This window comes from Camellia sinensis, chromosome 5 (genome assembly GCF_055761805.1).
Source record: "Camellia sinensis isolate YWXY chromosome 5, ASM5576180v1, whole genome shotgun sequence".
Taxonomy (NCBI): domain Eukaryota; kingdom Viridiplantae; phylum Streptophyta; class Magnoliopsida; order Ericales; family Theaceae; genus Camellia; species Camellia sinensis.
Genome location: NC_138965.1, coordinates 219,249,774 through 219,321,862, shown reverse-complemented (window position 1 = coordinate 219,321,862; position 72,089 = coordinate 219,249,774). Strand labels below are relative to the sequence as shown.

Here is a 72,089-nt window from a genome sequence, read left to right as displayed (position 1 = left end):
TGCAGGACGTTTGGTCAGAATAACCAAACATTTTATTCTAAGTTAGCTGGAAAAACTAACTTAGAGGTTGGATGGAATAAACCAACACCCCTCCTAAGCCCAAGATAAGGATCCAAGCTGCAGGATGTTTGGTCAGAATAACCAAACATTTATTCTAAGTTAGTTGGAAAAACTAACTTAGAGGTTGGCTGAAATAAACCAACACCCCTCCTAAGCCCAGGATAAGGATCCAGGCTGCAGGACGTTTGGTCAGAATAACCAAACATTTTATTCTAAGTTAGCTGGAAAAACTAACTTAGAAGTTGGCTGGAATAAACCAACACCCCTCCTAAGCCCAGGATAAGGATCCAGGCTGCAGGACATTTGGTCAGAATAATCAAATCTTTATACTCTTCAGCCGAAGTAAGGGTATGGCTAAAGAGTGGCTGGCTGGATTAAACCAACTCTTTGTACTCTTCAGCCGAAGTAAGGGTATGGCTGAAAAGTGGATTGGCTGGATTAAACCAAATCTTTATACTCTTCAGCCGAAGTAAGGGTATGGCTGAAGAGTGGCTGGCTGGATTAAACAACTCTTTGTACTCTTCAGCCGAAGTAAGGGTATGGCTGAAGAGTGGATTGGCTAGATTAAACCAACTCTTTGTACTCTTCAGCCGAAGTAAGGGTATGGCTGAAGAGTGGTTGGCTGGATTAAACCAACTCTTTGTACTCTTCAGCCGAAGTAAGGGTATGGCTGAAGAGTGGTTGGCTGGATTAAACAAACTCTGTGTACTCCTTGGCCGAAGTAATTATGTCGGCTAAGGAGTGGTTGGCTGGTAAGCATAGTTAGTTTGACCAGCAAAAACCGAGATAAAAGTTGGAAGTGAAAAGATTATGGAAAAATCATTACAAGTACAAACATACACATCAACCGAAGTAAGAGTACAAGAAAATTTTTATTTATCAGAAAGCAAATACAAAGGAGGGGCCATAGCCCGGTTACAAGTCAAAGCAAACAAAAGAAAAAGCAAAAAGAATCAGTTGAAAAGATCATCAATTTCGGCATCAAACGCAGCATCGGCATCAACATGAAGACCGGTTTCAGGCGGGAGCTCGCTCTCGGTCACAAGGGTGGTTTCGGTCGGAACCACGGTTTCACCTGATAGTTCAATAGTCAGGTCTTCCACCGTGGGCTCCAGCCGAACTGACTGGTTCGCATTGACAACCGGAGTATCCTCAGAGGCAGAGTCTTCGTCAGAGTCTAAACCTTCAAGAAATTGCTGCTGAATGGCATCAGCATACTCTACTAGGGAGTTCGGTATGAAGTAGGCTGGAGGGTTGAAAACCTCGGTCTGTGGATCGTGACATAGCTTCTCAACAGCTGCCCTCCAGCCGCACTTAAAGAATAGTTCCTTAGCGGCTTCGCACTGCTGGGTATAAGCATCCTCTACCTTCTTGAAGCCTTGCTTTTCGGCTCCTTTTGCGCTCTCCTTCAGCTGGGTTATCTCGGTATCTTTCTTCTTTTCAAGCTTCACCAGCTCGCACAGATACTTATCCTTTAGCTCAATGGCGGCCTTCTGCTTTTCTGCTTCGGCCGAACTAACCAGTCCGACCAGTCGTCCATTCTCAGATCATAGCTCGGCCATTTGCTTTCTGGCCTCCTCTAGCTCGACCGTCTTCGCTTCGGCTTCTGCCACAGCTTCTCTTGTTGTTTTCCTGAGCTCTAACACTTTCCTGTGAGTGATGTTGTTCTTCTGAATGGCTTGACAAAATATAGACATCCCTTAAGCCGAAGTGAAAGTTGGAAAAATTAGACAGAAAAACGGACAGAGCTACTTACCAGGATCATGGATTTTGTTGAAGACCGGATGGCCTTCAGTTCGGTGTTTAGTTGCTTTTGGTGGTGCTCCATATCTTTGGGGAGACACACGCTCTTGGCCAGGTTGAAGGCCAACTGGTGATCCTTATCAGCAACAACCGAGTCAGAGTCTTGGATATCTCGGTTGTTGAAGGTAAGTTTTGGTGCCCAGCTAGTGGTAGTTCGGTGAGAAGGCTCCGGTTGGGGGCTCGGTGGAGGGCTCGGTGGAAGAGCAGTTTCATTAACCAAGCGTTGTTCAGTTTCGGTAGTCCGGGCACGCTTGGTTCGGTGGGATGAGGACGGTTGTTGCGTAGGAAGGGCCACCGCCGTTTCTTGGGTTTGACTTGGTGGCGGTACTTCGAGCCTGTTGGTTTCGGTTAGAAGCGCCCTTACTCTGTTCCTTTTTGCCATTTTCTCTTCAGCAGTTAGTGGGATTAGTCTGATTTCTGGTAAGGTTGGATCCGGTTCTGGTGCGTCTTCAAGTAGAAAATCAGTCACTCTGGCTTTTCGGCGACCGCTGTATCTGTAGGTCGGCTCGAACTTTAGCAGTTTGGCCCAACTACGTTCTAGATACTGTAGTGCGGCGCGCAAAGTAGCTAGATTTGGGTAGCTGTATAATGAATGGAGGTGGGCAGAATCTGCGAAAGAAGAGAACTGTTAGTTTGGCTGAAAGATTGAAAAATCGAAATATAAAAAAGTAAGCAAGAAAACCGAAGTAAGTATACCGGGTTCTCCTTTTTTCCAGTTTATACGTCGGCCAGGAATCTGGGCTTGATGATCCTCAAAGTTCCCAGACACCCAGAAAAAGTCGTCGTCGTTTAAGTCTTTATCCGGTGTATGTTTTATTATCTTCTCTCGGCGATGACGTATTCTTAAATAGTAGACCCACCCATCTTCTTTTGAACCAATGAAGTATTGGTGGAAGATTTCGGCCAGGCCAAGGTTGAGTCCGGCTTGACGGTTCAGTTCGGCTATTCCCATTATGATGCGGTAGGAATTGGTGGATAGTTGGGTTGGACATAGTCTGGTTTGCCTAAGAAACTCACACATCAAGGGTTGGACTGGAAATCGTAGTCCGGTCTCGATTATGGACAAGAGGGTGAAAGGAACAAAGCCTTCATTGCCCCAAGGAATGACATCCTTTTCGGCTAAAATCAGGTGGACGTCATCGGGTATATTGTAGTCTTTTTCTGAATTCGGCTAGGCCGCCCGGAGTATTTACTAGATACCTATACTTACCCATTTATTGTATAAGTTATTAATAAATTAGTTCGGTCGGAAGAATGTGCTCAGTAGCTCGGTTGAGCTCACAGAAGAGTGCCTGGGCAACCTGAGTCTGCAGAGTGGAAAACAAAGGTGTTAAGCACAGATCGCAGACCGTGCTACAAAATCAAAGCAAAAATAAGAAGTCCTACTTCGGCCTATCGGGGATGCTGTATCTCGGTTCAGCAAAATGCTTGGTAGCTTGGATTGAACATAGGGTTCGCGAGATCGATTTTTGTATAAGGGTGGTTATCTCGGTTTGAACTATGAGTTTTGTTACTTCGGTTGAGCCTCTAGGGGTAGCTTTCTGAGTTTGGTTTAGAAACTAAGAAAGCTGGCTTAGCCCCAAAGGCTTAGCTCGGTTGAAGACCGAGGTTCCTAATTTACTGAGTTCAAACTTCGTTCGGTGAGCTTATCTCGGCTAAAGTGAATCAGGATTTGGTAACTTACTGTAACTATTGTTATTTCTATGAGTTCTAGTTCGGTTATTGTCTGAATTGATCTACATATATAGCACAAACAGTTTCCTAGTTCGGTTGGGACAAGTTTCTGGATCAGAACTGCGTATTACAGGTTGCTTCATGATATTCAAGTGGTTCTTACGAAGTTTTTCCAGAAAAGTACAGGGCAAAGCAAATGGAAAGAATATGTTTTGCAAAAACACACGAAACAAACTACATGAAAGCAAGGAAAGATAGATAGATTCGAGTTGCTTACCAAACGAAGACGTAGAAACACTGAAGATGGAAAAAATGGCAGCAAAATCACAGTCTCTTCAAGTGCAACAGAAGAACAGCAAGAACACAGGATGGGGAGAGAAGAGATGTAATAGTAGAGTGGTTAATCCAAAATATAGAAGGTGTTTTGTGTAAAAGAAGGGACGAAAGAGAAAAAGCGGGAACTGTTCAAATTTTTCGTAGTACGAGGGCGGCGTGATAGCTGCCCCCAGCCAATCAGAGCCTGCCACGTGTCATTGGAAAGGGAAGCGTTTCAGTTGCTGTGAATGAAGGGACGTTTTAACCGGACAACTAGGGCCTGGTGTGAGTTTAGCTCGGTTGGATAGGCTAAAGGGTTTTTTAGCTCGGCTGGAAAGGCTAAAAAAACCATAGCTCGGCAGATAAAACAGGTAATCCCTATCATGCTGCGCAGATAGAATTAAGGGACAATTGAGAGGGTAATTTATGTGAAAATTGGGCCGAGCTAGGTGATGGGCCGTTATGAACCACAATATAAAGGGCGGAAGCAAAGTGGCCATGTAAGATACACCGGTCGTGCGATATTTTGGAGTTAGTCCGGTCCTAAGGACGAGAAGCTAGACCGGTCCAGTAGAAGATCGAAGTTAGACCGGTCTTGGAGTTGAACCGGTCTTGACATGTTAGTTCGGTCTAACTATACCATGAGTTGTACATGAGAAGCCGAAGTAAATAAAGTATGGGGAAGAGCCGAATTAAGGATAGTTCGACCCACTCTGCGGTTGAGCAGAGTGGTGTTTACTTCGGTCGTTTGGTAGTTTGGCCATGGTAAAACCATCTCACTTGGTTTGAGCAGTGAGGGGGGTGTTGAGGGATAAGCATTATCCTTCAGGAGTATGAATCCTAGAAGGACTCTGCATGGAGGAATAGAAGTCCTACTAGGATTGTGCCACACGAAACCTATAAAAAGCTCACAAACATCACCTTTGAGGAGGTAACACACAACTTTACTTTTTGAATACACAGAGCTTTTGCCTATTTGTCAAGCTTATTGACTTTGGCATCGGAGAGGTTTCCGGCACACACCCGCCGGCTAGTTCACGTTTGTGTTTTCAGGTGATAAAGTGATGTCGTACGGAGGAATGCAGTCTTGATCAACAGGATTATACGAGAAGGTTTATTTCTTTCCCGTACACTAGCTCTTAGGTTATTATATATATAATAACATAGAAGTATTCAACTAGGTTTAGGAGATCAAAAGGAAAAGAGAGAGACCAAGTTGTGAGAGAGAGAGAGAAAGAGAGAGAGAGAGAGAGACAGAGACAGAGAGAAATCAAAGAAGACAAAGAAAGGGGCGGCAGCAAGGAAAAAAGAGGAGAGGGAAGAAAAGGAAAGATTAGGATTTTGTTTTGGTGGCTCCATTAATCTTTCAAATATTTCTTTGGTCTTCAAAATAATATTGTGAGTACAAAACCCACTTCCCTTGATTTATGTTTAATTCGTTGTTTTTATTTATTTATTTATTTTTATTTGTTTGATGTTAGTTTGATTTTGTTTTTACATAAAGATGATAGATTAATTTTAATTATTTTGATTAGTTGTAGATGTAAGATTTAGGGTTTATAGATGATTGATTGATTTTAATTGTTTTGGTTAGTTATGTATACAAGGTTTAGGTTTTTTTTCTTTTGGGTGATTAATAATTGGGTTCAATATTTGAGGTAAAAAAAAAATTTGATATTTTAGGTATATAAAAAAAAAAATCGTTGTTTATTTCAGAGTGCGTAGCGAAAGCATGTTATTTAAGGAGATAGTAGTTGTTAAATATTTTGGAGTATTAGGGATATTGAATTTCGAGGGTGAAATTTGTTTAAGGGGGATAGATTGTGAAACCCCGTATTTTTGAGGTATTAATATTTTAGTGAGAGGTATTGGTGGTAGTTTGGTGGTGAGTTTTTTAGATGAAAATCTAACTTATTTTTCTCTATTTATTTTATTTTATTTTTCTCTCCACCTCATTATTATTCATCTCCTTTGTTTTCTAATATATATTTTTTCATTATTCTTGGGCACCAAGTAAATTTTATTTTATTATTTTTCCATCATTTCCTTGCTTACCAAGTAATCTTTTATTTTTAAATTTCTTTAATCTTCTTTTCTCTCCAAGTTACTTTGTCTCCAAGAAAATTTATTTTTCTTTTTCTCCAAGTACACCCCTTTCTTGCCCACCAAGTAAACTTTATTTTATTATTTTTCCTTTTTTTTTTTATCCCAAGTATTCTTGCCTATAAATTGAGCTCACCTCTCAACCATTTCTATCATTCTTCTTCTTGGTCCATCCATATCTTTATCTCTCTCATATTGTTCTCTCTTAAATTATAGAAATTTTGAGTTTAGATTAAGAGTGTATAGAGTGAGAGTGAGCATTTTCGTAAATGAGGAGAGTTGTAGATTTTGTGAAACCTTACATACCTTATGCCACTTTGGAGATTCATGGAGAAATATTGAGATTCGAGTGTTGGAGATGGAGGAGATTGATCAGAGGTAATTCGGTGGTATACAATATGATTCCTTTAAGTCTCTTTGCAAAGAGTTTATTTTAATTACTTCCAATTTGTAATCTTTTTGATTATTGTGATCATTTGATAAATCCTGTGAAATCATTCTATTGACACGTTTGAGTACTCTGGTCATTTGATAAATTCTATGAAGTTGTTTTGTGTAGTCAGTGTTGATTTGTCTGGCTAAATGACGTGGAAATGCTTTGTACATGGATCGAGTAGACCTTGCCAATAGCTTGGACCAATAGCCCAGATAAGCGGTTGTGCTTGGGTGAAGTGGGTGAGGCCGGTCATTGGTCATGTACCGAGTAGGACTGGGTATTTGGTTCTAGATAAATTATCATATGTCGGGTTGACTTGTTTGTGCAATTTGGTAAATTGCTTGATTATCGAATCTAATCGGTTGTGTAATTGTTGGATCTCTGTTGATTTATTTTCTATCCGAACCTTGTTATTCCTATTGTATTGTATACTTCCCGAATCAATTTATTTTTTAGGTGTGGAGCAAATCTAGTGGTGATTGGAGTTGAAGCATTTAAAGAATTATTGAGTTGGAGATTTTTGGGTCCACCGCTATATAGTTTTTTTTGGAGATTTGTATAATTTATGTTTTGGAGACATTTGAGTTAATTATTTATGGAGACGATTTGTATATTTGAGATTATGAGTTATCTGCAATTATAAATTTGAGGTTGAATTGATTTATTAATGGCCCAAAAGTTGGGCGTTACAGAATGGCATCAGAGCTCTAGGTTACCCTAGACTTGTGAGAGTTTAGGTGATCCTCGGATTGTGGAAACATGGGTTGGCTAGTTTATTTTGGTGGTTGATTTTATTCTAAGCAGTTATGAATGAACTCTTTTTGGTGTGTTTAACTTGAAGGTGATGGCTGGAAGGTACCTTTAATCTTTTTCGAGAACCCATTAGAGTACTTTTTGATACTTGTGCCTCTCATTCTTTCATATCTAGGCAGTTTGTAGAAAGAGAACGTATTGTAACTACCTCATTGTCTAGACCTATTCGTGTTGAGACCCCTTTAGGAGGGGCAATTACTCTTTATGAGATGTGTAAAGATTTTGAGATTGACTTTGCGGGCAAAGTCTTGTATACAGACCTAATTATGTTAGGGTTTTAGGGGTTTGTAATTATTTTGTGTATGGCTTGGCTACGAAAACACTTTGTGACTCTAGATTGTGTTGGAAAGACTATAAATATAGACATTCCCGGTATGTCACGGCTTACCCACACGTCTAGCAATGGAGAAGAGTCAGTGATGACGAGTTTTCTGTGCTCGGTAGAAATTCCTAAGCAGGATATTAGTGAGGTAGATGTGGTACGTGAGTTTGAGGATGTATTTCATAAGATACCTGGACCTCCACCTTGACAGGTAGTAGAATTTCGCAGTGACTTAATGCCAGGAACTGCACCAATTTCTAAGGCGGCATACAGAACGGCGCCTAAAGAGCTTGTGGAGATAAAGAAGCAGTTGGAAAAGATGCTTTAGAAAGGGTTCATTCGTTCAAGTAACTCCCCATGGGGAGCACCCGTGATCTTTGTCTCCAAGAAAGATGGCATTCTCCGTATGTGCATAGATTATTGAGAGCTAAACAAGGTGACTATCAAGAACAAGTATCCGCTACCTAGAATTGATGACTTATTTGATCAGTTGAAGGGGGCAGCCATGTTCTCTCAGTTTGATCTCAGAACAGGTTACCATCAGATGGGTGTGTCAGAGGAAAGTATACCGCATACTGCTTTTCAGACCCGATATGGGTCGTACGAATTTCCTGTAATGCCTTTTGGTTTAACCAATGCTCCTGCCTATTTCATGGACTTGATGAACAGAATTTTTCAACTGTATTTAGATAAGTTTGTGATTATCTTCATAGATGATATCCTGGTGTATTCCAAGAATGAAGAAGAACACAGAGAACACTTGAAAGTTGTGTTGCAGACTTTAAGGGAGCAGCAGTTATACGCTAAGTTCAGTAAGTGTCACTTTTAGAAGAAAGAAGTTTGATTTTTGGGATATGTTGTGTCCAATCAGGGGATAGCGGTAGATCCTGAAAAAGTTGTTACGGTCAAAGAATGGAAGTAGCCGACGACCCCTACAGAGGTGAGAAATTTTTTAGGACTAGCCGGTTACTATAGGAGATTTATAGAGAAGTTTTCTACTATTGCAGCACCCATGACCAAGTTGACCCGCAAGAACGTGAAGTTTGTATGGATAGATGATTGTGAGAAAGCTTTCCAGGAGTTAAAGTAGCGGTTGACTATAGCTCCAGTGTTAACTATACCGGTACAAGGGGAAACGTTTGTAGCGTTTACTGATGCGAGTGAAACTGGGTTGGGATGTGTGTGTTGATACAACATCAGAAGGTTGTAACTTATGCTTCTCGACAATTAAAACCTCATGAGAGACGATACCATACTCATGACCTAGAGTTGGCAGCAGTTGTTTTTGCATTGAAAGTGTGGCGACATTACTTGTTTGGGGAGCACTTTGAATTGTACACAGATCACAATAGCCTCAAATATCTTTTTTCTCAGAAAGAGTTGAACATGAGGCAACAGAGGTGGGTTGAATTCGTCAGTAGTTATGATTTCGAGATCCTTTACCACCCGGGGAAAGGAAATGTGGTCGCTGATGCACTTAGTCGACAACATGGGATTATAGCTTCTTTGATGATTCAAGAATCGAAGTCTTTGGAGTTAATTTCGATGCATAATGTTCAACCAATAGAGTGTGCGGAGAAGGCATACATTGGTAGTTTGACCGTGCAGCCGATGTTACTGGGTAAAGTTTGTCAGATGCAAAATTTAGATGGGTTTCTCATCAGCAAGCTCGATGACCTTGTAGTGGATTTGATCGATGATTGTCCTACTGATTGGTCTGTGGACTCAGATGGGGGATTGCGATTCATGGCAGCTTGTGTGTACCTAATATTGTTGAATTGAAGAAAGAGATTATGGATGATGCCCATAGGTCCCGATATACCATTCACCCTAGTGGGACTAAGATGTATCATGACCTGAAGAGAACGTTTTGGTGGGAAGGTATGAAGAAGGACGTAGGAGAGTATGTTTCCCGATGTTATGTGTGCCAATAGGTTAAGGCAGAACACCAATGACCGTTTGGACTTTTGCAGCCTCTTGAGATTCCTACTTGGAAATGAGAGTACATCTCAATGGATTTCGTGGATGGATTTCCGCGGTCTAAACGAGGCAAGGAATTTTATTCCTATCAGTGTTCACTGAATTGCGGACAAACTAGCTAGGCTATATATTCGAGAGGTGGTGCGACTTCATGGCACACCAGTTTCTATAGTTTTGGATCGTGATCCGTTATTTGTGGCAGAGTTTTGGGAGAGTTTTCAGCATGTTTTGGGTGCTAGGTTAGACTTGAGCACGGCTTATCATCCCCTGACAGATGGGCAAACTGAGCGGGTAAATCAAATCTTGGAGGGTATGTTGAGAGCTTGTGTCCTCGATCTTGGTGGTAGTTGGGAAGAACACTTGCCATTGGTGGAGTTTGCTTATAATAATAGCTATCACTCTAGTATCGGGATGGCACCTTTTGAGGCTTTGTATGGGAGGCCATGTCGATCACCTGCTTGTTAGATGGAGGTAGGAGATACGCCGTTGTTAGGGCCAGAGTTGGTGAGGGAGACCACAGAGAAAGTAAACATTATTCGGGAACGTATTAAGACTGCATAGAGTCGTCAGAAGAGTTACGCTGATAGAAAACGTAAGGGGGTTGAGTTGAATGTTGGAGATTTTGCGTTTTTGAAGGTCTCGCCGATGAAGGGTATTATGCGGTTTGGAAAGAAGGGAAAGTTGGCACCTAGATTTGTGGGACCATATGAGATTACTGAGAGGATTGGCAATGTGGCTTACAAATTAGCTCTACCACCTGCTTTAGCATTGATTCACAATGTGTTCCATGTATCTTTATTGCGGAAGTGTGTGCAAGGCCGATCCCAAGTAGTATCACCAGAAGTGTTAGAGATTAGTGATGATCTAACGTATGTGGTGCGACCGGTTACTATTCTAGATCGGGATGTAAAGCAGTTGCGGCGCAAGAAAGTAAACTTGGTAAAAGTGCAATGGAGCGAAGATGAGAACGATGTTACCTGGGAGTTAGAAGAGAAAGTTCGGCCTATGTATCCAGAACTTTTTGTTTAGTACTCTTTTCTATCGAATCTCGGGACGAGATTCTTTTGAGGTGTGTATATTGTAGCGACCCTAATTTTCTTTAGTCATTATTTATTATTATTATGGTTATTATTATCTTATTTTATTTTTGACTTTATTAATTGTGTGGTCACATGAGAGTTAATGTGATATTTAATGGATTTAATGTTGTAATTATTAATTGGGTGGTTACATGAGATTTAATGTGATATTTACTAGATTTAATGATGTAATTACTAATTGGGTGGTTACATAAGGTTTAACGTGATATCTAAGGCATTTAATGTTGTAATTAATAAATTTACTGCATATTATAGTTTATTAAGCTATTATATATTGAGATTTAGGTTTATAGTATAATATTATTAGGTTATACTAGCTCTTAGGTTATTATATATATAATAACATAGAAGTATTCAACTAGGTTTAGGAGATCAAAAGGAAAAGAGAGAGACCAAATTGTGAGAGAGAGACCAAGTTGTGAGAGAGAGAGAGAGAGAGAGAGAGAGAGAGAGAGAGAGAGAAACCAAAGAAGACAAAAAAAGGGGCGGCAGCAAGGAAAAAAGAAGAGAGGGAAGAAAAGGAAAGATTAGGGTTTTGTTTTGGTGGCTCCATTAATCTTTCAAATATTTCTTTGGTCTTCAAAATAATATTGTGAGTACAAAACCCACTTCCCTTGATTTATGTTTAATTCGTTGTTTTTATTTATTTATTTATTTATTTGTTTGATGTTAGTTTGATTTTGTTTTTACATGAAGATGATATATTAATTTTAATTATTTTGATTAGTTGTAGATGTAAGATTTAGGGTTTATGATTAGTTATAGATGATTGATTAGTTATAGATGATTGATTGATTTTAATTGTTTTGGTTAGTTGTGTAAACAAGGTTTAGGTTTTTTTTTTTCTTTTATGCATTTATTTTATGGTTGTAATCACACTAATGATTATATAAAATTAAAATAAATTTAGAATCCATAGATATTGGTTAGAGGATGGATTGATTCGTTGTTTTTATTTATTTATTTTTATTTGATGTTGGATTGATTTTGTATTTGCATGTAGTTGATTAATTGATGTTAATTATTTTGATTGGTTGTGTATGCCAAGTTTAGGATTTTTATATGGATTTATTTTAGGGTTGCAATTACACTCATGATCATATGAAATTAAAATTAATTAAGAATCTATAGATAAATTCCTTATACTCCACCATGACTCCATGGATTGTTGTTTTATTTGAGTGATGGTGAGAAAGAGTGTATAAAAAAAAGTAAGGATTATGAGATTTATTTGAATGCCTTAGGCTCGGCATTGTTATGTTTATTCTCATGTGGGAGATGTTGTGTATATATATATTGTTGCCTCGTTCTCATGAGTGGACGAGTGCTTTGATTTGCGCACGTACGTATATGCTAACCATTCAGGGAGTGTGAGTCAAACTCGGGACGATATCCCCGTGCAAGTTTGTCTTCGGAGCGGTGTTAGGTATACGGGAGGCACATGGGATATATGTGTAGGCCGGAAGGGGAGGGCCGAAGTGGTGGAGTTAAGGTACAAAGAATTTAATTATGAGTTTATTTTTATAGTGTGAATTATATTGATTTGTACATCTTGAAAAATAGTAATCGACCTCAATAAATTATAAAATTTGAGCAGAGGCATGTATACGTGATTCTAGACGACTTTTTGTGTTGTAGTTTTTTATTAAAAATATCGATTAGAACTTATAATCGGATGACCTTGGTTATTGTTGGTTTGATTCATTTTGGTAATGCAGATTTATAGGCTGTTTTAACCCACGAAACGAGCTCATTTTTATTATTTTTGCATAAACTGAAGTAAAACATTATTCTGCACACTTTTCATGTTTTGAACTTTTTTGAAAAAAATCATCTTAGGGAAGTTTTTGTTCATTTTCAGCTTCAGATTTTTCGATTGAATTCCGTCTAGATTTTTAGATCAAGTTTTTCTCTTAACCTGTTCAATTTTTGTTAAATTCATTTGAGCTGTTTTTTAGAAAATTTGATTATGTACAACTTTCATTCTTTGGGTTTTGGTCAATTCAAATTATTTAAGCAGGAACCAGTGCATTTTTATACTTATTCAGCTAGTTACTTATGATTAAATTATACTAACTTTATTTTTTTTGCAGGATGGTGGGTCTTACTAATTTTTTATGCAGGGTTGACCCACCATATTTTTATTTCTATTTTATCTATTTTATAATTAATTTATATTTCGTTGTGTACGAACAAGAAACTAAATGCCACCGTATCTCGAGAAACTACCCATTCGTCTCGGTATGGTTGGAACTACTTGTCTTGTTCCACAACAAGAAATAATGTACTTTTTGTTTGTGTCTGGTGGACACGTGGGTGTCAATTCTTGTACTCATACCAGTATACCTGTATACTGACCCGCTTTGTCTCTTGGCAACTCGGGTGCGTTTTGTTTGAGTGCAGCTGAGCTTCCTTTGCAGGATTAGTTGGGGCTACGGTGGTGACGTGGATTTAGGATAGTGTTGGACCTATCGTTTGGACCTCTTTTGTTTTATTGAGCTTAGGATTGATATTAGTCTATGTATTTATTATTCTCTTTATGACTTTAGTATTGGAATAATTTAGAATGGTTTGTAACCGTACATTATTTAAGTTATTTTGACAATGTATTGTTACTTTAATGCTGAGGTATTGGTTAGTTATAGAATTATGGTGGATGGTTTGGTTGTCATTTAGTTTTTTTTTTTATTTCATCCCTAGGATTTGGATGATGGAATATTGATTGGGGTTAGTCCTAATTTAATATTTAATTGTCCGAATTTTGGGGCGTGACAGAGACGCCCTAAACCAACCAGTGCCTACAATAAAAGGCCATACCTAACTGGTCCTAGACAACAGCCATTCTTGGCTAGACCAACAACCACTAGAATGCATTCCAAGGGCAAGAGACCTCTACATGAGTTCAGACCACCCAACTATTACAGAATGGAGGGCAATCATTCTGAGAAGAGACCTGAAGTGGGCTCAAGTTATAGGATAAGAGCTAGAGATTGGCCTCCTAGACCAACCACACACAAGATGGAAAGTAGCCACCCTCATGAAAGGCTTGAATTAGGCGCAAGACATGGGGCAAGGCCAAGAAGTGGTCTCCACGGGCAGCTTTGAAACTGGCTTTGAAGGCAAAAAGAGACAATTCAACAATTGAGCTAATGGGTTCATGGGTACCTGGGATTCCAGATTAGTTTGTCATGCAGAACAAGTCTAAGGAAATTCCTACCCAGAGAAGTGTTGTTGGAGACCAGGGTAGGATGGTTAAACTTCCTTGGTGACTCTAAATAATTGGGTGTTACTAAAACATCCAAAAACAAAGGAACCAAATATGGTCCCAGTGATTTCTAGGTTCCAAAAGAGGAAGATCCAGCAAAGGTACACTCAATACCAAAAGGATCTGAAAGAAAGTGGAGAAAGTTCTTCATTGGCCCAGCCAAAAGGCCAGGCAGAGGGAAGAAAAAGTCCAAAGTTAGATCATAGTCCAAAATCGACTCCTCAGGACAGAAGGAGTTTTAGCAAAGAGCAGTTGGCTAAAGTTCACTCTGAATTGAAAGCCAAAGAAATATCCAATTTAGCAGTCTTGAAAAGGCTTTGATGGAAAGCAACAGTGAGACAGAGGGAGAAGTTGACCTAGGCCAAAGGAAAAAGATGGTTGAGGAGGAAATGTTCAAAGCCTTCATGGCTTAACAAACATTTTTTGGTCAAAAAACCTGCAAGGACAGACCAATCGAAAGAAGTCACTAGTACTGAAGTACTAGAATGCAGCATGGAAAATGTTTTTGAAGTAATTGAACAAGTTAGCCAGGAAAAGAAGCAAGTACAACTAGTGGTTCGATTTGGCTCATTTTCTCTAATGTTAGTGAATATGGTGCATATACTACCACAAGATTTTTAAGCTGAAGATGAAAACCAAAAAGGTCAGGAGATTGACCCTATTCCAGTATGTAGTGAAGATTCACAGGTTATTATGGTTCAAGATGAATCCGAAGTGGCCATATCAATGGAAACTGGGGACGAGAGTGAGAAAGAGATGAGTATTAATCTCTCATATCCTTTTAAGTATCCTACAACATCCATAACACAGCATGTCAAGCCCTTGTATATCAAGGCCTTTTTTGATGAGATACAGATGAATAGGATATTGGTGGATAACGGCACAGCGGTGAACTTGCTTCCGAAATCTTCTTTGAAGAAACTAGGGAAAAAGAACTCCAGATTAATCCCAACCAGCACGACCATTGCTGGTTTTGCTGGAGATAAATAGATGGCTCAAGGTATTTTGCCCATCAACTTGAGTGTAGGAACCAAAGATTGCATGACGGCATTCTTTGTTATTGACAGCAATGCTAAGTATAATGTCCTACTAGGTAGGGACTAGATTCACACTAACAAATGTGGCCTTGTGCAAAGGAGAGACAGAGGAGATCAATGCAAACCCTCAACCCTTTGTCACTTGTGCTGATTTTGTGGAGGCCAAGTTGTATACTGAAGGAGTAACACCACTCAGCATATTGAGAAAACCTGATGGTTCAGCCGAAGTGACGGCTGATGAGGAAGTAGCACACCTGAAGCACTTGGTACAGGAGAGTGCTGATGAAGAATTCGTCATCAAAGATGATAATGATGCTTGGTTGTATGCAAGAAGATGAAACCCAAGAAGCTAGACCTTTGGCTTTAGTTAAGTTCACAACATTGGACTTAAAAGAAATAGTCCAAAAGGTTCAGGAACAAGAGAAGGAAGCCGTAATAGTTGGCTGTAAGCATAAACAACAACAGGTCAAACCTTTGACCTTTGATAAATACTGTGCATTGGACATCAAAACAAAAGTCCAAGAAATACACGAGGAAGAAGCCTTATGGACAGACTTTGTCTATGAGGAGGAGGGTAAAGATGTTGAATCAAAGAAACTGGGAGCAGAACAAAGTAAAGAAATTGCTTTGAAGACAGAAAAAATCAAAAAAGAAACATTAGTGAGTTCTTAGATTCAAGACCCCTTGGAAGAGGTTAACTTAGGGAAAGGTTTTACACAACAACCTACCTACATTAGTGCTTGGTTAAGTGCTCTTGATAGAGACCAATTGTTGGTGGTCTTAAAGAGATATAAAGATTGTTTTGCATGACCTTATAATGAACTACTAGGATTGGATAGGTCATTAATAGAACATATGCTCCCTATGAAACCTAATTTCAAGCCATACAAGCAAAAACCAAGAAGGATGAGTCCTGAAGTGATTCAGAAGGTCAAGGAGGAAATTCTTAGGCTCCTTAAGGCAGACTTTATTAGGATAGCCAGGTATGTTGAATGGCTATCCAATATTGTGCCTGTAGTTAAGAAGAATGGTAAAATGAGGGTATGCATCGATTTCAGAAACTTGAATTTAGCAACTCCAAAAGATGAGTACCCCATGCCCATAGTAGATTTATTGGTGGATAGTTCAGCAGGGCACAAGATTTTATCAATGATGGATGGACACTCTGGTTATAACCAAATCTGTATTGCAGAAGAGGATATCCATAAGACAGCATTCAGATGTCCTGGGAACATTGGCACCTTTGAATGGGTTAAAATGCCATTTGGCCTGAAGAATACTGGGGCTACATATCAAAGGGCTATGAACACTATCTTTCATAGGAGGATATTTAGAGTGTTACATTAATGACATTGTAGTGAAGTCCCAATCCATGGAGGAACACTTGTTTTACTTAGAAGCAGCTTTCGAAAGAATGAGAAAGTTCAAGTTGAAGCTTAATCCTCTCAAATGTGCTTTTGGCGTATCAACTGGAAACTTCTTGGACTATGTAGTACACAATAAGGGAATACAGATTGATTAAAACAAAGCCAAAGCTATCATTGAAGCTAGGCCTCCATCAAGTAAGAAAGAAGTACAAAAATTCCTTAGACAGGTTAATTTTCTTCGAAGATTTATTTCTAATACTGCAAGGAAAGCTAAAGTGTTTTCTTCCTTATTAAGGTTGAAAGATGAAGAGGAGTTTGTGTGGACAGCAGAGCATGAAACTGCTTTCGAAGGAATCAAAGCCTACTTGGCCAAGCCTCCAGTGCTGATGCCACTGTAGACACCCCATTTTTGACCGCCCTTAAGACTTGGGCACCACTGATGGTTTGCTCCGTGTTGAGAGATGTGCAGGGCAAAGATTCAGTTTCTTCAGCAAGGAGAGAGGCAAATCCTTCAAAACACTTTGTTTAGGGGTTTGGAGTTGAAGAAGAGAGGAAAGGAGAGGAGAAAACTAGTTTGGGAAAAGTTCGGCATGAATCCGGGTAGAAGCGAGTCGAGCAGCCCTCGCTGAATCGGGCTTACCTGTCTGTACACTTGGAGTTTAGCTATGAGGCCACCACCGTCGGAAAGCTTACTTCCGGGGCTTCATTTTGCACTCAAGAATCTCTTAAAGCCAAGTCCGGGTGGGGGAGATACGATTGGTTGAAGTTGGGTATCATCCCGGTTGGATCGAATCTGCGCGGCTTCACCAAAATGGGCATAACTTTTTCCACAGGAGGAATTTTAATGCAAGGTTTGCGCCATTGGAAAGATAACTTCCGGGGCTTCAATTTGGATACCAACCGGCCGTTTTTTGACCTTACCGCCCATCCACCGGCACTATATTTATCCGGCCGGCAATTTATTGTGCCAACCGGCACTTTATTGTGCTGACCGGAAATTTTTGCTAGCCGACGGCCTTCCGGAGCATTCTGCAGATTGAGTGGATTCTAGCTATGCCAGCTGGAATGCACAGAATCGATCCCCCACACACATGTGTGGTTGTTTTGCACCTTGTGAGTCTTTGAACCCCCTAACCTTCTAGAAGCTTGAACCTTTTGGCCAAGCTCAGCTGTTTTAGCTTCCTCTAGAAGCCTTGCACCCCCCTTGAACCCCTTTGACCCTTTCCCTTTACTTAGCTTGTAAGTTAAGTGCTTCCCTTGCCTTATATAAGCACCATTCCTCTCCCTTTGTCTAGGTTGGATGGTTTAAAGCAAAAAAACCAGAGATATACCATGTATATCTGATATACATACATACAACCCTTGATCTCTCTCCATATCTCTCTCATTCAATCATCAAATACCCTTGTTCTTGGGCCATTTCTTCACCAACCCATAGCACCACACCCCTACACTTCATTCCAGCACATTGGAGGTCATTTGCAGAGGCTAGGAGCACCCAAACTTCAACCAAAAGCTGCTGGTTCATTGGTCTACAAAGGTGAGTCCTCTTCTTCCCTTTTCTAGCCTATTCTTGCATCATATCTAAGCCATAGTTACTGGTATATTTGAGCTCCGGCCAAAACTGAAAGTAGCCTTCTTTTGAGCTGTATTTCATCTTTCACTAAGGGCTCAACCCTGTTTGAGCCCTCCATATTGCACTTGCTTCAATATCCTCCTTGAATGCCATAATCTTGCATAGAATTTTTGGCTTGCGTGTGATCTGTTTTGGAGCATGATGTAAACTGTAAATAGGCTTATTTTGAGCCCCTCTTCAACATTGAAGAAGGGCTCAACACTGTTTGGGACCTCCATGCTATACTTGCCTTTATACTCTCTTTTGGTCCCCATTTTTGCATGCTTTGGCAGCCCATCGTGCTTCCGTTTTTGATCTTTTTACAGGCCTAGAAAAGGTCTTATTTTGACCTTATTAACATGTTTTATTAAGGGTCTTTGGCTGTTTGTTGAATATTTTGCACACTTTGTGTTATAGCCTCTTTTTGAGCCTCATTTTGCATTGCATTTCTAGCATGTTTGTATACTGTTTTTGGATTTTTACAGTTCTGTAAAGTGGCTTATTTTGGGCCCCTCTTCAATGTTGTTGAAGGGCCCTAACCTGTTTGGAGTTAGCAGCTGTGAGTTGCTTCATAACCTCATGTTTAGGGCCATTTTTGCATGCCATTGTTGCCCTATCTTTGCTTGCTGTTTGGCCATGTCATAAACTGTAAAAATGCTTGTCTCAGAGCTGTCTTGCTTCTGCCTTCATGCTCCATGTCCATATTGTGCATGCTTTGTATAGCTGTAAGCCATTTCGGGTGCCAAAAGTCCATATTTCAGGACTATTCCATGCATCGGGTGTGTTTTCGCCTCATTTCGGGGCTGTTTTCCCCCACATTTCAGTGTTGAAATCCCATTGGCATGTTTGCATATCATTTTCCATGCCATTGCATTGCATATGCCATTGCCTCGGTTTGCGTGCCCGTGTGCACGCATTTCGAGGCACTTCATTTTCATCCATCGGCCTCTCATGTGAGTGTGGCTGAGGCTCTCTCATGTTAGTATAAGCCCATGTTGCATTCTATATGCCACTTTAGCCATTGCATTGCATATGCTATTGCCTCGGTTTGCGTGCCCGTGTGCACGCATTTCGAGGCACTTCATTTTCATCTTATGGCCTCCTATGTGAGTGTGGCTGAGGTCCACTTGTATTGGTATAAGTCCATCTTGCATTGTGTATGCCATGTTTCAATACGGTGCACATGTTATGTTGTTAGCATTGTGTATGCCATGTAGTTGCATAGCATGCTTGTATTCTTGTTTGCTTGCCTAGGTTGCATTGCATTGGCATGCACGCCTTGCCCCTTGATCATGTGATAGAGGTTGGGCTTTATGTGTTTGTTTGGTTTGCATGACATTTGAAATCAAAGCGCATACTTGGTTTCTTGGACCATCACGCATCGAAATGCGCAATTGGTGGTCCGAGAATCAAGGAACATACCCCTTTGAGTCAAAAGCATGATAAAGGATGTGTTGGTGCACACATTTGCTTGAAATTCCATGCCATACACTGCTTGCCCTCTGCTGCTGCCAATTGCAGGTTCTGCAGGAAGTTTCTGCCGACCGGCAGAATTCAGTGCCGACCGGCAATCCATCAATAGCCGATAACTTCATCAACGGCCGGTGACCATTCCCCATGGCCGGTGGCCATCCCTCCCAGCCGGTGGTATTCCCCAACATCCAGAGAGCATGTCCTTGGACTTTGGCAGTCCTCAGAAGAGCAGGGCAGTGAAAAACAGAGGCAACAGTGCTATGGCAGCGAGTTTCCGGGCGATATGGGTCAAGCATGCATCATTCGCGCATCCCGAGGCGGGGGCCGTGGCCACCTTCCCTTTGCATTTAATTTGTTAATTAAATAGGAATTCTGTAATAATTAATTAAGTCGTTAGTTATTTATTCGGACTGTAATATTTATTCGGTCCCTCCGAGTGAGGGCGTATTTGTAATAAGTGTGTGTGCGTGGTGTGCATGTCTTCCAACCTCCACTTCTTTCTTCCCTTTTATTTACCTGCTTATGATGGTAGATTAGGGCACATTTATTTTAGCATACCTTATGCTATGCATGCGTGCATTCATGCATTTGTTGACATGCACCGGGCTCGATACATCATACAAACTACATTGTACTTTTCAATTCCAAATTGAATACATGTTACTTGTAGCATTTCATATGCCATTTTAGGGTTAGCCGAGCCTATGTAGATTGCATCTTTGCATGTGTTGCATTAGCCATTTTTAACATGAACTAGGATCATGCATATGATTACTGACTAGTTTCTGTTTTGGCTCGGAGTACTAGGTAAGCTTTTATGCTTTAGCATATTGCATGCGTGTGAGTGTTGCCATGACAGTATGATTACCATGAGGCTAGCTGCTTATGTGATATAACTGCTTGAATGCCTGTGGATGGAGGTTGAATTACCTAAATTGGAATAATGCATTAAAACTGTGAGTTTTAAACCCACTAGATAGTGGCAAAATCATCTTCTCTAAAAGCCCACTTGAGGGTGGCAAAATTTGTATTTTAGCCTACTTGCGAGTAGCAAACCATTTTCAAAACAAACATGAAATGTTTTGTTCCAATTTGGGCGATTTGGTCTATACTTGTTTGCTGCGCGCATAACATAGTAATTCTAGGCTAACAATTGGTTTAAGAACACATAAAGTTTTCAAAAACGGATATCACGGTTAGTAGAGGCCAGTCTTCGGACCGGGCGAAAGGGGGTGCTCATAGCTGACCTTTCCCGATCGTACCCAAGTTCCCGAGCCGAGGCAACTTTGGTGATGACGGACACGTGGCCTTGGGCACCGAGTCAGGGTTTCCTAAATTCCCCCTTAATAAAATATTTAGGTGGCGACTCTGTATCTGGCAAAGCAGTCCATGTTTGGCACTACTTTTTCAAAAATCTGTTTCTCAAAACGATTTGCCAGATTTGGACTCTTTAGTTCAGATTAAGAACCGTGACACAAATCGAGTCCGAACTGTAGCATGAGGCCCACGCGGGCGCGTCTACAGCCACCAAAGGGTGATAAGCCCTTGAAGTTGTATATTGCTACAGCAGAAGATTCACTGGGAGTTTTCTTAACCCAGGACAATGAAGAAGGCAAAGAGCAAGTAGTTTATTACCTTAGTAGGTTCTTAAATTCTTGTGAATATAAATATTCAGCTGTAGAAAAGTTATGCCTTGCATTGTATTTTGCTACAATGAAACTAAGATACTATTTTTTTCCTACAACTGCATTGGTAATTGCAACCACAGATTTGGTTAAATATATGTTGTCTAGATCTATGTTGAGTAGAAGAATTGGCAAATGGATAATAGCTTTATCAGAATTTCATCTAGAATATGTCCCCCAAAAAGTAGTAGAAGGACAAGTTTTAGCTAATTTCTTGGCAGATCATCCATGTCAGATAGAAAAGCCAAGAGATAATGGATCTTGGTATGGTTAATATTGAACCATGGCAAATGTGGTTCTATGGATCAAAAACGAACGGTCTAACTGGAATTGGTGTGGTGATTAAGTCACCACAGGGGGTAGAAACCACACATGGTTTCAAAGTGGATGAAATTAATTATTCCAATAATCAAGCTAAATATGAAGCTTTAATAATGTGATTGAAAATACTTATTGGATTACAAGCTTATACAGTTGATATATTTGGAGATTCTCAATTGGTGGTTAACCAAGTAAAAGGAGTTTTCAAATGTCAAAGTGCAAGCATGTTGCCATACTATGTTGTTATATTACATTTACTTTCTCAATTCCAGATAACAAATGTGACTTATGTCCCAAGATTCATGAATAACAAAGCTAATGATGTGTTTCAGAAAGTTTCGAATTTCAGGAGAAGGGATAACACTTAAATGAACATAAGTCAAACAACATATCAAAAAGTAATACCACCCTTAACTAAAAGGAATGTGGTGTTAGAAGTCAATCATAATGACTTACAAGAACAAGATTGGAGGCATCCAATAATACGGTATCTAGCTGGCCCATCTTCGAAAGCCAGCAAAAAAATCAAATTGCAATCTATGCAATTCATAATGTATGGTAATGCTCTTTACAAAAGGGGGGTAGACGGGTTATTATTGGAATGTTTAAGACCAAATGAGGCATTGACAACCATGGCTGAGGTTCATGACGGCATCTGTGGTGCTTATCAGCCTAGTGTGAAGATGAGATGGCTGCTTCGAAGACATTCCTACTATGGCCAACCATCCTTAAAGATTACATAGAATATGCTAGAGGTTGCCAGGCATGCCAAAAGCATGGCACGATAAGACATGTACCCATAACTGATCTGCATTTGTTGTGAAGCCTTGGCCGTTTAGATGATGGGTTATGGATATGATAGGAAAAATACATCCACCCTTTTTGAAGCATCATTGTTTCATCTTAGTAGCCACAGATTACTTCACTAAGTGGGTCGAAGCTAAACCATATAAGGCTGTAGACCAGACCGAAGTTGTTGGATTCATTAAAGATCTGATCCACAGATTTGGCATCCCACAGACCATAACTGTTGATAATGGAACTGTATTTGATGGGAAGATGGTAAAGTTTTTTGTGGCAAAATTTGGAATTAGCCTTGTTAATTTTACCCCCTATTATGTACAGGCAAATGGTCAGGCAAATGGTCAGGCAAAATTATCTAATAAATCCTTGAAAAAAGAAATACAGAGAGTTGTGGAAGACAATCCTAGATATTGGTATAACTTACTGTTGGATGTATTATGGGCTTATAGGACTTCTCCAAGATCAAGTACAGGAGTTACTCCTTATGTCTTAGTATATAGGCATGATGCAGTATTACTTGTAGAAATTAACATTAAGTCCTTGAGGGTGAGATGTCAGGATTAGTTAGTTCCTGAGCAGTACCATCAGAGTATGTGCTTGGAGTTAGAGAATGTGGATGAAGCTAGAATTTTGGCATTAAATAGCATATTTCTCCAAAAGAAGAAAGTAGCCAAAAACTATAATAAGAAAGTCAAGCATATTAGCTTTGATGAAGGTGATTTGGTATGGAAGACAAAACTTCCAATAGGGATTAAAAGTCATAAGTTTGGTAAATGGTCACCTAATTGGGAAGCACCATATCAAGTTCATAGAGTTTTGCCTTGGGGAACATATCATTTGAGAAATTTGAATGAATATGTACACCCTAAGAAAATTAATAGCAGATATTTGAAGCCTTATTATCTAACCATATGGGAAACACAAGCAGTATAATAAGTGCTAAACAAAATAAAAATGAAAACACTCAAATAACAAATAAAGATTTTATTTCATAAGAAGTTGAATACATGCAGCCATAGATTGACCCAAAAGTCAGTACAATGTTTCAGTTGTTCCTTTACAATTAACTCTTTACTCTTAAGAGATGGGAACAAATGAATAGCCGTAGTAATCTCCTGCTTTCGATCAGCCAGTCCTTGGCTGGTAATTTGCAGCTTGGTGGCAGTTCAATCCAAAACCAGGTTGACTGCTGATAACTCTTCTACTAGCTGAGCTTTCTTCTCCAACAGTTGAGCTCGAAATTGGAAGACAGAGGAATGTTGTTTTTTTAATTCAGACACATGTATCTAGGAAACATATTTCTGGTCTCTTAATAATTTCTCCTCTGCAGTTTTGGCAACATGACAGATGTTGATATAAAAGTCAATGGTAGCTGCTGCCTGAGATAACTGACTTGAAATATTCATGTTGGATTGCTCAACAACCTTGCAGCACTAGAGAAAACCATTCTTAATAATAGGCCTTTGCAACGCTTCGAAAGTGATTCTCGAGAAGAATGTCAGCAACTCCAAACAGCTATCCAAATCTAATGAAGGCAAGGAAGTCCTACTGGTGGAGGAAGAGCTCTCAAAAATTTCTAAGAGAGAATCAACTAGAACTAATGGCTCAGTTTCATTGTTAGCTGTTGGAATGGTAAAAGGCATGTCAAAAAGGCTAGCTAGTCTAGCTTCGAAAATGTCCACCTCTTCCGTTGACATGATTGGTGCAAAAAGGGCTATGGTAAAAGGAAGATATGGCTGCATAGGGATAGGAGAGGAAGATGAAGTATCCCTAGCAGTTTCCGTAGTCTTGGCTACTAGTAAGTCAAGAGAAGACGGATTGGAGCTAGATATGGATAGTGGACAAGGAATTGGTGAGCTACTAGTGTCTTCTCTAAGGGAATCGGCTATCATTAGAGATGAAGTAATAACTGGAATTTTCTCAGGAGGGGAAGGAGTAGCAAGGCTTGAAGGGAGAATAAACTGGGCAAAGTTAAAGGATAGAAGATGAAGGTATAGAGTTAAGCCAAAGGATAGGGATACAGGAATGCTTTGCCTCAAGAAAGGTATGAAAAGTGTAAAACCAGGGAGTAGAAGTATTGCTTTAATAGGCTCCACATTTCGAGGTCTTTCAACTTCAGATGAAACTGAATAAGTCCTTATTGAAGGAAAATGCAATGTAGTTGTTGCTACAAAAGAAGAAAAACAAAGCAATATTAAATTTCAGTATCAAGAACTTGAGAAAGGAAATTAGAGACATGAAAGGAAATTACTAGTTTCAGAAGTGGTAGCAATGGTTGGAGAGCTGCGAAGGGTATAATATTCAGCAGTTTGTTGTTTCCTTGTAGTTTCTCTTTGGAGTTCATTAGTAGCAGCAGCTTCATCCCTAAGCATTTGCTGTTGTCTCCTTTTCTCAACCCTCTGGAACATAATGATTTCTTTGGAATGTTCTGCTTCCATTGCTTTAACAGATGCTTTATAAATGGGGTCCCCAATGAAATCAGAGAGAGAGACTGTCATTCTCTTTTTCCTTTTTAATGGTGCCTCTTGCTCTTTTTTTACTTCATCTTCCTCCACGTGAGCCTCAGGTACCTTTTCTTCAGGATCAAGCAAAAGTTTCCTTTTCCTTTGTTGCTTCTACTTGCTCTTAAGGAGATTTAAAGCTTGAGCTCTTTGAGGAGAATCTCCCTGTGAGTCGCCTACACCACCTACATCAAAGAAGGAACTATAAGTAAAAGGCGAAAGTGTCATAAAAGGAGAAAAGAAAAGAAGCAGCATTGCACACTTTTCTTCGAAGTAGCTCGAGTAATTCTAGGAGGAGTTGAGGCAGCAGAAGCAGACTTTGTAGTAGCCAGGATAGGAATTGGGATGGCATGAGCAGTGGAGGAAGTAACCACTCCAGTCCCTTTAGACTTGGCTTGAGGCACGTTTAGTACCATTAATAGATCTTGAGAAGGAATGACCAAGTGCACCTCCATATTGGCCATCCACCAGTTCTGGTACATTTTCAGTATATTGCTTTGAGGTATGAAGGGTAGGTACTCAAAGTCAATTAGATCTTGGATAAATTTGGAAGTTGCTTCTTCCAATCTAGATCTTCGAACCTTCAAATCTCTACTTGCAAGGCCTAAACTGGACTGACTACAGAGAGGGATAGGGACCCCTTGTGAGAGTCCAAATTGCCTAGCAAATTGGGCAGGACAATAGGGCTTAGAGATGCACTTATAAGCTCTGGGGTTCATAGTACCAATGAATAGTTCCCTAGGGATCAGAATAGAAGCCTACATGTTTTTGTGCTGAGGCGTAGAACAAAACTGTAATAACCCCGATCCACAATTAGCCACTATTCGGTAATTAAGGATGTTAATAAGTGAATAAAATAAATTATGGGCTCATTATGTGATTTGCATGATATTTGGCTTACTATCTGTTACTTGTAGAAATATCTGTTTGTGTGACAACCCTCACCACTGATTAGTGCTAATCTGTGATTAAGTATGTTAACTGACTGATTGACTGAAATTCTGAACTGATTGATTTAGTGTATTAGTTTAAATACATTTCTATCTGTTGATCGTTAAATGATCTGTTCTTGTTTTATGTTTTAAACTGCAAATTGAAGGCCTTATTGGCGGCAGAATCCGAAATTGATTAATGTTTTATGCTAATTGGAATTTATGCGATTTTATGGTATATTTAATTGAAATTTGATTTTGTATGATTAAATTAGATTAAATAATGTTGTATTGCATTAGTTGGACTTATTTACCAAAATGCCATGTCAATGGGCCATCTCATAAAACTTTTAAGACTTAATTCATATCTCTTCCTCAGCCATTTCCTTATACCAAACCGACTAGAGAGAGAGAGATAGGGGATAGCTTGATTTCATTTTGTTTTGGCTTGGAGATTAAGAGAGTTGAAGGAAATTTGCATAATTGAGCTTCTACATTTGAAATTGGAGACCTAAGGTAGGATATTCATCATTTGGTTTATGAATTTAAGTTGTGACTTGCATGGTCCATGCTAATTTTGAAGTCTAGAGCCAAAATATGGCTCAAATTGTTGAATTGAAGCTTGTATCATGCATGCATGTTCATATTGTTGAGTTTTGAAGTTGTTTCATGAGGATTTCTTCATGCATGTTCATATTTTTGGTCTTGATCCATGAACTCACCATGTTTTGAAGTTAAACATTGCATTTGATCTTGTTTGTAGCATTGGAGTTCCTAGGAACCCATGCATGTGTTGAATTTGCATTGTTCTTCATGTTCATGAAAACTTCTTTGAAATTTGTGTTCAATTGAACTACCTTTGGGCTTTGATTTCTCAAATTGATCTTTGAAACATACCATATTATGAGTTTACAAGTGTTTTCCAGAAAATTAGCCCAAAAGGATCGTTTTTGGTACATTTAAAGTTGATTTCGAGCTTGAAGGTTCAATCTGGAATTTCTAGAATTTGGACTCACGCTCGAGCGGGGGACTCCACGCTCGAGCGTACAACCTGTGTTCATGCAGTCCACTCGAGCGGGAAAAGTGACGCTCGAGCGGGAAATGTGTGTATCCAATACTTTGCATGTGTTTACAGTCCGCTCGAGCGAGGGAATGCGCGCTCGAGCGAGGACTTGTGTCTCACGCTCGAGCGGAGGTCGAGTGCCCATCGAGCGTAAATTTCACCCATCCAGTACTTTTGCAGTCCGCTTGAGTGGAGTAAGTCACGCTCGAGCGGGGCTCTTTTGTCTGCATGTCTGCTCGAGCGGGGAAACCCACGCTCGAGCGGGACCCCTATTTCAGCAAAATTTTGAAAAGTATTTTTTTTAAGTGTATCTTTGCATCCTTGCATTCTCATTCCATCCTAGGCATTCTTAGGCCTAGTTTAAGGCATCTTAATGAGGATATTGATGTAGAACCACACTGAGGTAAATTAGGGATTAAGTTATTATTTTCCAACTGTGTAGCTTAGTGTGTGTTCGTTCTGTAAATGTGTAGGGTTGGCATCCGAGGACGCTCTAGCTGCTTATAGCCCAGTGCTCTGTGAGTAAAAATGTTGTAAAGATATGTTCAAACATGAATATTTTCCAAATGAACAACTGTACTGCTTTCTGAAATGATGCTCCTTACTGAATGAATGTTTGTCCTATTTACGAACTGTATTCGTGGTATCCATAGCTATTTACTGTTACTGTACTGTACTGCTACTGTCACAGAGATCTCTGTCGGTTCCCATGTTTGGAACCACTACTGTTTACTGATATGATGGCTATCAACTGACTGTTCGGTCTGTTAAGACCTACTGTACTGTTTTGCTATTAGATGTACCACATATGACTATTATAGTTTCCGATTGATTGTTATGGCATGAAATATGAGCCACAAACTGAATGACTGATTTACTGATAAATGACTATTTTCAATACTGAAAGGACATTCATTCTTAATCTATTTACGCATATGTTATTCACTGGGCTTTAGCTTACTGTTTATATATATATGTAGGTGTCCAGGCACCGGGTCGGAGCTAGGAGTGTTGGGTTAAACTCTTTTTTGTCAAGCCAACCAACGTGCCTCACTGCGAGGTTCCAAGTCCTGCCAAGCTAAGGCTGCTTGGGGGTGTTGTAGTTTCCCCCTTTTTCTGTCTTTGTTTTGTATATACCATATAGACTTGTACTGTACTGTTATGGTAGGGACATGGTCCTTAACCTGAATGATTGTATAAGATGTATGTATATACTATTTTTGTTCTGAATGTGTATATGTCATGAAAAGTCTTTTTGCATACAGACTGTCACAGCTCATTGGATATCTTTCAATTACTGTTTTGGTTTTCGCCAGCCCCTGTACTCTGTATTACTGTTTTACTGTTAAGCAGGCTTTCGGTAATCTCGGATTACTGGCCGGTTACGGTGCTAAACCCATAGGGGCGGGTTTGGGTCGTGACAGTTTGGAATTTCACTTTAATATGTAAATTGAAAGCCTTATCGACATCCGAAACCGAAATTGACTACACCGATATGCTATTTGGAATTTTTAGAACCATATGGCAAGTTTTATTAAAAATTGATTCAGTCTGATTAATTAAGTCGTGTTTGGTTAGCCTTATATTCTAATTAATGTGTTTTAGCACCATAATCATATATTTGAGATATAAGCTCATTTGAGCTCATTTCCTTCATCTCCCTTGAGTGGAAAAATCTGAGAATTCATTTTAGAGAGAGAGGGAGCCCAATTCTAGAGAGAGAAATGGAGAGATTAAAGAGAAATTGAAGGCTATAACTTGAATTGATCAAAGATTGTGCTAGAACAAGAGTGATTCAAGACTCTAGGTAAGATTACAACCTATAGATTGTGTAACTAAGTCATTTAACATGAATTTCTTCAAGAGTATGAGTTTGATGTGTATATTGAGCTTAGAATAGAGATTTGAGTTACAATTCATGCATGCATGTACATTTTCTCACAAATTGAGCATGAACTCCAAGAATTCTCTCATGCATGTTTGAAATTCATCTTCATTTGGGGAAATCATCAAGTTTCAAGTTGTTTTGTGGTGTTTGATCATGTTTTGAGAAGTTTGATACAAGAAAAATTCATGCATGTTGTGTTCATAAACATTCATCATATTTTAAGTTGAAATTGTGAGTTTTTAACAAACTCTTGGACCATGATTTTATGAAATGATCCTAAATTCTTCATGTTTTACAAGTTTACTATGTTATCTCTAGTTTTAGGGCCCAAGAGATGTGTTTTGGATGGTTGAATTCGAGTTTTGAGCTTGAAGGTGCAATTTGGAAATTCCAGATTCTGCATCTACGCTCGAGCGTGGGAGTTCACGCTCGAGCGACCACTCTGAGTGTGACTACTCTGAGTGCGTGCACTCCGCTCGAGCGACCAAAAGTCCGCTCGAGCGTAAATTGCAAGCTCCCAGAAGTTTCATGTCTTTTACAGATTGCTCGAGCGAAGGAATGTGCGCTCGAGCGACCATTCACATTTTGCATGTCCGCTCGAGCGAGGAAAGCTACGCTCAAGCGTGGACCTTATTTTCAGAAAATTTGGCTAAGTGTTCCAAGGCATGTTTTGGCATCCTCATTGCATCTTAGGCATTCCTAAGCCTTAATTGAACCATAGTAATGAGGTTATGGGTTAGAAACACACTAAGAAAAGAATGTACCAAGTTCCGAGACTGCAAGTGTGTGTGTGTTTTAGGCAATGTGATAAGAAAGAATAAGAACTCATGTAATGAAAGCTAGGCCTTAATGGCCACTTGAATGTGTAATGAAAGCTAGGCCTTAATGAAAGCTAGGCCTTACTGGCCACTTGAATGTGTAATGATAAGACATGTTTGTGTTATGTATTTTGTGATTGTAGGTCAAGACTCGAGGATTGATTGACCGCTTACTGGAACCACTGTAAGTAATGTTATCGTAAAGATACATTTATATGAATTATGTTCCAAATGAAATGTGATAAGCTATGTTTTCTGAGATGATATCTATTTTTGTGAACGAATATTCCGTATTTGAAATCTATTATGGCATTCATAGATAGTCCCAAGTCATGGGGAATGGCATGAAAATGCGAGTCCATGACATTCATGTGTTTACGAGATCTCGTTAGCCACTTCATTGTGGTGATATGTGTTTAATTGGTATCCGGAACCGATTACTCTAGTCAGAAGACGTTCTGTGATGTGTTCTATGGGATGTACTATTATTATGTTCTGATATGAGAATGATTATGCTCTGGTCTATTTTCTGCTTATGATATATTCGAATTTCGTTCACTAATCTCTTTACCTTAATGTTATTCATTGGGCTTTAGCTCATTGTGTGTATATATATATGTATAGGTGAGCATTCTGGAGCCCGAGCCTGAAGGCTTTTGTCTGGATCTGTGTTCTGTTGTCAGCCAACCATTGTGCCTCTGTAATAACCCTCACCACTGTTTACTGATAAGCCATTGATTACTGTTAAAATGAGGCTAACTATGTTAATTAACTGACTGATTGAAAACTGAAGCCGAATTGATTGAGTATATTAGTTAAATTGCAACTCTATTTGTTTGCCTGCCAAATTATCTATTCATGTCTTTGTGTTTAAACTGCTAATTGAAGGCCTTATCGGCGGTCGAATTTGAAATTGATTAGTGTTTTAAGATTAGTAGAATTAATGTGATTTTATGGTGTATTGAATTGAACATTGATTTGGTATGATTAAATTAGATTAAATTGTGTAATGTCATGAATTAGGCTAATTACCTTTTTGCCACCACTAGTGGGCCACTACCTAAGACTACACTTGAGCCTTTTTACCTTCAAACAAAACATTTCCTCAGCCAATTTCATTGTTGTTGCCGACTAGAGAGAGAGTATAGAGAGATAGCTTCATTTCATCTCAATTTGGCTTGAAGATTAAGGGAATTAAGGAGTGAATTACAAAATTAAGCTTCCTTGCCTACAATCCAAGACTTAAGGTAGAAATTCATCTTCTCATTCTTGTGTTTAAATTGATTCTTGCATGGTTTAGAGCAAAGTTGAAGACTAGAGCCAACTTATGGCTTAAATTGTTGGGTTGAAGCTTAATTGTTGCATGCATGTATATATATTGAAGTTATGAGGTTGTAGTTCATAATTCCTCACATGCATGTCCATGTTTTGAGAGTAGACCATGATTTCATCTTGATTTTGTACAATTTGGCTCATTAGAGCAAGTGTTGGAAGCTTTGAATTGGTTAAATTCATGCATGTTTGCATGTTCTTCATATTCATGAAATTTAGTTTCAATTTGGGCTCAATTGATCTTCCTTTGGGCTTTGATTTTACATTTGAGCTTTGAATCATGTTAAACTTTGAGTTTTGGAATGTTTTCTGGAAAATTGGCCCAAAAAGTATGGTTTCGATGCATCTAAGGTTGATTTGAGCTTGGAAGTTCAAATTTGGAAATTCCAGATTTTGAACACCCGCTTGAGCGGAAAAATTGGCGCTCGAGCGGGAAATTCGTGCTCCCAGTACTTTACACTATTTTGATGTCCGCTCGAGCGGAAGAATTAACGCTCGAGCAGGACCTTGTGTCTTACGCTCGAACGGGTGTCAAGTGCCCAATCGAGCGTGAATTTCACCTATCCAACACTTTTGACTGTTTTGTATAACGCTCGAGCGGGTAATTATACACTCGAGCAAAAACCTTTGTCTGCATGTCCGCCCGAGTGGAGTAATAGACGCTCGAGCATGACCCCTGTTTTCTGAAAATGCTTTTAAAGTGCATCTTTGCATCCTCATTTCATCCTAGGCATCCTTAGGCCTAGTTTAAGGCATCTTAATGAGGATATAGATGTAGAACCACACCGAGTCTAAGTAGGGACTAAGTCTTTGTTTCCCAAATGTGAACTTAGTGTGTGTTCATCATGTAAACTGTGTAGGTTGGCATCTGAGGACGCGCTCTAGCTCAACTGTAGCCCAGAACTCTGTGAGTAACAACTGTGTAAAGATATGTTCAAATATGAATATCTTCTGAATGGTTAAACTATACTGTTTCTGAATTGATACTGTTAACTGAATGAATGTATGCCCTCTATTCTGAACTGTATTGTGGCATCCTTAGCAACTACTGTTACTGTTACTACTACTGTTACAGAGATCTCTGTCAGTTCCCATGTTAGAACCACTACTGTTTACTGATATGATGGCCATCATTGACTGCTCGGTCTTTTAAAACCTACTGTTTACTGTACTGCTATGCTAATGGATGTACCACATATGACTGAATGACTGAAATACTGATTTAATGAACTGTTTTCATTACTGTAAGGACATTCATTCTTAACCTTTTTACGCATTATGTTATTCACTGGGCTTTAGCTCACTGTTTATATATATATGTAGGCATACAGGCACCAGATTGGAGCTAGGAGCGTGGGTTAGACTCTGTTTTTGTCAAGCCAACCACTGTGCCTCACTGCGAGGTTCCGAGCCTGTCAAGCTATGGCTTGGGGGTGTTTTAATTTCTCCCGTCTGTCTCTGTATCTGTTTTGTAATAACTGTATAGACTGATAGCACTGTACTGTACTGTTTAACAGGGATTAGGTCCCTGTTCTAATTAACTGTAAATGTTGTACATACTGTTCTGTACTGTTCATGTATATACGTATGAGAAATCTTTTTGCATACAGACTCACAGCTCATTGGACATTGTTTATTTACTGTTTTGGCTTCCGTCATGCCCCTGTACTCTGTATTACTGTCTTATTGTTAAGCAGGCCTTCGGTAATCTCGGATTACTGGCCGGTTACGGTGCTAAACCCATAGGGGCGGGTTTAGGTCGTGACAAAGTGGTATCAGAGCGATACTTAACCACGAGTTATACCGCACACACGTGTCCAAATGAGCTATAGGGTGTCCTAGAAGAGCAATTAGGGCATCACATGAGCATGAAAAGTGTGTGTGGACATGACATGTATATGTGTTAATGTGTTGAAACATATAACTGCTTATGTTTAAATGTTTAAAGTATGCAACTTCCTATGTTTGTTATTATAATGTTGCATATAGTGAAATGGATAATGCAAGCACTGCTAATGAAACTGAATCCTCTGAGGCAAGAATGGCGAGGTTAGAAAGAATGGTGGAACTATTAACTGCAAGACTAGAACAACAATAGAACCAACAGCCCCTATCTCCTCCTCCGGTACAGCCGGAACCGAATGTTACTGATGGGGATATAATTGCTCTCACCCAGAAGTTCAGCAAGATGAAACCACCATCCTTTCAGGGAGGCCTCGAACCGCTAAAGGCTGAAGCTTGCGTCCTTGAGACAGAAAAATTGTTCGAAGTTTTTCCATGTTCTAAAGCACACAAAGTGCTATTGGCCACCTTTACACTACAAGAAGAGGCCAGAAGGTGGTGGATGTTAGTCCGCGACACCAACACTGTTATGACTTGGGCTCAATTCAAGGAGTCCTTCTTCGAAAAGTATTTCCCTCAGTGTGTCAGGGACAGAAAAGTGACTGAGTTTGAACAGCTGAAACAGGGTACCATGTCCGTTGCTGAATATGAAATAAAGTTCACCGAACTTGCTAGATATGCACCACATATGGTGGACACTGACTACAAGAAGGCTAGAAAGTTTGAGGGCGGCCTTAATGTTGCAATACTGAACAGAATAAATGCTATAAAGCTACCGAACTATGTAAATGTTCTTGACCGAGCATTAATGGCTGAGTCAAACATCGAGCACTACAATAAATTGCACTTTTGGCGACTACTTTTGGCGACGACGTCAATTTTCCATCGCCAAAAGTATATTTTTGGCGACACAGTGATCAATTTCGTTGGTAAAAGTATACCTTTACCAACGCAATTTGCTACCGTCGCTAAAAAAACATAACATTCACTAAGCGCCAAAATTTTTAGTTGGCGCCAAAATTTCAAAACTTTTAGCTACGGGACTTATATTTTAGCAACACAATGAGCGTTGCTATTAGTGTGCTTACTTTTGGCGACGACAAATTGGCGTGGGCAAAGAGTTAACCATTTAGCGACGATAACACTATTCGTCGGTAAAAGTTTTGCTAGTGAAATAAAATAATTTAGTGATTGTGTTTTTATTATAACTTTTCAAAGAGTTTTAGATATTCTAATTACTGAATTGTAAAATTAAAGTGATTATTGAATTAGATCACAAAATAAACCCATTAAGCCCAAACACATTTTTAAGTTGAGATGACTAATTGGAGATAATTTAAACTTTTTTCAAAGAATGTGGTTAGATTATTAATTTCAATATGTTGGATTTTATTTTCAGAATCTAGCTTCAATTTGCTTTTTCTAAAAAACAAAAAACAATTGGGTGAAAAAATAAAAAAATACTTATTATTTTTGTATAATTTTATCTTTTAAGTCATAAATACTTTTTAAAATTTTAAAAATATAGTTTTAATTTTTATTGCTCTCAAATTAATTTTAATTTTTCAAAAAAAAAAAAAAAAAAAAACCTAAAAATTGTGTTGAATCGTTTTTCATAGCCAACTCTACTGACTTTCTGCGTGAGATTCATCTCCTTCCTTAGTTCTCCCCACCTTCGCGCAACTCATCTCCTCTCATCCTTCCGTCACCACCGCCGGTGAGCATGGCTTCTTGTCGTCACCGGCCTCTCCATAATAACTGGTATGTATATCCTCCTATTTCTCTCTCTTGGTAAACCCTAACATTTATATTTTTTCCCCCTTTTCCTTATATTTGCCCTAGCCCCTTCATAAACACTGATCGGTCTCTTCGCTCTCCTTATCTCTCTCTCACAGTAATATGACTGACATGAATCTTGAAGGTACTCTCTTCAATTTCTTCTTTTGAATTTTAACCCCTGTTCTCTAATCAATTTCTGGCTTTATTTATTATTTTTTTGAATTTTTCTCTGTATCAGTTTTTATTAATTGATGCAATCTGTTCCTTCTTTATTTTTTCAGAATTCATGTTCAATTTGATGTGTTGTTAAATTATATATATATTTTTTATGTTCAGCTGTTTGTTTCGTTGGATTTTGCGGGGGTTCTAGTCCGGGATCTGTAGTGACTGAGCTCTGAGAGTAAGTTGATTAATCACTTTTTTATAGCTTTGATTTTCTGAAATAGCTTGACTTCGAAACTTAAATTAAAGCTCTATAAATTCCCAACAAGAGACAGGCCTAGTTAGGTATTAGAGTTGTTCAATCTATTGTCTTGGAACTAAGAAATAGCTATATGTGACTGAATTGATTAGAGTTGTCATTGGAGAGCATCTAGTCTATTGATCTTTGGAAATCTTAGAGGTTTTTTGTAAAAGCAGCAAGTTGAGAAGAATCTCAAGTGCTAGTAATCTTTTTCAGCGAAGTGTTGTTAGTACATTAAGTTTTGTTTATATGTATTACCAGAGGCATTAAATATATGTTATTTGAGAACTAGATGTGCTTCTTTTTGGCTTTTTGAATTTGATGTTCCTGTCATGTATTGGATATTTGTCCTCTAATATATATGACTTAATCTAATTAATTACCCTTAATTACGTTACACAGGGAAACTGAAATGTGTCATCTAATTAATTTTTTCCTTAATTACATTCATGCAGGGAAAAGGAAAGTTGAGTAGATCCTCAATGATGTTCCCTCCTGCCCAAAGAATGGATACCCTTAATGATTTACTTGCTGCAAGTGACCTTATTTCTCTTCACTGTGCTTTGACAAACGAAACAATTCAAATTATTAATGCAGATTGTTTGCAGCATATAAAGTCTGGTACTTTCCAGGGTTTCTTCCGTTTAGTACATTTATTTTATAAAGAAAAATATTAGGATTCCTATAACTTGCACTTACAGGGGAGTGCCTTGATCTATGCAGGGGCATTTCTTGTGAATACAGGTAGCAACCAGCTATTGGATGATTGTGCAGTAAAGTAATTTCTGATTGATGGTACCCTTGCAGGCTGTGCTCTGGATGGTGCTGAAGGACCATAATGGATGGAAGCATGGGTATGATGAGTAGCCTTAGGGTATGAATTACAAGATGATAAAATGTTTGTTAAGAGTATGTATGTTATCTTCTAGGCAGGACTTTCTGACATGATTTATATGGTTGTGTGTGATTGCTTGGCTGATGTTGGTAAAATTAAACCCTTTTTCATTGTGCATTGTTATGGGTTAAAATAAGGCATATTTATGAAGACGGTCATGTTATTTGATGATGGCACAGTTTTGGTTGTGTTTTTTTACAATGCTTCACACATGTTTGCATAAATTCCCCACTCAAACTACATATTATTTTTCTACTTCTGTTTATTTTGGTTAACTTCACTCACTTTCTTCTTCGACTATTTTAGTACCAATAAAATGGAAAAAGAGATGTGATTGTTTAGATTGTTATTTGTAATGTTTCCTATGGAGTTCCTTTTGAATTGACCATGTAATTTGGTTGTATTATTAATGCAGGAGCCCCTCAAAGTTTCTAGACTTTCCAAGGAAATTATTAAAGTTTCTTCTAGTTATCATCACTCCTATGCCATTATAGGTTCATATTTCTTGCTAGATACTTCATTTATCATGGTTTCATGGGGCCCAAGAATATTTACATGTTTTTCAATCTATATTCACAATTCATGCTACTTTATAGAATATTATAGTTGGGGGTTGTTTCGGGTGTCCTAAATAAGTGTACTTTTTGTCTTTTTGATTAAAAAGTTGGGGGGAAAAATATGAATGTTTGGGTTAACTTTTTGACTTTTTATGGAAAAATGTGTATTAAAAATTTGTATAAATTAGTGTATAGGGGAAAATTAGGATTGGGAATTGTGCAGTCATACTTTTTGACTTTTGGTGAGTAGTGATAACTTTTTAACTTTTTGAGTAACTTTTTGGCTTTTTAACTTTTTTTCAACTTGCCAAACTTGGCCTTAATATCTAATCAGTGTTTTAAGCTTTTGTCCTTTTAATATTATTTTGAACTCCCTTTCCTTCCACAATGTGAAATGCTACATATGAAAATTAAATCCATTTTTTAATTTCAGTTTTTGACTTCTCATTTATTCAAGTCTACTTTAACACTTAACAGCTATCCATCTTTGATTATTAAATTATTGTGCATATTTAATTAGTTAATGCTATTCATTTGTTGTTGTGTGTAAAGTTTTGATTTTAATAAAATCAAAAGCATCTATTCTTGTAAGTGTAGATTTACAAATTTGAACATACTAAATTCTAAATATAGAATTATTGTTTGACTACAATAATAGTGATTGCGTTGAAATTCAATTTTTGTTACCAAAAGAAAGAAAATATGCCTTCATCTTTACTGCTTCCACTCGGTAACACACTACAATAGTGATTACGTTGTTGCTTAGATGTTCTTCATCTTTAATTCTGCTGGATGCTGCTGCTGCAACGTTGCTGTGAGGCATGCATGCTGCCAATCTATCTGATGAAGAACTTGCTGAATCAGTACTTGTGATACGTGAAACTTCTGCAACATCCACTAAAGATGCTGACCAAGGTTTTTCTGATTGACTATGCTGCAGGAGAGGTAATCTAGCTTAACATGGATACTAGTTACCAAAGCCACCTGCTGATTATAATCTATTTATGGAATTGATATGAATTTATTTGTTAATGACCTATATATATATGCTTGAAAAAGTATGAGTATCTAAAAGCTCCTGATAGTGTATCATGAGCAGAGCTTCAAGGCGTCCACAATGTTACTCTCTACACATACAGGAGTTTGGTTCGGTTCCTCTGTAACTCCCCACCCCATTATTGTCACATCTCTTAAATTTCAAACTAAACCCAAATCTTTAAGGCTTCATGCCTCCTCCTCACTCTTCAATTTCCCTATTGCAAGCAGGATCATGGTTAAAAGTATGTTTTCATCTTCCTTTTCTGCTTTATATATGTAATTTATGTTGATATATATCTATAACATATATAAAAAGTGTGTAAGAGTGGTATACCGATGCTGCCTCCAGTGATATAACGCTCCTATTTGCTTGGTTTCTAACTCTTTGCTTGCAGATTTTGGGCACGTGGGCTTCAAATCATCCACATACATAATAGAAGAAGACAAATTTCATCACTTTTCCTAGAAATTTCCAAGACCGACCGGTGCTCCTGTTACTTGCCTATTTTCCAGAGCTTATCTATTACAACTCACCCATGCTAATCCTTTATTACAACTCATGAAGAGGTCTCTCATATTGAGAGCTTGGACTATGAGTAAAAACATCTTACTCTATTCTTGCATTCTAATGTTCCTTTTTCTTGATTGGATATAAACTCCATGCTAGAGCTCAACCAATCATGGCATGGAGACAAAAAAAATCTTCCATTTTCTTTATTAGTTAGTGGTAACTACTAACAAAATGATGTACAAAAGAGATCTCACATTATTGCACACCAATGAGTGAGTGAGTGGTTGTGTGTGAGTGTGAAAGAGATAATATAAAAAGAAAAAGAAAAAGAAAAATAGAGAACAATATATAAGTTCAAAGGTTATCTGTTACTCCCATTTTATGTGACATGGAGTTTTACTTGGGAATACTTTATTGTGCATTGGGAATTTCTTTTGATGGAGGAAATCTAACCTTTATAAATGTCCTTTGAACTCGCTCCAATGGCGTCTCAGAGTGTAATTGGGTTCGTTGGCTTGGACCAACTGAGCTTGCAATTGGCCTCCTCACTCCTTCGCTCTGGCTATGCCGTACAAGCCTTTGAGGTCTGTCTTCATTTCCCATCTCTCTGTTTGTTCATTGAATTTGTTCACGATTGAATTCAGGGCATTTCGCGATTGAATTTTTTATTCCAAAAGCAATGAATTTTGCTATGTGTTTGAATGACTTTGAATTTTTTATTCCAAAAGCAATGACTTTGACTTTGATTCCAAAAGCACTCTGATTGTAATTAATAAACTTTGATTGGTATGAAGGGAGATAAGGGGTTAAATGACTTTGATTGGTAAAAGGAATGTAAGGGTTCAAAATGACTTCGAATAGTATATTTAGCTACCTAAAGAAACACCTAAAAACTTAGAAGGCACCAAAAACTCAGTACATTTAGCTACCTAAAGAAACACCTAAAAACAATGATATATATATATATATACTTTTGGATCATAAATTGTGACCTTATTTTTTTGAAGAGCTAAAAATTGACTTTCTGATGCTTCCTTCTCTCATTTCTTTGCATGCAGATGTTGTAGCTTTGGTTGTATTGATATCTCATGCAGATCAAATAAATGACCTACTTTTTGGTCATGAGAGTGCTTTAAAAGGTTTTGTGGAGATCCTTAATGTTTTCTGAATTTATAATTAGTCTGCTTGGTTGATGTTCGGAATATACTATTTTCTGGTTTTGCAGGGTTACACAAAGATGCTGTCATCATTCTCCATTCAACCATACTACCTGCTCATATACAGAAGGTCGAGAAGCAACTCACAGGCAATTTATTTTCTCTAGATAAAAAAAATATTTGTATAGAATTTTCTTTTATACTCTTGGTTAACTTTTCTGTTCTATCTGGTTTGTTGGTGGATGTCGTCGTAGTTTTGTGCTATTTAGTTTTAGATTTATCGGCAGCTCAACAGTGTGTTATGATACTCTTTCTTTTCTTTTTTTTCTGTTTCATCATTTTTACTCAAGATTTATCATAGACGGCCATAGTTGTTCTTATCTTTATTTTTCCATTAATGAGATTATAGAGCTTTAGCAACTTTTTAACTCTGCCTAGTGGATCATGCCCTCCATTATTGATATGAAGGTTAATGAGGGCAGGGGAGGTGAGTTGAAATGAAAGGACAAGGGAGAAAGTTCATAGTTAAATCATTTTATTTTTTCTTTTTTTGTTTATCTTTTGGGGAAGGTTTAATGTCTATCTTTCTTTTTTTGTTTTGTTTTTTCTTCTTCTGTCTGCAAATCTCTAATGTACAGGGGTGATGATCCTTTGTGTTCTATGAATCTATACTTTATTTACTTATCAAAAAAAGCAAAAAAGAAAAAAAGAAAAGAAAAGAGAAGAGAGTAGAACATTCAATAATAATGTGTTCTTTAGTGTTATACCAAATTTATGCCTTAGAAGTCTACTGGTTACTGGTTACATCTAACTTAATGGAAAAGCAAAAGAAAGAATTTGGTGTTTGCTCAGCTTGTGCTAAAATTACATCTGCATTGAACATTTTGTAACTCCTCTAATCATTAATCTGTTTCTACTCTAGCAGAGGATTTGGAGAGAGTTTTTGTAGTTGATATATATGTCTCTAAGGGAATGTCAGAGGTTTTGAATGGCAAAATAATGGTAAGATTATATATCTCATATCCTATTTGTTCCTCACATAAGTAGAGGATCATTTTGCTTTTGTTTTGCTATTTTATAGCTGGCTGAAGCTGATATTTCTATAATACGCAGATTATTTCATCAGGACAGTAAATTTGTTTGTGCTAGGTGTTTAACCCAATTTAATAGGGATTGGCACAGGGGAATGGCCCTTCTTCTTTGTTTATTTATGTTAGGTGTTCTAATATCATATTAGATGATGTTATTGTTAATGTCTACTTTTCTTTTTTAAATTGCAGCAAAATTAAAATGGTAATAGAGCTGCTTGAGGGAATTCATTTTGTTTCTTTTGTGGAGGCCATTTCTCTTGGTGCCCAAGCTGGTATTCATCCATGGATAATTTATGACATTATTTCTAATGCTGCTGGAAATTCATGGTAAATTATTGTTCACAATTCTTTACTGAGGACTATGTTGTGTGTTTAAAATTTAAATATTTCTAGTCCTGAAGCATTCCTTATAAGCATTCTGATCTAAAATTGCCAATTCTAGATCAGGCACAACCTTGATAGATGAGACTGCTAATAATCTGATTTGCACCATGGGCACCAGTTGAGACCATGGCACTGATTGGCACGTTCTGTTTCTGACAATGAACTGATTTTGTAGAACCCATGCCTTTAAAGAAATTAGTTACAAAATTTATTGAACACTGAAAGCCCTTCTTGTTATGTGCTTACATGTATACACATACATGGGAACATCTGTTTACTTTCAAAGATCTGTGCATTTTTATACTAACTCAATAGGTATTCAAGGTTTTGGTGGTTGGTGTTGGTATATGTAAATACCGTTGTTAGTTTTTTTTTTTTTCATGACATTCCTGGAATTTGCTAGCGTTTTCTTAAGCAGATACTGTGTTACCTTGCTACTAGACATCCTTCCGTTGGATTCAATTTTACAGGGTTTTCAAGAATCATGTTCCCCAGTTGCTAAGGGATAATCAAACCAAACATCTCCTGAATACTTTTGTTCAAAATTTGGTAAGTCTTCTCATGTTGTAAATTTCTTAGTGTTGTTCAAGTGTATTATGAGTAATTTCTTTTCTTCTTGACTTTGAAGTTAAGTTCAATGGGGGTTTTGGGTGAATTAAATGCTAACTGCAGTTTTATAATTCCATTCAAATTATGCTTCCTTTCTTGTGGTGGATTTAGCATTTAGGACATTTACTTGAGGACCATCTGCTAAATGCATACTAAAATTTTAGACTTGAACACCACTCGGTAATCATTTCTTCATCAATGAATTTGGACACATTGAGACTTTCAATAATGATTTTTAAAAGCTCTACAACATAAGAAAACAGATTTAAGTTCTGAGGTCTAATTTTGTAGAAAAATCTTACGTAAATGTCTCAGGAGCTAAAACTGCCTTCCTATTATTTAACTCTCATGCCTCAAAACTGTTTCCAGTGTTGAGTTCGTCTTGCTTGACCACGTTGCTAGTAACAAATTTTTCCATCTTGTTCTCACAATTGATTTTCAGTGTAATATAGTTGAAATCTCAGTTCTTTCATTGAAAACATAAGCCCCAATTATTCACATGAATGTGTGACATTGTGATGCAGAAGCAGTAAGTAGAAGAGGACAAATCCCAAGCAAATAATGTCAAGTTTGTCTAGTTAGTATGAAGTTTGTTTATTTATGAGTCTTCATTTTATTCTTGATTAGAATTTGTTAGTCCCCTATTAGGAGCTTCAGAATGTTCTGGATGTATTTTATTTTTAGGGATTTCTTTGCTATAGTTTGTGTGTTGGTTAGTAGACTTCTCTTGGGCTATAATCCAGCCAATTACTTGTTTAGAATTACTTATTTTGGTAGATTTTGAATATTTTACAGTCTCTAAATGGGGTAATTTTTAGAAAGTTTATTTCTCATTATGGTTTACTAGTGTCCACATAAAGAGGCCCCTGCTTGATTATGAATTTAGAGTTGGAATTAAAGAGCCAGTGTGGAAATTCCCTGTTGGCTTGTGTGTGTATCTCAAGCCACCCTTGTGGAGTAGGCTACTCCTTTCATGCTTTTGTTTTCCTATTTGCTGAATTTATGTCTAATTCAAATCTGTCTAACAAGTAACCAGACCTTAATGCAAGAAGCACTAACACTTCTACTCATATGACACTTCTACTCATGTGACACTTTTACTCATTACACTGCCGAGTTGAAATGGTTTTCTGAACTGGTGATGATCTGTGTTGAATCAGTTTGCTGATCTGCTATTCTTCTGGTGCTGCTGTGATGTTGCTGCTGTTGCTGAGATGCTGTGGTGATGCTGCTGTGATGGTGTTTGTTACGATGAGGTGCTGCTATGTTGTTGTTGGATGTTTGCTGGTGTTGTTGATGTTTGAAAGGGTGCAGGACGTTTTGTCCAATCTGTAATAGATCAGGTTTTCATTAATGGGGGTTGTCATTAGGTGTAAGTTCGGGCAACTGCTGGTGTTTTGGCTGGAAGGGTATGGAGGGGGTATTTTGTGTGATTTCATATCCATGTTATTAGTTTGTTATAGTGGTGCCTGAGGGATGCCTCTTGTAAACCTGTAAATCTTTTAAAAAATTATAAATGAGTTTCAATTATTTTTCCCGTTGCAAATTTGTCGTTGTTAAAAAGTGAAGCTTTCTCGACAAATAACTTGTCGGTAAATGTGTAGCTAAAAGTTTATTTTTGCCTACTCATATTGTGTTGCTAAAAGTGTATTTTTTGCCAATGCCAATTTGTCGTTGCCAAAACTAAAGCTTTATCGACAACCAAATCGTTGGCAAATGGCAACATTTACTGACGTAAATGTGTCGCTAAAAGTTACTTTTCCCCACTCATATTGTGTTGGTAGAAGTGTATTTTTTGCCAATGCCAATTTGTCGTTGCCAAAAGTAAAGTTTTAGCGACAAACAAATCGTCGGCAAATGGCAACATTTACCGACGTAAATGTGTTGCCAAAAGTTTACTTTTGCCGACGCATATGTTGTTGCTAAAAGTATATTTTTTGCCCATGCAAATTTGTGTCGCGAAAAGTGCCACACAATCATCATATTTGAATGACTTTTACCAACGCAAGGTAAATTGCCGACGATGGATGGAGGCTTTTAGCGACGACTATGTTCGTCACTAAAGGCATTACTTTTACCAACGCAATCATAATTTCGTCGGCAATAACTTTTGCCAACTCACTTTTGCCTACGGGTTGCCAACGTAACTTTGTGTGTCGGCAAAACTCTTTGCCAACGAATTTTCCCTTTTAGCAACATATTTTGTTGCGTTGCGAAAAATGCAATTTCTTGTAGTGGAGGCACTGAAACAAACTGAAGCACCAGTGTCTGAATGGCGTGGTAAAAGGCAGGGTTTTAAGTTCAAGAAAGGCAAAAATAACCCATTGAACAAGAAACAGAATACGGGGTCAACAATTAGCCCCAGCCAGGGGAGTGGTTCCATACCACCCTATTTTGAGTGTGGCAAGAAGCACAAAGGGGTTTGTTACAAAATATCTGGAGCTTGTTACAGGTGTGGCAAGGTGAGCCACATGGTTAAAGACTGCCCCTCTGCTCCGCTGGCCAATAGTAAAGCTGCACCTAGCGCAGCAGCATCGACTGCTACACCAAAGCCTAACCCCAAAGCTACCGGGAAAGAGCCTATGAGGCAAGGCTGAGTGTTCGCACTAGTACCGGGAGATGTGCAGAATATCGAGACTGTTGTGTCAGGTATTCTCTCTATTTGTACTTAAAATGCAAATGTTCTGATTGATTCGGGGTCTACACACTCATATGTATCGCATGCTTTTTCGCGAAAATTGAGTAGACCATTAGAACCCATGAATTATCTGTTAGTTGTATCTTCACCTGTTGGGGGATCTGTAACTTGTGCTTATATGTACCCTGCATGTGAAATTATTGTTGGAGATATGCATCTGTATATTGACTTACTGCCTTTGAACATAGATCATTTTGATGTTATATTGGGGATGGACTGGTTAACGAAATATCATGCTACCATAGACTGTGTAACGAAACAAGTAGTTTTCCGTCCACCGGGTTTACCTGAATTTGTGTTTAATGGGGTTGGAGTAGTAACTCCTCCATATCTGATTTCCTCCATGAAAGCCTTTAAACTGATTAAGAAGCGGTGTAAGGGATATCTGTGTTTTGTATTGACTATATATACTGATGTTAAAACTGATATGAACTGTATTCCTATAGTCAGAGAATTTCCAGATGTTTTTCCAGATGATCTGCCAGGGGATTTGATTGACAGGGAGATTGAGTTCACCGTTGATGTGATTCCAGGTACACAGTAAGTATCTAAAGCTCCTTACAGAATGGCTCCAACTGAACTGAAAGAACTGAAAGTTCAACTGCAAGAACTGTTAGAAAAAAAGTTCATCAGGCCTAGTACTTCACCGTGGGGCGCACCTGTCTTGTTTGTGAAAAAGAAAGACGGCTCACTGAGGCTCTGTATCGACTACCGTGAATTGAACAAGGTAATTGTGAAAAATAAATATTGATTGCCGCGTATTGATGACTTATTTGATCAGTTACAAGGTGCTCAAGTGTTCTCTAAGATTGATCTCAGATCTGGTTATCATCAGCTCAAAGTTAAACCAGAAGACATTGACAAAACTGCCTTTCGAACGAGGTATGGACATTACGAATTTTTAGTTATGTCTTTTGGAGTTACCAATGCACCTGCTGCATTTATGGACCTCATGAACAGAATCTTTAAACCATTCCTCGATGACTTTATTGTTGTATTCATAGATGACATTTTGATTAATTCCAAGAGTATAGAAGAACATGAACATCATCTGAGACTTGCCCTACAGACCCTAAGAGAATAGAAACTTTTTGCTAAACTGTCTAAATGTGAATTTTGGTTTGATCATGTTATGTTTTTGGGACATGTTATTAGTAAGGATGAAATTTTAGTTGATCCATAGAAAGTTGAAGCAGTAGTAAACTGGCCTAGACCAACAAATGTGACAGAAGTCCGAAGGTTTTTGGGATTAGCCAGGTACTGCAGAAGATTTGTCAAAGATTTCTCCAAAATTGCCTTACCGTTGACTCAATTAACTCAGAAGGGGATATCATTTGACTGGACTGACCAAAGGGAATCAGCTTTCCAAGAGTTGAAAACTCGACTAGTGACTGCACCTGTTCTTACCCTACCTTCAGGTACGGATGGTTTTACCATTTTTAGTGATGCTTCTCATAAGGGTTTGGGGTGTGTTTTAATGCAGAATGGGAAAGTAATTGCCTATGCTTCCCGACAACTGAGACCGCACGAAAAAAACTACTCGACCCATGATCTAGAACTTGCTGCAGTAGTATTTGCACTGAAAATCTAGCGTCACTACCTTTATGGGGCTACATGTGATGTATATACCGACCACAAGAGTTTAAAGTATTTCTTTACACAGAAAGAACTGAACACGAGACAGCAGAGATGGCTAGAACTGATTAAAGATTATGACCTACAGATTCTGTACCATCCGGGGAAAGCCAACACCGTTGCCGATGCGTTGAGTCAGAAATCGATTGGGAACTTAGCCTGTTTACTCACCGGACAGAAGGAGTTGCTATGTGACCTTGAAAAGTCTGAAATTAAAATTGTTTTGCGAGAACAAGGTGGAACAATAGCTGTTATTTCTGCTCAACCGGCACTGATTGAAGAGATTAAAGAGAAACAGCAACAGGATAACTTCTTGAAGAAGATCATCGGAGAACAGGAATCTAAACCGAGATCGGGATTCAAATTTGAAAATAATGTACTGAAATTTCAGGGAAGACTGTGTGTACCGAATGATACTGAACTGAAAAGAAGAGTTCTGCAAGAGGGCCACAATTCGAAACTGTTTATCCATCCAGGGAATACAAAAATGTACCAAGATTTGAAATTAAATTTCTGGTGGCCGGGAATGAAGAAAGAAATTGCTGATTTTGTATCGAAATGTCTTCATTGCCAACAAGTCAAAGCGGAACATCAACGACCCGCAGGCTTACTGCAACCCTTACCCATACCGGAGTGGAAATGGAAACAAATTACCACGGATTTTACTGTGGGATTGCCTCGCTCCAGTAAAGGTATGGACTCAATTTGGGTTATAGTTGATAGCCTGACTAAATCTGCTCACTTCTTACCTGTCAAAACAATCTATAATGCGGACAAACTGACTATACTCTATATGGATGAGATTGTTAGATTGCATGGAGTGCCTGTGTCCATTGTTTCTGATAGGGACTCGAAGTTTACATCGAGATTCTGGTAAAGCTTACAGACCTCATTGGGTACTGAACTGAGACTGAGTAGTGCCTATCATCCTCAGACAGATGGCCAGTCAGAAAGAACCATCCAGACTCTGGAGGATTTACTGAGAATGTGTGTTCTTGATTTTCAGGGAAACTGGGAAAGCCATTTGCCATTGGCTGAATTCGCCTACAACAACAGCTTCCATTCAAGTATTGGTATGGCGCCTTTCGAGGCATTGTATGGCAGAAAATGTAGATATTCGATTTGCTGGGCAGAAGTTGGAGGTGGGCCTTTGCTTGGGCCTGAGATTATATACGAAACGACTGAGAAAGTAAAACTGATACAACAGAGACTGAAACTGCATAGAGCCGACAAAAAAGTTATGTAGATGTCCGAAGGTGAGACAGAGAATATGAAGTGGGTGATCACGTTTTTGTGAAAGTGACACCGATGAAAGGCCAGACTCGTTTTAGAGTTAAAGGCAAGCTGGCGCCGAGATACGTCGGACCGTATGAGATTATTGAGAAAATCAATCCGGTGGCGTATCAAGTTGCACTTCCTCCTGAAATGGAGCATATGCATAATGTGTTCCATGTTTCTATGTTGAGGGACTACCTCCGGGATCCTTTCCATGTGATAGAGCCTACTCGTGTAGTGCTGAGTGATGACTACACTTACGAGGAACGGCCTATTCAGATTGTAAACAGACGGATCAAGAAGTTGAGAAACAAAAAGATCCCGTTAGTGAAAGTTGACTGGCAAAACCATGGTGGCGTGTATGCCACCTGGGAAAGGGAAGATGACATGGCTAAAAGATATCGTGAACTGTTTCCACTGAATCCTATTTTCTTCCAGAACGAAGGTAATTCGAGTTTGGAGGAACAAACTCATTATAAGGAGGGGAGACTGTAATAACCCTCACCACTGTTTACTGATAAGCCATTGATTACTATTAAACTGAGGCTAACTATGTTAATTGACTGACTGACTGAAAATTGAAGCCGAATTGATTGAGTATATTAGTTAAATTGCAACTCTATTTGTTTTCCTGCCAAATTATCTATTCATGTCTTTGTGTTTAAACTGCTAATTGAAGGCCTTATTGGCTGTCGAATTTGAAATTGATTAGTGTTTTAAGATTAGTAGAATTAATGTGATTTTATGGTGTATTGAATTGAACATTGATTTGGTATGATTAAATTAGATTAAATTGTGTAATGTCATGAATTAGGCTAATTACCTTTTTGCCACCACTAGTGGGCCACTACCTAAGACTACACTTGAGCCTTTTTACCTTCAAACAAAACATTTCCTCAGCCAATTTCATTGTTGTTGCCGACTAGAGAGAGAGTATAGAGAGATAGCTTCATTTCATCTCAATTTGGCTTGAAGATTAAGGGAATTAAGGAGTGAATTACAAAATTAAGCTTCCTTGCCTATAATCCAAGACTTAAGGTAGAAATTCATCTTCTCATTCTTGTGTTTAAATTGATTCTTGCATGGTTTAGAGCAAAGTTGAAGACTAGAGCCAACTTATGGCTTAAATTGTTGGGTTGAAGCTTAATTGTTGCATGCATGTATATATATTGAAGTTATGAGGTTGTAGTTCATAATTCCTCACATGCATGTCCATGTTTTGAGAGTATACCATGATTTCATCTTGATTTTGTACAATTTGGCTCATTAGAGCAAGTGTTGGAAGCTTTGAATTGGTTAAATTCATGCATGTTTTCATGTTCTTCATATTCATGAAATTTAGTTTCAATTTGGGCTCAATTGATCTTCCTTTGGGGCTTTGATTTTACATTTGAGCTTTGAATCATGTTAAACTTTGAGTTTTGGAATCTTTTCTGGAAAATTGGCCCAAAAAGTATGGTTTCGATGCATCTAAGGTTGATTTGAGCTTGGAAGTTCAAATTTGGAAATTCCAGATTTTGATCACTCGCTCGAGCGGGAAAATTGGCGCTCGAGCGGGAAATTCGTGCTCCCAGTACTTTACACTGTTTTGATGTCCGCTCGAGCGGGACCTTGTGTCTTATGCTCGAACGGGTGTCGAGTGGCCAATCGATCGTGAATTTCACCTATCCAACACTTTTGACTGTTTTGTATAACACTCGAGCGGGTAATTATACGCTCGAGCGGAAACCTTTGTCTGCATGTCCGCTCGAGCGGAGTAATAGACGCTCGAGCGTGGCCCATGTTTTCTGAAAATGCTTTTAAAGTGCATCTTTACATCATCATTTCATCCTAGGCATCCTTAGGCCTAGTTTAAGGCATCTTAATGAGGATATAGATGTAGAACCACACCGAGTCTAAGTAGGGACTAAGTCTTTGTTTCCCAAATGTGAACTTAGTGTGTGTTCATCCTATAAACTGTGTAGGTTGGCATCTGAGGACGCGCTCTAGCTCAACTGTAGCCCAGAACTCTGTGAGTAATAACTGTGTAAAGATATGTTCAAATATGAATATCTTCTGAATGGTTAAACTGTACTGTTTTTGAATTGATACTGTTAACTGAATGAATGTATGTCCTCTATTCTGAACTGTATTGTGGCATCCTTAGCAACTACTGTTACTGTTACTGCTACTGTTACAGAAATCTCTGTCGGTTCCCATGTTGGAACCACTACTGTTTACTGATATGATGGCCATCATTGACTGCTCGGTCTTTTAAGACCTACTGTTTACTGTACTGCTATGCTAATAGATGTACCACATATGATTGAATGTCTAAAATACTGATTTAATGAACTGTTTTTATTACTGTAAGGACATTCATTCTTAACCTCTTTACGCATTATGTTATTCACTGAGCTTTAGCTCACTGTTTATATATATATGTAGACGTACAGGCACCAGACCGGAGCTAGGAGCGTGGGTTAGACTCCCTTTTTGTCAAGCCAACCACTGTGCCTCACTACGAGGTTTCGAGCCTGTCAAGCTATGTCTTAGGGGTGTTTTAATTTCTCCCATCTGTCTCTGTATCTGTTTTGTAATAATTGTATAAGACTTGATTTGATGTCGTTGGCTGTACTTAAAATACTGTAATGTGTGTGGGTATAATGTATGGTTGACTATCGGTTATGTATATAAAGTTTTAAATATTCTGTTCATAAAAGTCAACACAGCTCATTGGACAACTATATTTATGTATTTGCTTCCGCTAGCCCCTTAATTTTGTTAATCTATTCAGAGGCCTTCGGTAATCCAAGGATTACTGGCCGGTTACGATGCTAAACCTATAGGGGCGGGTTTGGGTCGTGACAAAAACCTATCACTCAAAAAGGTCCTCAACCAGGCTAGGCCAATATTGGTAGCTTTGAAGGAGCAGAAGGTGTGAGAAGAAGGAGAAGTTGGGAGTTGGTGAAAGAAAGAAAAGTAGAAGGCGGAGTTGGAAGGATAAAGTGAAACATTGGCTAAATTCATGCCATGAGTGGTAGGGTTTGGCTCCCAAAACTTTAAGCATTTAGACTGCAAATCAGTGAAGTATGCAAAATGCCAAAGTTGGAGTCTCCAAAATGGGACTCCTTGATTGGCATCCATGGGTTTTACACAAAAAATGGAACATGCTCTATAAACATGACCCAAAACGTATGGAGCTAAGGCTACTTTTCTTTGTAAAACAAGGGCTTTGGCAAGAGGGGCAAAGTTAGGCATGATCCTCTGAGAAGAAGTACAGAAGAGGAATTTGCAAAGCCAATACAATAAAAACGAGAAAAACTCCCTATCAGTCATAGGGCCTTCTCTTTTGTTCTCAACCTTGACAAAAACACTATAGGATGAGTTCAGAGGAGGGAGAGAAAAAAAGGTTTTGAGGTCAGAATAGTCTGGATCAATGGAGATACCTGTAGACGCGCCCTTGGGCCTCATGCTACAGTTCGGACTCAAATAGTCACGGTTCTTAATCTGATCTCGAAAAGTGCAATGCAAGATTGATAAATCACCAAAGAGTCCAAATCTGGCAAATCGTTTTGGAAAACTGATTTTTAGAAAGAAGTACCAAACATTGACTGCTTTGCCAGATACAGAGTCACTACCTAAATATTTTTCATAGGGGAATTTAGGAAACCCTGACTCGTTTGCCTAAGGCCACGTATCCGTCATCACCAAAGTTGCCTCAGCTCGGGAACTTGGGTACGATTGGAGAAGGTCAGCTATGAGCACCCCCACTCGCCTGATAAAAGATCGGCCTCTACTAACCATGATATCAAGTTTTGAAAACATTATGTGTTCTTATTCCGGTTATTAGTCTAAAATTACTATGTGACGCGCACAACACAAAAGTATAGACTAGATTGCCTAATTTGGAACAAAGCATCGCATATCCATTGTTTGGAAATGATTTGAGGTTTGCTACTCGCAAGTAGGCTAAAATACGGATTTCGATGAATTATTCCAATTCAAACAATCCAACTTTCACCCACAGGCATTCAGGTAGTTATATCGTATAAGCACATAATAGCCTCATGGTAAGCATGCTGTCATGGCAACACTCACACGCATGCAAGGATTCTAAAGCATAAACACTTACCGAGTACTCCGAGCCAAAATAAAAACAAGTTAGTAATCAATGCATGATCCTAGTTCATGTTAAGATGGCTAATGCAACACATGTAAAATGCAACTACAATAGGCTCGGCTATTCTAAACATGGCATATGGAATACAACAAATAGCATGTATTCAACTCGGATTTGAAATACTATGCAGTTAGCATGATGTGCCGAGCCCGGTGCATGTAACATTGATGAATGAATGCACACATGCATGGCATAAGGATGCTAATTAAAATATGCCGTAATACTAACCATCAAAGCCGGTAAGTAAAAGGGAGAAAAAAGTGGGGGTTGGAAAACATGCATCACACACACGCACGTTTATTATACAATTTGCCCTCTCTCGGAGGGACCAAAAGAATAATACAAATTTAACTAACTAACAAGCTAATTAAATAGTTACAGACCACTTAACTAGTTAAGCAAATTAACTAAGCTAATAAAGCGGTAAAACAGCCTCGGGAAGAGGGTCCAATGCATGCGTGCTCGTCTTCGCTCGGAAATCCACCACCATGCACAAGTTGCCTGTGTTTACCCTGCTCTGCTCCTCTGAAAATTGTGCAAGTTTCAATGATGCTCCAGAATCACTTCCTGATCACTGTGGAAGGTCACCGACCAAGAGAAAACACCACCGGCCAGGGAAAACTGGTCATCGACCATTGATATGGCTCTCGGCCAAAGATATTTAGTCGGCCGGCACTCAATGTGGTCGATCGACCATATCTTCCTGTAGAATCCTGTTTTGACAGCAGCAGAGGGCAAACTAGGCATGGCAATGCATTTTAAAGCAAATGTTTGCAACACCACCCTCCCTATCATGTTTAAGACTCAAGGGAGTATGGTACTTGACTCTCGGGCCACTAATCACGCATTTCCATGCATGATGGCCAAAGAGTCAAGTGTGCAATTCAATATGGAATAAAATGCACAAAACACATAAAGGGCCCCAACCTCTATCATGATTGATCAAGAGGTAAAGGATGCATGCTCAATGCTATGCAACCTAAGCATGCAAACAAACTAATGCAAAATGAGTATGCCAGCAAGCAATATGCAATAGGCATACAACCTAAATATGCAAACATGCAACTTAGCATACACAATACTATGGACTATATGACACACACAATGCTATATGAACTATGGCATGCTCAATGCAACTAACCACCTAGCATACACAATGCAAGGAGTGACATGGCATACATAATGCTAACAACATAACATGCACAACACATTGTAATATGGCATACAAGCACAACTCTCAATAGCACTTAAAGTATGGAAAACATGGGAGTATGGCACAAGTATAAGCTCTGAAATATCATACCCAATGATGCCAAAACATTCAAACACCTCAATATAAGCATGCAATAGGCTTCAAAACTCAAGACTAGGCATGACTATTACACTACAAGCATACATGGCAAGTACCATTCGACCATGGGACATAAAAAAAGAGCTAAGGCAGTCCAAAACATGCACAAAATTGGTTTAGGCATGGCCAAAATATGCTAGAATGGAGGGCCAAAATAACATGCAATGTAAGCTAGTAAGCATGGTTTACACTACAAGCATATGGAGCATATGAGGGACCACCAAACCAGCTAAAAACAGATTCATGGCATGCCAAAATATGACCAAATACCCACTGAAATGTGTCTAATACATGCAAGAATGAGGTGCTCCTTTGAAAGGCCATGAAAGGCGTTGTTCTACACATGCAAGAAGGACATCTAATATGGCAAAACCAACTATGGAAAGGGGTTATGCAGGCCCTAAAACTCACTGAAAAAGGCCTGAACTGAGCTCAAGAAGTGTGTAAATAAGGGCTCCTTTGTAAGGCCAAAAATGCCAACAAACAAGACAACAAGGAGAGGGGATGGCCCTCTCCTTTTTAGGATCTCAAAACACCATCCCCACCACTGAAATCCCTTTGGATTTCATTGGTGAGTAGGCCAATACAAGGTGGTCCCGAAGCTCACAAAAAAGGCACAAAAATGAGGCCAAACAAGGCCTAAGATGGGGTAAACAATCCCAAGTGATCTTAAACAAACTTCAAAAGCATGCAAATACAAATTTTTTTTTAGTTTACAGCTAAGCTTAAATCAGCATGCATGATAGGCTAAAAGTGTGTACAAAAACGGGGAATAAAAAAGGGAAAATGAGTTACCCTTGAAGACCACTTCCAAGAACACCAAACCAGCAGCCTCTTTGGATCAAAACCAGCTCAAAAACCCCTCAAACAACTCCTTAGCACCTTAGTAACCAAAGAGTAGTGTACTCCTAGGTGTTCTAGTGCAAGAACAAGAACAAAAACTCACTTTGGAACACTCTAACCCACACAAATGTAGAGAGAGAGAGGGAGATATAGAGAGAGAGTGATATATATATTTTATATATCAGATTTTTCAACCCTTGAACTGGAAGGAGAGGCCCTCTTTTATAGAGGAACAAAGGTCCAAGCTTCTCTTAGAAGCTTGGAGCAAAGGGGCCAAGCTTCTTAAGGAAGCTAAAGCAAAAAGGGTCAACCTTCTTGAGGAAGCTAAAGCAAAGGGGTCAAGCTTCCTCAAGAAGCTAGGAAAGGTTCAAGCTTCTCTTGGAAGCTTGGAGCAAAATGGTCAAGCTTCTCGGAGAAGCTAAAAAAGGTTCAAGCTTCCTCAAGAAGCTAAAACAAGGGTTCAAAAGGGTCAAGCTTCCTTAAGAAAAGGTCTCGGCCAGGAAAAGTGGCTGATTGATCAAAACAATGGCCGGCCGACCAAAAACATTGTCGACCGGCCAATATTTTTGGCCGGTAGCAAGAAAACAGGGCCGGTGGCCTCAGGCCATGGCCGATGAGGTGTGGGGATGGCCAACAAGCTATTTCCCACCCTCAGAAGCAAAACAACAAGTGTTTGGTGCAAAACCAAACACAAAACAAACGAGTCGAGAGGTCTTGAGGCAAGGCGCGTAGTCGAAACCTCTGAGAACACAAACATGGGTGATCATCGAGTGTTCAAACGATGACGTCCAAGTCTTGAGGACGGTCAAAAATGGTGTGTCTGTAATACCAATAGGGGATAATCCTAACAGCTGACAGGTGTCAAGAACAGTAAGAGTCGTCATCTTACATCTAAATTGGAAGAAATTAAAAGCAGAATTTCAAAAACAAAGACCAGCAAGTATTAAAAATGGGTCCTCTAAAATGGTGAACCTGGATAATTGAAGGGCGTTGAAGAGGCAAAGCTCCTGAAGATCCAATGTCCTCGCAGGGACGACCCGATCATACCATTCCTCCCACTCTGGTCTTACTGCGGGCCAGTAGCAATGGGGTCGGTTCATCCTCCAACTTCCCCAATCAAGATCGCCTTCATAAATGAGGCAATGATCTTCCAGACACGGATACATAGCTGGAAGCTGAGTGGGAATCTCCTTAAAAATGGGCTTAAGCACGTATTCTTGTTGTTCATGGCGACGGGGAATGAAGATGCTTCTCACACTCTTCATCAATGATCTTTTTTAAGGCTACGGACGGACTCACACGTTTCACAATCGGTACTTTCAAGGAGGAAGAAGCCATTAACAGGAGTTTTTTTTTTCAGAAGACGAAGTTAAGAAAGAGGGTAAGGGAAAGGAGGAGTCAATAGAGATGAAGGGTTTGTGTGTTAGGCGAACAAGTGAATTGGAAGCACGAAATAAAAAGGATTTTTAAACATTTCTGTCTAAAAAATACCCAATCGTTTTAAGTGGGTAGAATTCATAAGAAAGTACTAAAGGTACGGATACAAAAAGTTTCTCTCAATGTTGATAATTTAGGAGGGAAATGTATCTCAAATACTAATATTGGCTTCGAAATCAAATGTTTGGCTTCGAAACCAAGCTTTAGCGCCAAAATCAGGTGACAAACATTCAGCTAGAGCTTCGAAAGCAAGAAGTTGACCTCAGAGCAGGTTTCACACCTAAGAGTACAAGAGTGCCCAGGTATTTGTTTATTTCAAGAGGATTAAAGACCTGCTTTTAGGTTTCTTGTTGAAAGAAAAATCCTTCAAAGCAAAGTTTGAAATACTCTGCGGTTAGAATTTGTTTGTTCTAGGCTTCGAAGTGACGTAAAACCAATATTTGGTGAAGTAGTATACAAAGGGAATCACTCTTTTAGAATAAAACAGTGCAACCCTTAAAAAGAAGTTTCCATACTTCGGAAACTATACTGTTTGTTCGAAGCAAAAATAGTTGATTCGAAACTGTTGATTATGTTAACCATATGATTGGGAAAAAAAGACCTATGATAGAAGTTGTCAATTACACTCCATATGTTGGTAAAGTTCAAATTAGGTCTCCAGTATTCCATTGGATATGTTTAAATCAGGTTTCAATAGACAAAATTGGTGAATTCGAAGCTCTGATTTTCTTCATTTTGGATAAATGGAATGAAATCAGACCATGACGAATAAAGGAATGAAAGCCTAACTTTATTAAGGTAAAAGTGATTACATCAGAAAGCCTTTTTTGTTACATATTCAATTTCATAAAAATAAGGAATAGAGAAAATGACAAGGTCATGGAACTTGTTCCAACAGTGGTCAATGAATTTTTGTTCATTTTTTATTTTGTCTTCTATCGTCTCCAAACTAGGTTGCTGAAGCTGATATGCTCTTTGATGAAAAAGTTGTTCGGCTTTTATTTCGAACTCTGTTTCCTTCAATCTTTGTTCTATCTCATCCATATCCAAGTCATCCCAGTTTGCAAAGTCTTTATTCTTGAAGTCATTATATTCATCGATAAGGTTCTCTACTTCATACTGGGTGTGAATTTGATGGGCTGAGATGTTGTCCAAAGATTAAGTGGTAGCCACAGAAGTTTGGTGCCAATAAAGAAGTAGTGGGAGTTGATCCAAAAACATCTGAAGCTCTGCTTGGGTAATTGTAGACACCCCATTTTTGACCAACCTTAAGACTCAGACGTCACCAATTGGCCGCTTGGTGATGTTGCATAATGTGCTCGTTCAGAAGTTTCAGAGTCTTGGCTGCGAGCCCTGCCTCCGGACTTCCGAACCCTCTTCTGTGCCTTGCCTCGGTTTGCGAACCAGACTCGGTTTTCTCTGTTTCTTTTCCCGAGGGGAGGGAGAGGTCCCGTAGACCATCTCTCAGTGGCCGTGCGCTACATTTTGTGGCTACAGGCCATTTTGCCCATTTCGGAGTCCAGTTTCTGATTTTTCGGGGCCGTTGGCCGTGTGTCTCGGTTCGGGACCACCTAACCATCTCCGTTTGTTCTGATTTTTGGCATACTTCCTTTCTACTCCCTTTTGAGGGACACTGGGGTCTGAGAAACCCACTTCATGCCCGAATACCACTTTCGGTGCTTAATAGGCAGTTTTCGGGGCCTCGAACTGCACGTTTTGGCCCCCGAGCATTCGTTTTGCATCGGTTTTTGTTCATTTTTGGAAGGTACCTCTGTTTTATCACCGGGAAGGCCGTAGAAGGGTGGGAGGCCAGCAATTGTTTCAACAACCAGTTTTTGCTCCTCCGGCGCCCTCCAACGCCCGTTTTTCTCACTTCCGAGCTAATGTTAAACAACCTGGGCCCTCTTTCTTGAACTTTGAACCACATATTTGTGATGTACACACATGGGAGGACCCTAAAAGTTGGTGGCCGGCCACTAATTCTATTTGACCCTTTTGAACCCCTCCTTCCGAGCCAATGTTGAACACCCTTGGGCCACTTTCTTGAACTTTGAATCACATATTTGTGATGTACACACTTGGGAGGACCCTAAAAGTTGGTGGCCGGCCACTAATGTCACCTGACCCTTTTGACCCCCCCTAGAAGTGGCTTGTTCTCTCTCCTATTTTAGAGTTTCCAAATTCGAACCATAGGGTTGTGAAGAGGAGACCTAGGAGGCCACCTTTTTGTGGTGGCCGGCCACTAAAGCAATTTGACCTTTTTGACCCCTAGCCGGCCGGCTAGGGGGAGTGGCCGGCCGGCCACATGAAGCTCCAAAAAGTGGCCGGCCATGTTCCTTGCAACACACACTTTACAGCTGTATAGCTATATCCCCCAGAAAATATCTCAATCCGGGGGATATTTTTTGGGGAAAAACTTGCCTCATTTTCCCCCACCTTTTCCCCACCTTTACACCCTCTTTTTGTTCCTTATAACCAGCTGCCAAGCCTTTGCATAAGGGGTTAGAAAAATTGTCTTCAAGTCTTGCATCCAAATCTCCCTCTATCTCTCTCATTTTCTCAAAAAAACATCCTAGTTCTACACCTCATTTCTTCATCAACACCAAGCACCACCACCACCACTCCATTTCCAGCATCAAGGAGGGTTTCTCAGAGGCAAAAAGTGCTGCAACTTGGTCCAAGAAGCAACCAAAGAGTGGTCTACAAGGGTGAGTTGCCATTTCCCCTTTTTGAGCTTATTTTTGGTATCATTTCTTAGCCATATATGCTTTTTTCTTTGAGCTCCGTCCATAACTGAAAGTGGCCTTATTTTGAGCTCTTTTTCACTTTTTCTTAAGGGCTCAACCCTGTTTGAGCCCCCCATCTTGCACTTGCTTCAATGTCTTCCTTAAATGCTATTTTCTTGCATGCTTTGGCAGCCTATTGTGCTTCGGTTTTTAGTCTTTTTACAGTACTAAAAATAGTCTTATTTTGGTCCATTATTCATGTTTTATTAAGGGCCTTTCATGGTTTGGGACCTCCATATGCTACTTCATGTTATATCCCTCCTTGGTCCCCTTTTCTTGCATGCTTTGGCAGCCCATTATGCTTTCATTTTTGGGCATTTTACAGAAATAAAAACAGGCTTATTTTGAGCCCCTCTTCAACATTGAAGAAGGGCTCAATACTGTTTGGGACCTCCATGCTACACTTGCCTTTATATTCCCTCTTTGGTCCCCATTTTTGCATGTTTTGGCAGCCTATCATGCTTCGGTTTTTGGCCTTTTTACAGTACTAAAAATAGTCTTATTTTGGCCAATTCTTCATATTTCATTAGGGGTCTTTGGCTGTTTGATGAATATTTTGTATACTTTGTGTTATAGCCACTTTTGAGCCTCATTTTGCATTGCATTTATAGCATGTTTGTATACTGTTTTGGGGTTTTTACAGTTCTGTAAATATGCATATTTTTGGTCCCTCTTCAATGTTGTAGAAGGGAATTTTTCAGTTTGGGCTTTGCATATACCACTTGCCTCTTTGGCCACCTTTTGGCCCTTTTTCTTGCACAAAAGCTTAGCCATATCTATGTTTGTTTTTAGGGTTTTTACAATTCTATAAAGTGGCTTATTTTTTGCCCCTCTTCAATGTTGTTGAAGGGCCCTAACCTATTTGGAATTAGCAGCTATGAGTTGCTTCATAATCTCATGTTTAGGGCCATTTTTGCATGCCATTGTTGCCCTATCCTTGCTTGCTGTTTGGCCATGATTTGTACTGGTAAAATGCTTAGTTTGAGGCTACCTTGCTTCTGTCTTTTCATCTCATGTACCAATTATGCATGCTTTGTATAGCTGTAGTTCATTCTATGTGCCTAATTTTGCATTTCGGGAGAGATTCCATGCATCGGGTGTACTTTCGCCTCATTTCGGGGCTGTTTTCCCCACATTTCATTGCTGAAAATCCATTAGCATGTTTCTATATGCCATTTCCATGCCATTGCATTGCATATACCATTGCCTCGGTTTGCGTGCCCGTGTGCACGCATTTCGAGGCACTTCATTTTCATCCACCGGCCTCTTATGTGAGTGCGGCTGAGGCTCTCTCATGTTAGTATAAGTCCATGTTGCATTCTATATGCCATTTCCATGCCATTGCATTGCATATACCATTGCCTCGGTTTGCGTGCCCGTGTGCACGCATTTCGAGGCACTTCATTTTCATCCACCGGCCTCTTATGTGAGTGTAGCTGAGGCTCTCTCATGTTAGTGTAAGCCCATATCATATTTCCATGTCATTTACATTGCGTCTGTCATTTTCTCGGTTTGCGTGCCTATGTGCACGCATTTCGAGACATCTCATTTTTTACAGCATAGTGCATACTAGGTTATATCTTAGATCGCATTCTGTTATTTTCTCAGTTTGCGTGTCCGTGTGCACGCATTTTGAGGCATCTCATTTTTACAGCATAGTACATACTAGGTTGTATCTTAGATCGCATTCTGTCATTTTCTCGGTTTGCGTGCCCATGTGCACGCATTTCGAGGCATCTCATTTTCATAGCATTGTGTATGTTAGGATTGTATCTTAGTCGCATTTCATGCATGTCATGCATATTGCATCGTGTTCGGGATAGGAATTAGCCCGGACACGGGAAACGAGGTGCATATCGTACTCCGAGTGACGAAATGTGTCTCAAATCCCCAGTCACCGACACTCCGGATCATCCATGATGGAGTTAGGCCTTGTTGTGTTTTCATGTGCATTCATTCTATATTGAGTTGTGCATTTCGACTCCTCGACCATCATGCCTCGGTATGCATGATTGGTGGCACGAGGATCGAGGCATACATATATCTGTGAAAATATATTGCTATGCCCCTTTCCTGCTCTCTGTTGCAGCAAAATGAAGAATCAACAACTTTTCGGAGTTCGGCACGCTTTCCAAGAACAACTGCTAAACAGAGGCTAATTGGGGCATCCCGGTAGATTTCCGCGCAAGACAACCCGGACATGCATCATCCATCAGAAGCAAGGCAGTCCCTGGCTTGCATGCCAGTTTTATTTATTTTCTTAGTTAATTTGTTAATTAATTAGGAATTTGTACATTATTTGGACTGTATTATTTGGACTGTAATATTCTTTTATTCGGGACTGTATTATTTATTCGGACCCTCTGCACGAGGGCACAACTGTAATAAGTGTGCGTGAGTGTGATGTATGTCTTCCAACCCCACGTCTTTTTTTTCCCTTTTATTTACCCGCTTATGATGGTTAGATTAGGGCATATTTTAATTAGCATACAGTATGACAGCATGTTTGCATCATTCATCTGTTTTGCATGCACCGGGCTCGGCGCATCATACTAACTGCATTGTATTTCAATTTCAAAGTTGAATACGTGTTAGCTGTAGCATTCCATATGCCATGTTTAGAGTAGCCGAGCCTGCTATAGTTGCATTTTTGCATGTGTTGCATTAGGCATTTCTGTATACTTAGGATTCATGAATGATTTCTAATGAGTTTCTGTTTTGGCTTAGAGTACTCGGTGAGTTTTATGCTTTAGCATCCTTGCATGCGTGTGAGTGACTGCCATGAATAGCATGCTTACCATGAGGCTAATTGCTTATATGATATAACTGCCTGAATGCCTGTGGGTGAAGGTTGGGTTGTTTGGATTGGGACAATTCATCAAATATTTGTTTTAAGCCCACTAGATAGTGGCAAAACCATCTTTTCTAAGCTCACCCGAGGGTGGCAAAATCTGCATTTTAAGCCTACTTGCGAGTAGCAAACCATCTTTCAAAAACAAACATGAAATGTTTTGTTCCAATTCAGGCGACCCAGTCTATACTTGTATGCTGTGCGCATCACATAGTAACCTGGGCTAATAACCGGAATAAGAACACACAATGTTTTCAAAAATAGATATCATGGTTAGTAGAGGCCGATCTTTGATCGGGCGAGCGGGGGTGCTCACGAAGTGACCTTCCCCAATCGTACCCAAGTTCCCGAGCCGAGGCAACTTTGGTGATGACGGACACGTGGCCTTTGGCACCGAGTCAGGGTTTCCTAAATTTCCCATTAAAAAAACATTTAGGTGGCAACTCTGTATCTGGCAAAGTAGTCCATGTTTGGCACTTCTTTCAAAAAAATTTGTTTTTCTCAAAACGATTTGTCGGATTTGGACTCTTTGGTTCAGACTTAGAACCGTGACACATATCGAGTCCGAGCTATAGCGAGGTCCCCCGCGGGCTTGTTACTGTAATAGGATTGAGAACATGGCTTTGAGTCATAACGTCACAAGCCCATCGAAGGTTCTAAAGAGGAACATCACCCTCAAGAACATCGAAGGGCAAGTGAGAAAAGGTCGCAAGTAGAAGCTGAGCTTGATATTGCTCAAATATAGTGGGGAAAGTTAGAGGTTCATAGGAAGGAAGAAATTGATTCTCAAAGAGAGTAAGTCTCAGTTCTTCCATCCAATGAGGGTTTTGCAGAAGAGAAGGTGCAGGAGGATCCATCTCAAAAGAAAGAGGGAACTGCGGGTTGTTTATGCATTCAAGCCAGTCAGAAGAGCAAAATTTTGCCTTCTGGGCTAAGAATGACGGGTTGTACCATTGTGCTTCCTTTGGACTACGAGTGCCTTGCACAATCTTCGTAGGCATGGAGGATGTGTACCATGCTATGAGTAAGTTGTCTTCCAAACTGCGTCGGCGATCGATGGATACATATGGGTAAACCACCGAGCTCCGAATGAAAGAAGGGAAAGATGAAAGATCAACGAATTCGACGAAGTGGTAATTAATATGCTCTCTTAGCTTGGATTCCGCAGGTTTCGACATGTCTCCCCAGCCAGAAGTCTTAGCATAAGAAGAAGAAGTTGCAGCCTCATCTCACATAGAAGGTTTTTGGTTAGAAGAAGAGCTTCCAATATCCATGTTTGTAAAGTTTTGGGCTAAAGAATTATGAACAATAGGTTCGTAGTCCAAAGGTCGATAGTTTGCAAAAGCTTCCATGACTTGAATATAGGGAGATTGGTAGGTATGGCTAATAAATGCATGAAAATTTTTTCGAGGGCGAACATCATTATCTAACAACTCCTCGTATGCTCGATCTATCTCAAAGAAAGTTTGCTTGGCCATGCGAGCTGTATCAGTCCTTTCTAATGATCAGATAGTGGGAAACTTCGAGGTATATAAAAGAATTTAATGCAGTTGGTTGCAGTTCTAAGAAGATGTGAAACCCATGTACGTCCTAGGACGTGGGTGAAGTGTTTTGAACCATTAATATCACCAAGTATTGGGTATATTAGTGCGGTGGGTAATGTTGGCTGTATAAATTATATAAGCCAATCACGATTCAACACGTGGCATGTGAAGGGCAATTTGGGAAGGTAATATAAATCGCCAACCATAATTAGACACGTGTCAATCCATACTGGTAATAATAATAATGGGTCTGTGTAGTACTGGAATGGTCAAAGGATATAAGGTAATGTGGCCTAACGGTTACTCACAAGGTTCAAATTCAAAATTAGGAGGGAAGCCTAACTGCAAACATGGCGTAGTGGAGTTAATTGTGAGAGAGCATGATCAGCGATCATGGAGGGATATTTCGACGGTTAGAAACCCATTTCGACGGTTATCATTGAGAAGTATAAATAGTAGAGGAGGACCCATAAAGAATTCCCAGACTCAGATCCAGAAACTAGTTTTTATCTATTTTATTTTTCTTCTAGTTTTTACATTTCTGTACTTCAAATTCCTGTATTGCACTTTATTCATAAGAGTAGTTTCGAATAGCTTGTTATTGCAAACCTCTACGAAGCTGAATCAGAACATTGTAAGTTTTTCAATTTTACTTAATGAAATGCTGCAATCGTTTTTTATTTAATTGTTATTTACTAAATTCTCCTAAACAAGCCACTAGTAAAATTCTTCTTCATTGAGGCTGAAAGAACTGAAACACAATCGTCTGATAATTGGTTGGTAATTAATCTTCTGTAAGGACTGATTGATCCTTGCTGTCACGTTTAAAATTACAATATTAACATTCAAAAGCTAAAAAAGCCAACAACTACATGTACCAATTAATATACTAATTAGTGTACCAATTGAAGATATAGTATAATTTAAGAGATTTTTGATATTTATAATTTGTATAATGAGTGAGGTCAATAATAATGTCATAACTAGTATTGACACACTAATTGACACACCAATTGATGCAAATAGCGGCACTGAAAAGTAAAAAAGGCAAGCCCACCTTATTCTTTGATTAAAGGCAATTAGTTGGTTGAATTGTTTTGTTATTAAAAAATAGAACAATGTTATATGTGTTAATTAATATACTAATTAGTATATTAATAGATAATATGACATAATTTTAGAGGTTTTGAATATTTGTAATTTGTATAATAAGTAAGATCAATAATAATGATATAATATTAATTGATACATTATTTTATACATTAATTAATACATATAATACTACCGTAAAAAAATGATACGAAATTAATGCTGAATACTATAATAAGATCTCCAATCTAGAAAAACAAAAAATTATAATAAGATGGCACATGCCAACACATGTGAGACATGCCAATCTTTTTTCTTTTTCTTTTTCTTTTTCTTTGACTATATTAATTTGTCCACGAGGCTCCGTTGGTTTTTTAGTCAAAAAATGTTAATTATATACTTCCTTTTTCTTTTTTTTTTTCTTTTTTTTTTTATACTTTTTATATAAAATAGTCATATATAACAGAAGAAACTAGTTGTTTATCAAAAATATTTGAGAGTTCTAAAATAAGAGTTCTGGGTGGAGGGCCATCCATTAATGTGATATTTTAACTTCTTTTTTTTTTTCCCTACTATTACCATTAGAGCTCAATTAAAATTTCAAAATTAAAAAATGTGCCATTACACTTGGTTTATTTGAGATAAGAGGTCTAGTTTAGAGTTTGTGGGCTCCAAATAGGCCCACCTTCCAAACTGGTATCATGTGATGTAGATTATTCATATTTAAAAATTTACATTAATCGAATGTTGGGAATTATATGATTGAATTCTATTTATTTTTTAAAAAAATATAATAAATATCTATCTATCTATATTATATATATAACCAAATATAGTTGTTTTGTCAAAAGCTTCTAAATATTTATTCTCAAATTCTCATAATTTTAAAACACTCTCTTTCCTACGTGGCAACCTTCTTTGATTGCCTTTTATGTTTTTTATTTTTTTTTATTTTTTATTTGTTTGATTAATTAAAATTAAAATTAATTTCATTACTTATGGATAAAGATTTGAATTTCAAAATTCCTCCATATAGATGAACATATAAAAACTAAAAATTAATTTTATAATCTACAGATAAAGATACAAAATAAACAATTAATTTAAAAAAAATTAATTTCATAACTTATAGATAATTTAAAATATCTTCCCATAAATAAACAAATAAAAGTTGATAAATAACTTATAAAAATTAATTTCATGGCCTACAAATAAAGATAAAAATTAAATAATTGATTTTTTTTTTTAAAAAAAACAAAATTACTCTCTCTTTTTTTCCCCCTCATTTCGTACTTTAATTAATTTCATTATAGATAAACATATAAAATTTATAAATAATTTATGAAAATTTATTTCATGACCTATAGATAAGGATAAAAATTTTAAAAATTATTTAAAAATAATAATTTCATGACTTATAGATAAATAAACATATAAAAATTGATAAATAATTTATAAAGATTAATTTCGTGGCCTACAGATAAAGATAAAGATAAAGATTAAATAATTGATTTTCAAAAAATTAAAATAATAAAATTTAGATAAAGATATGATTTGTTAATCTATATATCTATCAAAAACATATATATCTAAATCTTTATTTTGATTTACTCATTTTTTGTTTTTCTTATCACATATTATCTTTTTTTTATTTTAAATTTTTTATCTTATGAAATGCTCTTATCTATAACTTCTTATTTCCTATTAAATTCTTAATCTTCTCTTAATAATTTTTATTATTCGTTATTATCTACCAAATGATAAAGATTATAAAAAAAAAAAAATTATTGCTCTGAATGAGAATAGTATTAATAATGAAATAATAAAAGCTACATGGGAGAAGGTAGCACAAAAATCTCACAAAATTAATTTTCTTTACTATATTTATAAAAAGTAATAATTTGAGATTCTTTCTATTAGTTATTAAAAATAATTTGCATTAGATCATTGTTATGTTTTTTTTTAAAAATTTTTTTATAAGGCTGTCATTCGTTATAGTATTTCTTCAATTCCATCTCTAAATTCTCTTTTTGAAATTTTTGTTTTTTCAATAATTAAGTTTAGAATCAATTTCTTGTCAAATTTGTTTTCTTGATCCTTATTTTATTGAAGGATCGAGACGAATAAAACTTTCATATAATATATGAAATTAATGAATATAATACAAAGATGATAGAGAAGTACTATATATTGGTCAATATTTCTATGTTATTATTAGTTGATTTGCTAGATTATACTATCAATTTAGAGCTCATATGATTTAATTCAATGTTCATGACTCTATTTGTATTTGACTATTTTTTCGTTGAGTAACCGATATATTTTTTTTTTGGTATATAATGATTAAAGCTATCATTTGTTATATTTTTTTCAAGTACAATTCAAATAATTTTTTATCATTTTTTTATAAATAAAATGGATTAAAACTATTCTTTTATATAATTTTTATAATACTATGACATTCTTATCTTGATTAATTTTTTTTAAAATGACGTAGAAACTATGCAAGTATTATTCAAACTATGGAAAATGATTTATACTTTGATATGATATGAGTGTGTCATTGATAGAGGAAATCAAAGATAGATAGTTGCTAATATAATCAATTAATGATTTGCTTGAGAAGTTATTTTTATAAGCAAGGCAACAAACTTAAATTAAACTTTTTTAAAAATTGCTTATGAATTATAATTAAAAGTTGATATTTATTCATAATTTGATCCCACAATAATAATATACACCACTGATTTAAAAGTCCAAGTAAATTTATGATAACTTTTCTGAACTTATAGAATTTATCTCTTTTAATGTTTTGTTTAGTTTGATACAAGTTATTTATGTTATCAAGTGATTGTGATACTATTATTTTAAATAATTTTTATAATTAATAATTTCTTATGCATATCAAATTTTATTTTAAAATTTTGTGGGTTAATTATTATTAACATCTACCTAGATGGCTTAATATTATGGCTTGTCGCTATTAAGATATAATTTAAGATTAAGATGATTTATTTATCATACAAAATATATATAGTCTATTTTTCCGTGCATCGTACGGGTTACCGCTAGTAATTTTAAGAATAGATTGTGATTATTTATTTATTTATTTATTGATATAGTACTATAATAAAATCCAAAACAAATTTACAAGAAATAAGACTCATAGGTCAGAATATTTGAACTATTGATCCCCTATAGAAGAAGTATAAGAGTTTTGGCCAACGAATTAGTCAACGAGGTAACCCTTCACGGCTAAACCAATAATAATAATAAAATTTGTTGATCATAATAACCTCTTGTCTCATTTAATGGTGACTAAACTGGAATTTTTAAAATTTTAAATAATAACCTCATGCCTCAAGGTTTGGATAAAGAATTTGAGAAGTGATTTGCGAAAAGAAAATAAGAATAAAAATGTGAATATATATATATTTGTATATCATGTTTCCCTTTTTTTTTTTTTTTTTTTTAACCTTCTTAAATTTCTAAATTCTAAATCCAAACTCAATCTTAAAGTTGAGGTCCCGATATAAAATTGGATAAACACCAAAAACAAAGACGTTGTTATTAATAGTACATTGCATCCAAATCTTTATCAATAAACAATTCTTGTTTATACGTGATCAGCTCAGCAACTCATAAATCAGAAACAACACAAAGCAGCAACAGAGAGCAAGCACACCGTAGAAACTGCACAAGTAACAAATAATGGAAATCAGTTTAATAATTGTCTTAAACAAAGTATCATCGATTAGTGTAATGAATCATAAATTTAAAAAATTATTCAGTCTTGCAAAAACAACACGGCCTGTATGAGTGTTTTGCACTTAAGCTTGCAAGTAGATAGAGTAGGAAAAATTAGGGCTCCATTTATTTTAATACAATCATATTTGATCATGAAGTGCACATCTGTCTGTCATTGAATCATGGGCTATGGACTATTCACATAAAACCAGTTTACTATATGGTGAAAGCCACTTTGTTCAAAGGAGAATCATAATACTAACTCAAAAGAGGTACTATCGTCATGGTGGCATATAATTTCTTGTTCTCTAATCTCTCTGTCTTGATGTATTTTAAACTATTTAATTATGTAAAAATTTTAAGATATGAATTTCGAAACATGATCTAATATTTTTAGGAGTAAAATATCAACAAGAAACAAAAATATTTGGAAATAGCGAATCCTCTACTAGAAAGAACAATAGTAGTGCGATCTTTTTGCAATTATTGTCATGTCGTAGCCATTTTAGATTCCGATCTCATATCCCCATTCTCCTTCCCAACCTTTTGTTCCACCGTTTTAGTACTATTATGTTGTCATAATTTGACTTAAATCCAATTTATTTATTAAACTATTATGAGACTTCAACTTTAAAAATAACAATTTGTTTTTAATTGAAATTGTATGAACCTGGCAACACTAGAAAAGTGGAATAGGGAATGTTGCCATCAATTGGCTTTAAGATAATTTCTTCCACAATGTTGGATACAGGGATAACCATGGCAAACAATCTCATAGCATACGTTCTGACAAGTACACAAATGTTGGAACAAATTTGGACGGGCTAGAAACATTTATGTCCCTTGAACATAAAAGCCTAGAATTAAAAACACGATCTAATGATGTGAAATATACTCTCAAGCCCCCAACAAGTTCAATTATACACAAATATGTCGAACAATATTAAAAATAATAATTATAATAATAAATAAAAACCCCAAATGGATTTTGATGGCAAAAGCACCAGAGCAAAAGTTGTTTGGCAAATTATAACCGTAATCTCTCTAATTTGTTTTTGTTTTTGTTTTGTTTTTTTTTTTTTTGTGTTAATTTGATCCTTGTATTTTTAATTATATTGATTTTGTCACATTGTGTTAATTTAGTCAAATTAATAATATTTATTTAGAAATTAGATAGAAATTAACAACAAAATAGTCCACTGAGAATGGAATGAACCATTTTAAATTGAACACCAACCTCCCAATCACTTTAAGAGAGTAATTAAATTATTTTGCCTCAACATGATTTATAAAGAAGTGTTATCAATTGAATTAAACTAACAAAATATAAAAAATTTAAAAGTGAAATTGATGCAATTAGATCATCTCCAATGGTTCACCAAATGTTTCACCAAATTTAAATTTGGTGAAAAAATTTACTTTTTGCTGATCTAATGGTCCACCAAATCTTTTCATCAAATCCAAGATATCTCAAATCCTTCATTAGATTGAGGATCGATCTGTCTTTCATCAAATCATTGTTCATACCCGTTTGATTTTCACTACTGGATGTCCCTTTGGATGACCATCTCAAGGCAAAAGTTTGTGAAAAATTTACACTGACCGGTCTACCGAACATCTGCCTGATCGACTGGTGTTCTAATGAAGCTTCAAAAACCTCCGTTAAAGCACTTGATATCAAATAAAAATTTTACTCAAATTTAATGAAAATTTTGATGTACCATTGGAGATGCCTTTAAAACTATAAAGATTAAATCGAAGAGACAAATTACTATAATTATGGATGTAATTTGCCCGAAATCCCAATATTGAAACCATCATATATTCAAAAGAAGAACGGTTGAAAAATAATCACTTTGCTTGGTTCTCATTTTTTAAAAACAGTTTTCAGAAAATTCTACACTCTTATTTTTCATTTTTTTTATTTTTACCGAATTTTTTTAATATTTTATGCAAATTTTTTACTTTTTAGACACGCCTAACATAAATACACCTAAAAAGTAAAAAAATTATAAAAAAAATCTTTTAAAAATTCACTAAATACCAAAAATACAAAAAAAAAATACAAGAATTTAGTACATTTTTTGTATTTTTATGTATTTCTTAATTTTTTAAAATATTTTTTCACAATTTTTTTACTTTTTAGACACATCTAAGTAAGGTGCATCTAAAAAAGTAAAAAAAATGTTTAAAATTTTAAAAATATTCACTAAAAACAAAAAAAAAAACGAAAATAAAAAAACTCAGTTTTCAAAAAATTTAATCCAGAAAACTCAAACAAAACACAGTGAATGTTTTTTGGCAACTTTAATTCGAAATTAAAGTGAAACTCAACCACCGGTTGAGGTGGGTTTGGGTGGTTTTGTATTATCTTTAGTGAGAATATTGCAATATAGAAATAATGAGCCGAAACCATTAACTTGTAAATGAGAATTATCTCATAAAGTGGGTATCAATAGAAGTTGGGCTTGGGCTTAGGTTTGGACTTAGACTTAGTCTTAGTTTTAGTCTTATGTCTTAGTCTTAGTCTTGGTTTGAACTGATCTAAGTTTGTTTATGTGCATGTGCATGTTTTAAACTTAGTATTGGACATGGGTCAGATTGTGCTATGCTGAGCTGGGCTTGTCTTGTCTTGTGCATATGTTTTAAACTGGATTTGGATTGGGTTGTGACCCAACACCCATATTCATTTTGCGACCTATCTAATTGCATTATTTAAATAGTTTTATATATATATATATATATAATGCAAGGGAGGTTTTCAACTTTTGTAACTCTCATCTTTTAGTGATGGAGTTGATGATCATATTATGCAGATGGGAGTTTCGCACCTTGTAACTTTAGCCCTATGACTAAAGTTGATGGTCATTGATGCTAAGTTTTATGATATCCTTCATAGTTAAGATCCCTTTCCTACAAGTATAAAAAGGGCTTTTCCTCTCCAACTTAGAGGGATGAGATAGAAATATTTTTGAGATGAAAAATTTATAATTTTCTTTAAATAAAGTTGGAGAAGATTTTTTATACCAAAGCAAATTTTATATCTTCTTTGTGCTAGTCCCTTCTTTGGTTCTTATTAGAGAGAAAGTGCTGCTATTGTTAGGTTCACCGAAACTGTTCGGAAGATACTTCTGTATTAACTGGTTTCGACCGTCGTATCTTAAAAGACAAATGTCGGCGTATCTCTATTACCCATCGAGAGGTTGTAAATCTGTTTTAAAGAAATTGTAGTATCAAATAGGTTTCAATTTATATATCTTATCTTTTGTTCTTCAAACTTTTAAATTTGAACTAGTTCTTGCATATTATTTATATGTTCATGGAAATCCATCAAATAATTGTATTATAGTTTATTTATATATTTTTAGTTGTCTAATTTATTCTGTATCTCATTCTTTAATAAATAAATAAATAAAATTATTTTGTCATTTCTACTTATTTTATTTTATATATTTTTCTTATATTGTTATGAAAAAATACTAATAAAAACCACTTTCAATTAAAATAAAAAATAAAAAAAAAATTGGGTAATAATTACCCCTAATAGTATGATTAAAGCAAGCGTTGACCAAAAGTGGGAGAGATGGAAGAAAACATACCAGGCTCTATTCTGAAATGGAGAGCGAGAGTCGTCCTGTAGGAGGAGGACGTGTTGAGGTAGTCGAGGGGGGTACGGATTAAAGTAATTTTGATAGTTGGTGGGACTGCCACCACCGTGAGGTTGGTATGGAGCCCGACCAGGAGGACGATGGGGTGGTGGCTGCGGCGACGGTTGGGGTAGTGCAAACACTGGTGGTGGAGGATGTGGCCCATGGTGGATATGGGCCGTGTGCTGAACTGTACTCATTGCTCTCTCTCTCAAGTCTCAACAACCTTGTTCTTCTGATGTTTCAGATTCAGAATATAACTCCCTCAACTCAATTCGATTGAATAATCCTCCTAAAGAACATATGTTTATATGTTTGTGAAGTACTTAAATAAGCATGGTGGTGGTGATGAGTGTTTAATAATACAATAATAAATAAGCAGGTTGGAATGTTCAACAGAGTTTTTTAAATTCTAAATATTATTTATTTTGAATTCTTTTAAGAAGATGGTTAAAAATTTATTTTAAGTCAAATTATTTTTTTATTTTTTTTATATATTTTTAAAAAAAATAAAAAAAAAATAAGCTTATAATCAATTTCTCAAAACATTTGTTTATTTGAGTGCGTAATTTCTTAGCACCACCACCTAACGTTGCTTTCCTTCACCAAAATCCACGCAAACAAATTTCATGAAGTCAATCTTCAACTCAAACACGTTAATTTATTCACAAATTTTATTCAATTTCAACTTATGAAAATTTCAATCATAAAAAATTTATATCAAGTGAGATTGACACAGTATGACTAGTTTTATATATTTAAATTTTTTTATAATTATTTTACTGTAGCATAAAACTGCTTTGATGTTTCACTTTAACCATCGAAGGGTGATTCCGTGGGCCATACCAGCGCCCAATGAAACAGTTACTATGGTTTTTTTGGATAGTTAGTTGGAGTTAATTTAATTTGCTAAAATATAAAATAAATTAAAAATTAATAAGATAAAACGTTATATTTAAATTTTAATCATTTCACTTCTTCTCTCACAAAATTACAAAGTCAAAAGTTCTTTTCAAAATTTTTTTAGTCAAACCAAAATAATTAAAAAATCAAAAAATTAGACTAAAAACATTCTCCCCAAACTAAAACTATATACGTCGTTTTGGACCAAACAGTGTCCTAAAAACATTTTGCTCAAACCCAATTATCCATTATATAAATTATTGTTGTTTCCCCAGGATTATGCTTTTCGAGAGCACATACAGAGAATTTTTTTTGTTAATTTTCTTATAACTAAAATTATTATCAACTTATTTGATGAAATTTATTTGAAGTTGAAAGTAAATAATAAAAAAATAAAAATTAAAAGTATCTTTTCCCATCATTCAAATTTTCACTTTCAATTTATTTAAGTTATTTATACTTAATAAGTTATGAGTAGAAATTGTAACAAATAATTTCACACAACATGCCAAATTAAAATAATTAACTCATTTAAGCTTCACCAAACAATCCCTATTTCTAGTGTTCACAGTATAGGAAAATGATATTCTATGGCATAATAAAATGTGGTGGTGTGATCAATTGTAATAACCTGACCCTCGTGCATATTTTCTGATATATTTTCAGACCCTATTTTGTGTTTCTGAATGCTTATTGTGAAACCCTATGAGAATTTAAGGCTAAGTGAACTTCATAATTATGGGTGCCTATCTGTCCAACAAGAAACGTATCTATTGCATTAGAATGTTTGAACAGAAATTGGAAGCCTTAGAGGCTTAATTATCTAAAATTGAGTTCATATATGTGATCAGCATAATTTTTAGGCAATATTAAGCGTTTCTGTGAAATTTCAATTTCAGATGCTTAAACGATTGATTTTCGTCTTTATTCAATCTATATATATATATATATATATGTATGTATGTCTATGAGAAGCCTCAAGACTTAGACACTTCATATAACATATGTCCTGGGAGAAAAGGAAGAAAGGCTAAGATCAAGGCAGAGTAGAGAGAAATTGAAGCCAAGGTAAGTTGGATTTCCCTAAC

At 37.4% G+C, this 72,089-nt stretch overlaps 4 long non-coding RNA genes across 5 annotated transcripts; 3 read left to right on the top strand and 1 right to left on the bottom strand.

Annotated features, from left to right (window-relative positions):
• The first annotated feature begins 35,252 nt into the window (after positions 1–35,252).
• Positions 35,253–36,212, top strand: LOC145790360 (uncharacterized). 2 transcript variants are annotated; one of them, XR_014329042.1, is made up of 4 exons: positions 35,253–35,412; positions 35,515–35,535; positions 35,599–35,665; positions 36,102–36,170. It is a non-coding gene; the product is annotated as an uncharacterized LOC145790360 (long non-coding RNA). The 2 variants fall into 2 exon arrangements; XR_014329041.1 differs by having other exon boundaries at positions 35,515–35,645; positions 36,102–36,212.
• Positions 36,213–37,072: 860 nt separating this feature from the next.
• On the top strand, positions 37,073–39,098 carry LOC145790359 (uncharacterized). Its single transcript, XR_014329040.1, has 4 exons — positions 37,073–37,523; positions 37,677–38,376; positions 38,851–38,931; positions 39,018–39,098. It is a non-coding gene; the product is annotated as an uncharacterized LOC145790359 (long non-coding RNA).
• Positions 39,099–40,612: 1,514 nt separating this feature from the next.
• LOC114290034 (uncharacterized) lies at positions 40,613–42,579 on the top strand. The gene is made up of 2 exons (XR_014329039.1): positions 40,613–40,973; positions 42,194–42,579. It is a non-coding gene; the product is annotated as an uncharacterized LOC114290034 (long non-coding RNA).
• Positions 42,580–66,237: 23,658 nt separating this feature from the next.
• On the bottom strand, positions 66,238–70,445 carry LOC114266640 (uncharacterized). The gene is made up of 2 exons (XR_003630705.2): positions 70,051–70,445; positions 66,238–66,397 (listed from the first exon to the last, which is right to left on the bottom strand). It is a non-coding gene; the product is annotated as an uncharacterized LOC114266640 (long non-coding RNA).
• Between the last annotated feature and the right edge of the window lie 1,644 nt (positions 70,446–72,089).